At 44.9% G+C, this 72,089-nt stretch overlaps 1 protein-coding gene across 3 annotated transcripts; it reads right to left on the bottom strand.

Moving 5' to 3' along the window:
- Positions 1 to 46,191: 46,191 nt before the first annotated feature.
- LOC311182706 (organic cation/carnitine transporter 2) lies at positions 46,192 to 69,631 on the bottom strand (the record flags this gene model as incomplete). Of its 3 annotated transcripts, none has more annotated exons than XM_084251732.1 (10): positions 69,147 to 69,631; positions 62,486 to 62,589; positions 55,987 to 56,141; positions 54,876 to 55,047; positions 53,632 to 53,758; positions 51,861 to 51,961; positions 49,778 to 49,992; positions 47,965 to 48,147; positions 46,904 to 47,039; positions 46,192 to 46,279 (listed from the first exon to the last, which is right to left on the bottom strand). In XM_084251732.1, exons 1-10 carry the CDS (start codon positions 69,576 to 69,578, stop codon positions 46,192 to 46,194), a joined length of 1,713 nt encoding a protein of 570 aa, XP_084107858.1. In that variant the 5' UTR covers positions 69,579 to 69,631. The 3 variants fall into 3 exon arrangements, with proteins under 3 accessions (XP_084107858.1, XP_084107859.1, XP_084107860.1); XM_084251733.1 differs by having other exon boundaries at positions 69,183 to 69,631; XM_084251734.1 differs by having other exon boundaries at positions 51,864 to 51,961; positions 69,183 to 69,631.
- Between the last annotated feature and the right edge of the window lie 2,458 nt (positions 69,632 to 72,089).

Here is a 72,089-nt window from a genome sequence, read left to right as displayed (position 1 = left end):
GATGTAGCAATGCACTATGATAGTCAAATGAGGACAGAGAATTAACCACCGGATTTAGCATGAATCTCTCGTGATTTTGGAATCTCTCGTGATCTTAATCAAGGAAAGGCTCAGCAGAATGATTGGGGTGAGAACCTGACTGGAACAGGTTCCAAAGAGAGGAGCTAGGTAATGGTCTGGAGGACAGAGTGGGCTGGCTCAGCAGGAGTGCTGGAAGGGAAGGGGTAAGGAATGATAAGATAGACTGGTTCTACTTCACTCATTTATGAAATGTGAAACACAAAGCTGGCACCTCACGGCACCTGCAGATGCTGTTGCTGTTAAGCTAGACCAGGTTCTCCAGGTTGCTGAGCTTCATCTGGCCCTGGCACCATGAGCTGGCTGTTTGCCTGTTTTAGACACCCATGGAGTTATTCCCATTTTCTCACTGTCGAAACCTCAGATCAGTCTCAAAGCATGCACACAGCTGCTGAGCTGACCCCCAATTCCTTGCAAACTGAGATCTCAGGTTCCCTTTTGATGAGAAGTCAGAGGGAACAAGGCAGTTTAGGACCCTGCTCTCTTGGAGCTTGCCTTCTGATGGAGGAGACAAATAAATCACAAACAAACCAAAAAAACACATGAGTAGGCAGGTCACTTCAGATGCAGACAAATGCAATAACGATGATAAAATGGGGTGAAAGGGAGAGTGTGGGAGGGTCTTCTTCAGCCAGGTATGTGGTCAGATGGCTCTCTGGGGAATGAGACTTAAGATGAGACCTGCATGATGATGCCTGGCTAATACTCCTCATGTGAGACCCCGATCCCCTTCCCCAGGTTCTCAAGTCTCCTAAGGCTGGGTGTGGCCTGTGGTCATATAAGTCCAGGGCCAAAAGGAGACATTCTCTCTCTCCTCTTTCTAACATATATTGTGAGGATTTTTTCTCCATGATTATAAAAGATACGCATTTTTCACTGAAGGAATTGGAAATATAGAAAACAAGTCACTTAGAATTCTACTACCCAGAGATAACTAATCACGCATCACTTAGGGACAAGAACATGTCCTGAGAAATATGTCATTAGTCGAGTTTGTCTTTGTGTAGATGTCACACCACATAATTACACTCATCTAGGTGATCTAACCTACTACACACCTAGGCTATACTATATAGCCTAGTGGGACCACTGTTGTATATGTGGTCTATTGCTGCCTGAAATGTCATTAAGTGACATATACTTGTACTGTTCACTGCATCTTTCTAGACATATATAGACATATTGTTTTTTTTAAAGATTTTTTTTGATTGATTGATTTATTTATATAAGCACTGGGTACAGTCAGAAGTGCGGGAGGGTGAGAGAATTCACCAGAGCCAGAGCAGGGAGCAGAGCAGGCAGAAGGACCGAAGTCCACTGCTGAAGGGAGCAGCGGGCGGCAGGAGAGGTCTGCACGCCATGCGGGACCCTCCTCCAGTGGCCAGAGAGCAGCCGGGGATCGAACAGGCGCTGCAGAGGCTGCAGGCAGCTTCGCAACCCAGCACTCAACCGCTGCGCCACCGGGGAGGCCCCCTATAGACATATTGTTTTAAGCATCATGTTGTACATTGTGTTATGTGTACGTTTTATTTTGGTCCTAATTTTTAAGCACATTTCTCATGTCATTTAATTCTCTTCCATGTGATTTTTAACAGCTGCATAGTATTCCAACAAATTTATACTTTTATCGTGTATAAATTATTTTACCAAATAATGGCCATTTAGATGGTTTCCAAATGAATAAACATCACAACAAACAATCCTGTAATTTTTCTTAGGTTTGGAAATTTTTTATTGTTTCTTTGGGTTAAAAGAGAATGTCTATGCCCAGTGGGAGTGCATCAGGTCTCAAGGCAGCAAGAGATAGCCTGAGGTTGAAGGCAGTGGAAGAACAAACCTTTGCGATGAACCCAAGGAACCTCAAGTTCACCTGGATGCCAGAGGATGATTTCATCATCTGACACACCCACTCCTGAGTTTTCCTCCCTTGAGGGCATGAGAAACAATAATCCCTCCCATAATTCCTATGAAATCCAGAGATTCTTCCTCTCAGCTAGTAAGAGGGTGTCACTCTCTGACCCAAAAGCACCCCATCCTCACTTGAAATCTCCTTGCAGAAGCCCCTCTGTCCATCTGTCTCTGGGGAAAATGTTGGTATGGTCAGACATGCAGCCTCTCTTTGGGCTGCCTAAGGGAGTGTTTGGGAAACAGACTACCACAGAAACAACAGCCCCTCCCCATGTTCCTGATCCAGCTTGTTCCTGATGCTTTGAATTCCCCCGAGGGACTGGTAAGGACAGTCTCTACGCTCCATGAGAAGAATGTCATGAGGACTAGTGAGGTCTGGGGTGAGGTAGGAAAAGCACAGGGCCAGGGTGTGAATCCCAGTTCTGGCACATTCCAGTCTCACAAGTGACTTCACTGGTGAAATTAAAGTCCCTTGGGGAGTGACCTGGGTCTGTTTTGTTTACTTTTATATCTATAGCACTTAGTGGGTGCTGAATAAATACTTTGCCAGGTCAATGCATGATCATTTCTTTTTTTTTTTTTTTAGATTTATTTATTTATTTTTACAAGCACTGGGTACAGTCAGAAGCGCGGGAGGGTGAGAGAATTCACTGGAGCCAGAGCGGGGAACAGAACAGGCAGACTGACGAAATACAGTCTGAGGGGAGCAGCGGGAGTGGCAGGAGAGGTCTGATGCGCCATGTGGGACCCTTGCCCGGGGGCCGGGATCGAACCAGTGCTACAGAGGCTGCAGGCAGCTTCACAGCCCAGCGCTCAACCGCTGTGCCACCAGGGGAGGCCCTCAATGCATGATCATTTCTGAGCCTCAGTAAGTTCATTTGTAAAATGGAGGTGTTAATACCATCCTCACAGGCTTGTTAGGAAGACTAAACAAAACATGAGCAAAATGCTTAACACACTACTGTTCAACAAACACTGGAGACCAAAGTTCTAGAAGGTTGCTTCCACCATGCCCTATACCTCATGGCATGGACAGGGAGCTCTGCATTTTCCCTTGTAAACATAATTAGCTTTCCTCCACTCTGCTCACAATCCCACTCCAAACAACCTCAATCCAAACACTTGGCTGGTATAGTAGGTATCACACCTTGTTGTGCTCTGCCCAGTGGAGGTCCCACTCTCCTGTTAGGCTTCGCAACAGTTTAAGAGCAACAATTTTGCTTCTGTATCCTTTGAACCACACTATGAAGTAAGCACTGTGAAGTAAGCAAGGTTATCTCCATTCTGCAGATGAGGAAAATTTAGGGTCTTGCCCCAGAGTAGCACACAGCCAGAGTAACAGAGCAAGATCTGATGCTGGTTCTGATTTCTGGGCCCCTGCTCTCTTTTTGGTGGTTTTCTTGCAAGTGGGAGTGAGGAGGATGAAGCGGAAGCAAGTCAGTCCCCAAGTTCCTGGACAAAAAGGCACGTGGAACTCTAGGAGCAGGGAGGTCCTCAGGGAGTTGCTGGGGCACCGGCTGTCACTCAAGCCCTCTCCCATCTTGCTGTGGATCATCATGGGTAAAGAGCTGTGACACCCAAAGTCTGAGACAGGCTGATACAAAAGCCAGCTCTCCTGGCTCCCTCTATCACTACAGAGCCCACTCAGCAAGGGGACTCGGGTTTCCTCCATTCAGAGTGGACGGTCATGGTCCCAGCAACAGGGCACCTGCACAGAACTGGCCTATATCCAGCTATGGGGCAGGAAGGGCTCCCCACCAAACCAGAAACATCTTGATTTACTCATATCTGTGACCCCAGGAGTCTGCAGAATGAATGAGAGCCCCCAGCCTTCAGCACTGGGGACTGAGAGGAGAAGCAGCAGCCAGGCCTAAGCCAGGGATGCTTAGGGAAGAAACAAAGGACACAGTAGGAGGATTTTAACCATCAAGAATGCCCCTGTGATCCCACCCCACCCCCATCAACTTGTAAGTTTCCAGAGGGCAGGTCTGTGGCTGACTCATCCGTGTCTCTGCCACACCCAATAGAATACTTTGCAGAGAGTTGGTGCTCGGGGGTGTAATTTATTGAGGTGTAACTTGAAGCCAGTACATGGGATGACAGATGGTCTGGGTCATCCGGGAAAGGGCCAGTCTTGTTGGTCCATTGTGTTGACTAGGATGGGCTTGGGAAGGGGCAGGGACTCTGCCCTGGGCATTCACAGAGTGTGCCTCCCTCTCCAAACTACCCAGGTGACTAACACTTCCTTTCTTAGCCAGAGAGACACCACGTGGGGGAAACCTCCTGGATCGAGATGTGCCCCTGGTGATAGACATGGAGTGGGTGTGTAGAGGAACATCCTTGAAAGAGAAAGAAAAATACACAACAATTATATCCTTATTGAGAGTAAAACTGCTACTTTTATCTGGTCAGGTCAGTGGGTTTTTTAAATTTTGCCATCCAGATAGCACCAGTACGACATGGCTGCAAATAATCCAGATGGTGCATATTTAACATAATGCCGTTGTTGAACCTTTGCTTGTCCATTAGTGTCAACTGTGTCTCCCTCTATGTATGTGTGTGTGCAGGGCCTTGACTTTCTAAGGCCAAACTCAGTATGCCTTTATCACCTGTTGTCCTGTATAACCTTGAGCTTCAGGCTAAGAGTCTCCAGACCCTGAATGGGGCATCCCGGAGACCAGTTACAACCACCATCCATCCGCGCGGTCCTAAATTAAGTCTATGGAATTGGGTCTAAACTTCTCAGACAGCAGCTGAAGGCTTCCAGACCAAGGTCCACCCACCTGTCCATACTCCCCCCTCCCCCATCTCATGCTTCACTTCCCGACACTGTGGCTCAGGGACAAGCAGCTGCCTGGACCAGCTGGCTTTGCTTTAAGCCCACAGTTATCAAAGTGGGCTTCCCAGTTCATCAACAGTGCTGGCACCTGGGACTTGTTAGAAATGCAAATTCTCAGGCCCTACCCAGATCTACTGAATCAGAAACTCTGGGGTGGGCCCAGCCATCTGTGTTTCCCAAGTCCTCCAGGTGGTCCAGTCAGGCACCGGAGTTTGAGAGGCATCAGGTCATACCAGGCCTTGCTGGCAGGGATGCCCTTCTCAGACCTCTTTTGCCTGCTGTCACCTCAACCACCTTTGAAAGTTCAGCTAATGCTATTCCCTTCAGGAAGACCTCCTACTCTCCTCAGCACCTAGGAAGCCTCTTCCTTGAACCCACAGCCCCTTTGCCACCCCCCTTTTCACTCTGGTGACAGGGCTTCATTTCTGCTTCTCTTTACAGCATGTATTTTCTGCTTCATTTTACTGCGAACTATGGGCATTTGTTAACTGTCTGCCAGGCTGATTCCACCCTAACACACACAAAACACATTACTCTGAACACCTTCAGGGGTAAAGACCAGGAGGAAAGATCTAATTTCACTCACTATGTCTATAAACATGTGTGGAGGGCCTTAGATATGTGGCAAGAGCTGTGCTAGTCACTGGGGTTCAGAGATAAAAGGGGTGCTGGCTACCTTCCATGATCTCAGGATCACAAAATGTGTACTTTTTTGGGGTGTCTGACTTCTTTCATTCAACATGTCTGTGAGATACACCTGCATCGTTTTGTGTTGCCATAGTTTTTTGCAGTTGTTTTAAATCATTGTGGTATGGTCCATTGTGTGGATATGACAAAATTCATCTCTCCCTTCTATTGTTGATGGACATTTGGGCTGTTTTGAGTTTGGGGCTCTGATGAATAAAAATAGCACAAATACTGGTGGATGGACGCATCCAGTCCTCTTGAGTAAATGCCTCGAAGTGAACTGGTGGTTTATGGGATGGATAGAGCCTCAGCTCTAATGGAGAATGCCAAACAGTTTTCCAGAGTGATTACACTAATTTATGCTCCTGCCAGCAATGCCCACAAGTTTGCCAATATTTGGTATTATCAATTTTTTTAAGTGTTAGCCCGTTGGGTTGGTATATAGTGGCATCGTGTAAGTTTTAATTTGCTAAGTGGATATTTAGGTGTCCAATTTTATTATGCTCTTGCTCAAAACTTTTGACTATTTTGTCTGTCTTTTTCTTTGGGAGTTCTTTGTATATTCTGAATGCAAGTTCTCTGTCAGATGTGTTACTGAAAATATCAGCCTGTGGCTTGCCTTTTCCATCCTTTTAATGGTAACTTTTGATGAACAAAAATTCATGATGCTCAATTAGTCTATCTTTTCATGACTGGTGCCTTTTGTACTCTGTTTAAGAAATCCTTACTTTAATATTGAGGAATCCTGTGAACATAAATAACGAAATTCACTGATACTAGAAAAGACAATTAGTCAAGGAAAAAGTCTGACAATGAGTGTGAGATGAACCGCGTGTGATGGTGAGGGTGTGCCTGAGGGCGTAGACCTGCAAAGCCTGGACCTTGCCCCATGATGTGATGTAGGTGGGAGGTGAGCCTCTGAACAAGCACGTGTGCTGATGCCCGGTTTGGATGGGGCGCTGTGTCAGGTGTGGTGAACAGCTTTGTGGAGACGGAGGGACACAGGCTGAGTGGCTCAAGAGAAGGACCACCCCTTTTCATGGGTGTTAAACTGGGTCTCGGACCCAAGCCCTGTGGTTTCCCCTTCATCCAGGCTCTGCTCCTCTTCTGTGCCAGAACCTGCAAAGCGAGCAGTGTTGACACTTGTCCAGTTGGCTCAAGAAGGGGAAATTCTCCCCTTCTTGAGTCACCGCAAGGACAGGAGGAGCTTGCATAACAAGCTGAGACTACAAATGATTGCAATGCTTGTTTCACTATGCTGTACCACTTCCAAATTCCCCTGTGATGTTTTCAGATGAAGTTTAGATCCAGAAACTTTCCCCATGTTTCCCCCAGTTTGAATAGAACAATACCCTGGGAATCACAAGCTGCCTCATAAAATTGACTTCCCCAAAGAACATAAAAGAGATCTCAGACTCAAGGTCATGAGTATGCAGTCCCTCCCAAGTGACCAAGTCTCTGCCTCTTCTGCTGGGGATGGCGGGCAGGCCTGTGACTTTATCATCTTGCCAAGAGGACCCATCCCACTAGACAGACACAAGCTGCCTCTGCCTCCCCCATCTGAAAGCCAGCTCCATCATCCTGGGACAGGTTTCTCCCATGCAGGATCACAGAGGTACACTTGTGGTCTCAGGAGGCAGGAGATGTGGCACTTAAGTCCCCAACATCACTGCTGACATCACTCTCTAGGGCAAGGCAGTGACCATAGCTGGGTTACATTCATTTCTAATATGTTCACATTACTGGTATTCGGGAAAACCACAAAATGATTTCTAGCAGCACCTTCGTTCCTTTTTCATCCCTGACCACTACCATTTTCTATTTATCATCCAATCATAAGACTAAAGAACTCCAAGAACTCCATAAGACTAAAGAACTCCTTGAAAACCCTGAATGGTATGCAAAATTCTGCATGTCTTTGCGTTTTGCTGGGGGGAAAGGTCATCTATGTTCTTAGATTCTAGGACCTCAAAAAGGCCAAAGAACCACTGAACCAGGCCCTCTGCAAATAGGCTGCATTGGCTTGAAAGTTAATTTACATTAATTACACAAGACACATATTTTAAGTGAATTGCATTTCCGAAAAAGACATCTGGGAAAGAAGAATGCTTAACTGAAAATGTATTTCTAGTGGAAAAATGAAGTTGGAAATTGAAAGTCGAGGAAAGGGAAAGATGCTATTGAAACAGGAGGGCCTTCTTGTCATCCTTTATACCACTCCCATTGGTATATAAGACCAGATTTTTTTGTCTGACAGGTGTTTGGAAACTATTAGAGTGGGGACAAGAGTGGTGAATAGGATGTATCAAAAGAGACACAGGCATATTCAGATGAAGCCCAGGTCCTCAGATCTGAGAAACCCTTAAGGTGCTATAATCTTAAGAAAGAAAAGAATAGGGACCCAGGAGACTTGTTTCTACCATCACATTGGATCTCAAATGGTAAGATGTGACAGGAGCACATGCTCCCTTCTGGAAATCCCAAGCCCCCAGAAGACTTATGCCTGTTGCATCCTGGGTCCCTGCTCTCTGCTGGTGACAAGAAACAGCTGCCTCTTGAGGAGTCCTCTGAGGCCTCCTCCTTCCCCCAGCACCCAGCTCTTCCCCTCCTCCCAGCTTCCTCCGGCCAGGCCCTGCCCCCGCAGCAGTCAGGAGGAAGTGATTCTGCAAGGCCTCCCAGGGACTCCCAGGGCTGGCGCAGGCTTCAGACTGTTAAATAAGTGGGATTTTTTTTTAGTGTTTTCAGAAACTGTTGTTTAAAAAAAGTATAGCCATCTGAACTGTTTATGTAACCCTTGGGAAGTCTCAACAAGATATAATTCCCTATTTATAACTGTGGCCAGGACTTAAAAAAAAATAAAAGCAGAGGGGTCATCAAAATCAGAGAGGTTATTCCATTACAATGCTGTGCTTTTGTAACTGAGTTCAATATTTTACTCTAATTTGAGAAGTTTATTTTTATGCATTTTCCCCTTTTCTTTTCCTCTGTTGTCCACTGCTATGTCCCATGACTCCTAGCAGTTTCTGGAATATCAGAACTGTTTCCTAGAAATGGAGCCCAGAATTTGCCCAGAATTCAGGTTTGAAATACAGATTTTTGGAATGCCTGTGATGGAATTTATTTAAAAGCCTAGGAATATTCTACTCAAAGATATTCTGTGCCTACCAGTGTCAAGAAGATGTAAATTAATATATATATATATATATATATATATATATATATATATAAAGTCTTACTATCCTGGTTCTACATACCCAAGGCATCTACTCTGTCTCTGGGTTGTCTTCTTGGAGGGGGGTGTTGGATCCCTTGGACAAATTCTGGTAAGGGGCTAGTTTTCAGCAATTTGTATCTGTGCCAACTAAATTCACATGTTTCCTGGGCCTCCCCAGTGGCGCAGCAGTTGAGTGCCGTGCTGTGAAACTGTCCACAGCCTCTACAGCGCCGGTTTGATTCCCCGCCGGCCAGGGGGCCAGGGAGAATCCCACATGGCGCAGCAGGCCTCTCCTGCCTCGCCCGCTGCTCCCCTCAGCAGTGTCTTCGGTCCTTCTGCCTGTTCTGCTCCCTGCTCTGGCTCTGGTGAATTCTCTCACCCTCCTGCACTTCTGACCTGTACCCCAGTTCTTGTATAAATAAATACATCTTAAAAAAAAAAAAGAAAAAAAATCCTAAAAAAAAAAAATCCGCATGATTCCTAGATAGCAAACCCTGATTAAGGGGGAATGCAAGGTTCCTGGGGGATAATCACAATGTGAAGGGGATGATCTTGGCTTCCTTCTAGAATCACCTTGCAGAATCCCTCCGTCAGTGATGGCAATCCCTCCAGAATCCAGATCTTGTAGGAAAACACCCTTTTTATTAGAAAGACTATTTTTCTTTGGGCTAAAGTAGTGGTGGGATCACAGACCCTTCTGGTAAAAAAGAATCAAGTGGGAGCTGTGCTTCCACCAAATGCACAATTTGATCCCACTTGAGGGAGGAAAAAACCCTCTGGCCTAGATAGGCTTTCTGACACTACAAAGCTTTTAAGAATGCCTAACCACTGCCAAACCAGCACCAAACGGCAGAGGCTGCAGCCCAGAACCTCCCTGCTTCCACTTGGACTGGACACCCCACAGAGAAGGCAGAGGTGCTCATTCCTCATACCTTGCAGAGAAAACCTTAGTGCTTCTCTGAGGGTCTGACAGCTTGGAGGGACTGAGAGGAGAGTGTCCACCCCAGCCCTAGTCTCCATCAGTTAAGGGACAGTGGCCATGGGACATCCTTGCCGATCTAAAGGAGGAGGGAAGCAGTTCTTCCTTTGTGTTCACTCCACTCACCCTTCTCCCCACCAAAGCGATGTCACTCCATGCTGTGTCCAGCCCAAAAGCCCTTGGTGACTTCCCACAGGTTCCTTCCCAGGGAAGTTTTTTAACTGGCGAATATGGAAAAGAGGAAAAAGAAAACACATTTCCACCCTTGCCGATTCCTTTTACTCCATGAACCGCTGATCAGAAAATGATTACTCATCTCACCTGCAGTTCTCATAGCACATGCCAAAATGGCTTTTCTTACACTTAAGTAGAACAGGTGATGAAGAAATGCAAAACCCCAACTCATAAAAATGTGGTTGAAAAGGGAAGCCCCCCACAAAGTTCCCATCTGTTGACTGGAGGTAATAAAATGATGATTCTAAAAACAAAACTTTTGGGGTCTTTCCAAATCATGGAGGAAAATATAAACAAAAGAAGACATGCTCTAGTCTTAAACTCTGATTTGGTTCCATATGAGGTGATTCCCAGTAATAGTAAACACCCTCTTTCCAGGATCCTCTGCCCACCTGAACCTGCTCACACGAAGTCTCAGACCATTCAGCAAAGATTTATTGGCCACTGACGGGCTTGCAACAATTCCAGGAGTTTGGATTTCTTCAACCTCCAGGTGCTCACGATGAACAGGGGAAGAGCTGAGTCGACATTTACCGTATACCTACATAGGGCTAGGTTTTGAGATTGGAGGGACAAGAATCTGAGAAAAGAGCAGCTAATCTCTGAGAAAAGGTTAGCTAAGAATAGTCTAATCTGGAAACTACTAATCTGCAAATAGCACCATAGGAGTAGGGAACAATTCTTGGTGGTGGGATCAGTGAAGGGGACATTAAGCTGGACTTTGAAAACATATGATGTATACACTGGGAAGGAGTGGCATTCCAGGCAGAAAGCACTAGGTGAGCAGAGGTCAGGGAGGTATGAACTGGCAGTCACGTGGTGTATGGAACAAGTCAGGCCAGTGGCACCAGAGCATGGTCTCTGGAAGCCAGGAGAAAGGAGGGAAGGATAAAAGCAGGCTTCAGTTTATGATAGCCACGGATAAGTACCATGCAGAGAGACTTTCCAGTGTGGACAGCTGCCAGCCTGCAGCATCAGGTCATGTTGCCTCCTGGGCTGCTCCCAGTCAGTGACAGATGATGGCAGGGGTGCTAGGGCCTATTTTTCCCCAAAATGGGTCTCCTCTAATGAGCAGTTCTTGAGCTGGAGCTCCCTGCTGGGCTGGTTGAGAAATTCTCAAAGCTGCATGTAGTAGGAGGCTCTTCCTACCCAATCCTCCTTCTCTACCCTCTCCTGTCCCAGGGATTAGGCTTTGCAGTCTGAAGGCTGCCTTCTCCCTACCTACTCCTGCTCCCTCTCCTTTATCTTTCACAGATATCCACCCCCATGCCAGGCCTCAAGAAAGCTCCTGCACTTCCAATTCTGTCTTGGTGTCTGTGTCCCATGATGTCCCAAAGATCCTGAATGAATGGACTGCTTTATTGGGGATGAGGAGCCATCGGGGTCTTTTAAACTGGGAGAGTTTAAAAGAGATTTGAGTTTGACCCAAGTAATTCCAGCAACAGAGTGAGGAATGGGTCAGTGGAGGGAAGGCAAGGGTAAAAGGACATATAAGGGCACTACGTTTACTGGCATAAGGTTTTGACAAGAGGCAATGGGCAGTATGTGTAATTTACTATGCATGTTCTCAACAATCCCAATTTTAGAAGTCTTAGAGAATCTATAATATAAATATATAGAGGTATAAGGTTGAGGACATCTATAGTAGTCCCATATATATTACCAAGACACTGGAAAACTCCAAGGTCATTCTCTCATCTGTAGGAGGAAAGATAAGATAGGGCACATCCAATGCAGTGGAATAATTCCACTTAACCTGCAAGCTAATCTAGTGTGCTGTGTATAGAAGAGGTATACAACATATTAATATTTGTAAAACATCAGTTGCCGAACACAGTATACAATATGAGCAGATTTTTACATGAATCAAATTGTGCATATGTATATCTTTTGCAAAGGGCTCTGCTAAAACACCTGGAAAGAGGTACATCAACTGCTAATAGAGATTATTTGTGGGGGCAAGAGTGCTTTCACTTTTTACTTAACTTTTTACAAAGAGTAATAACAGATTCTAAGTTTTGTTTCTACTTTGTTTGGTGTTTTTCTGGGTCTGCCCCCATTTTTGAGAAGATGAACACGAGAAGACAAAATTTTAATTTATCCATGTCCACTGGGAAAAAAACATAAAAATTCTTCATTTCACCTTTCCAGAAAAAAAAAAAAAGCTCCTGGGATAGCGGAGAAGGCTGTTAATGGCCTGGTGTAGGTGAAGAGGAATTAGAAGTGTGGTGAAATGGAGTTGAACACAGGGTGACAAAGTCAGAAGTTCCTGGTGAAGCCTTATGTTACCCTGGACAGCAGGCGGATGGACCCACAGCTGGGCCTGGGTGGAGTCTGGGTGCTGAGTGTGCTGGCCTTTGGAAGGCTCAGGCCAGAACAGGTTGTGTAAGCAAAAGGGAACGCTGGCTCCTCGCCTAGTGTTCAGGAGAGAAGCTGGGGCGAGAAACTCATGACCTACAAAAGATTCAAAACCCCACTAGCAGCACTCACCAATAGACCGAGATGCTAAATCATAACCGTGAAGTCATCAAAACAACTACAAAATCTATTGGTGAACATTTATCTGATCTGAGTAGAGAAGGTCTTTACATACAAAAGCAAACAGCATGTCAAAGCCTGAAAATTTTAACAATTTAAAAATAAGCCCCAATACTATAAAAACAATGCTCACAAAATCAAAAGGCAAGCAAAAAACAGGGAGAACATTCATAACATTTACAAAGAGACTGTCCTACATGGGAGAGAAGCACAGAAGGGACCATGGAGATATATCATGGATGCTATGATGATAGATGAACTATGGACACAACACCTTAGGGGAGAAATCAAACACTGTACAAAAATTAACAAAGATGTAAGAAAATTGAAACAAAAAAACTTCCCTACAAATATGAAAAACAAACAAAGAGACTGTCCTTCATCTGTAGGGAAAAAAAAAAAACCAACAAACACCCATCAATCAGAAATGAGGAAAGGTGCTCTAAGAGAAAAACAGCACTTTTGATTTGGTTAGAATTTGGTTTGGTTATGTATTATAGAAACAACAGTGGCTGAAATAAAATAGACCTTTATTTCTCTCTCACATTAAAAAAAAAAAAGTGCAGAGGTTTTCAGGTTCGGGGCTGGTGTGACAGACCCGGGACTCTGTCCCCATCTCTAGGGTGCAATTCTCACAGTCCATGTGGGTTGACAGAGCTTTAGTCCTTGCGCTGTCAGTTAAGGAAGCAAGATGGAGAGAGGAATGTGGGTAGAAGGGCCTCCCCTTGTAGGAAACTTCTTGAAAGTCTTAAAAACAGACCTGAGAATTAAGAAGCCTTCAAAATCCACGCTGGCACTGCCTTCTATGCTTTCGAGGGACGGCAACATTGGTATCACAGTCCCCTGGAGCCTGAAGGAAAGTTCTGATTTTGCCAAAAGAGGCAATTCGAGGTTGCCGAATTGCCCTGGGCCTTATTTTCACTTATCTTTCATTGGCCAGGACTCAGTCACATGACATCCATGACAGCAAAGGAGTCTGGGAAACACGATCCTTTAGCCAGGTAGCAAAGAGCTCAGCTAAAAAATTAAGTGTGTTAACTAAGAAAGAACAAGAAGATGGCTTATTGAAAGCAATTAGCAGTTTCTCACAAATATGTTTATCAAAAAACATACAATTGTAGAATATTTTTAAAGGGCCAGCCTCACTAGTAATCAAATAAATAGAAAGTTAAGATGAAGGTCGGGTCAGACAAGCCATCATGAGCTGACTGTGGGAATCACAACTTCTATAAGCTGCACACAAATGGTGCCCCAGGGTAAAGGCCCTTTCACCTGCTGAGTCCCCAGATTCTCCCTCCAACCCCAAGTGATGTCAGAGTCTATAAATGTTGGGAAGTGGAGAAAATTCTGCACCCAGGGATTCTCTAACTTATCTATGGTTACAATTAAAATTTAGGTGTTTTTGTAGGTTCCTTTTAAAAAGGAGCATCCTCATACCAACTGAATCAGCAGTTTCAGAACGAAAAAAAAAAACCTCTGCCTGTGCTCCGGTGTCATAAACTAAGCACGAGGACTGACCACTGAAAGAAGGCCCAGGAAAAAGACTAATTATAATAAAATCAAAATCAATAAGCAACTATAAACCAGAGAACACACTGGGGGAAGGGGAGGAGGGAGTAGGATCAAAACAAGGCGGGGGAAATTGTATGGGGATATAACCAAGATGAAAATGCATACATTGTGCAAAAATGAAAAATGATATAAAAATATATAAAATTAAAAAATAATAATAAATTTAAAAAACACACAAAAATAAATCTTTTAAACCCTTAAAAAAGAGAGCTTGATAAGTTGTTTACATATGTATGTGCAGAAAATAAAATAAATCTGTATCAATTTAAATTAAAGGAAAAAAAATGGTGATGTTTCCAGAAAAAAAAAAACAACAATATTTCCAACTCTGAGAAATAAATTTATTTTTGGACCTTGTGAGAGAATATGTTTTGTTATTTTGCAGTGGGTAATGGGACAAAATGGTGCCTTAATACCTTAAAAAATAAATACAAGGGCAAGAAAATAAAATATGAAAAGTTAAAAAAAAAAAAAAAGAAGGCCCAGTGTTGGGAGCAGTTAGGTAACCTCAAATTACCTCTTTAGGCAAATTCAGAACTTTCCTTCAGGCCCCGGTGGACTGTGATACCAATGCTGCCGTCCCTCGAGTGGACTCTGAAGGCTTCTTAATTCTCAGGTCTGTTTTTAATAGTTGCCCTCCTTTTCCTCCATTGTAGACTGTAGCCAGACACTTTTCACTATTCACTTGAAAGCCTGCCCTGAGTGCTCAATTCTCACTTTTTCTCTTTTGAAGTGGGGGTGGATTGGGAAACAAAATGCAAGCGTGAACAGGTATTTGGTGGCGTCTGGGAGAAGTGGCCTTTAATGTGTGGGAAGCAGCATGGCACAGTGACTAAACCCACTGAATCGCATGCATCAGGAACACCTGGATCGAGTCCTGCCTCTGCCATTTACCAGCTGTGTGCCCTTAGACGGGCTACTCATTTCTCTGAGCCTCGGGTTTCTTACCTTATAATAAGGATAGTACAGCGCTCACCCTTCCTAAAGTTGATCGTACTGTCAGGGCCCTGTAGGAAGCAGATGGCAAACTCAAACTGGAAGGGCTTACGGAAACCAAGAAGGGCTAGGGAAGACTTTACAACTAGCTGCAGTGGCGAGTGGCAGCACCTCAAGTCTGAAGGTGAGAAGGAAGGGACAAGGTCAGGGAGCCCAGAGAGGACAAGTGTCAGAGGGGTGCCTGGCAGGAGCTGTGGGCTCCAATGCAGGAGGAAGTTGATCTGTAGTGACCTAATGGGGACCCAGATAAATAAATTCTTGACCTATTTTCCTGTGTCCTCTCATCTCCTACCAGTGCTTCCCATCTGCCAAACCTAGCCAGATGCCGGAGGCAACGTAACTGATGGTGTCGGGCACACAGGCCAGGCTCCTGGGGCTTAGAGTGGCAGGAGAGCCAACCTGAAGGGGTAAATGGCAGAGCTTTGGGGAAGAGCACACAAAATAAGAGAATATGCTAGTTGGTGCCTTGAATACAGAAAAAGTCCACAGGCCCTCAATAAAATTTAATTAATTTTGGACTTTGGTCTTCTCCCTTTGCTCTCTGTCGACCTTTTTTGCTTATGGCTTACTTCCTGGTTTTCCACAGATCATGCATGGTTGAGGTGACTTCTAAATAATCAGGAACTGTTATCTATATTGGAGGGTTTGAAGGAGTAATGAATGTGTCAAAAAAAAAAAAGTTATCCAGGGATTCTGGGGACATGGGATGAGAGAGGGAAACAACAGGAGAGAGAGTAAGAAGATAGAAGGGAGAAAGGAGCACATATCCTACCAGGCTGGAGCGAACATAGGATTAGCTTCCTTTATGATCGAAGTGTACATTTACTGGGATGTGATAACAGTGCCTTTGCAATTTTTACAGCCTCATGAGACTTGCAAAGGTCTCCCTGCCCTAAATGCAAAACGTGTTCTTACTTCCAGATTAATAGGTTTTATCTCAGTATCTTCGCCCTCTAAAAAACAAGCAGTCAAAAATATTCATGTAGCTGTTCAAGTACTTGCGTGGTCCCACCGGGGTGCCTGCAGCTGGTAAACTTTCTATACTGTCTTGGGAAGTGGCTGTTGGAGCAATCTGGTCCTCCTGTGGGAAGACTCCCGGAGGATGGCAGGCCCAGAGTGTGGTCTGGACTCATGAACTCCAGAGTCCTGTCCTCAAGCCTTTGCCTGCTGCTGACTTGGCCCCTTAGGAATCTGTCTTAACTCCACAGGCTATTCTCAAGTGTCTGGTAAAGGCTCAAGAGCAGAGCATTCCCAGCTACCTGTTCCACCTCCAGCGCCCTTCCCGTTTTGCTTACCCTCCCCTCCATGCCTTTGCTTGAACAAACACTCTTCGCCTAGCTGAGCTCACCCCTTTTTCCAAGACCCCTCAGGTGTCATCTCCTCCCTCTATGGCCACAGAGGAAGCCCCTCTGCCTGCTCCGTTGGCCCTTGGACTCATCCACAGCACTTACTCTATCATCTTGGCATCCTGGCCTAACTCTCCCAACACACTGACCACCTCTTGAGCCGAGATGTAGACATTCATCTTGGTGTCACCACCATTCAGCAGAGCACCTGACACACTGAGCATACTCACCAGAGGTTTACTGAGTGAGTGTTTGGGGCATATTTCAGAAAATAAGGAAAGAAGTGTCTCAAATCCCAAAGTATCAAGTTAGTCACACTATGAGTTCTGGAACAGTCTCTTTCTCCTCCTGTCACCCTGGGTCTCCTGCCCCAGCAGGAGTCAAGACCAGTAAACTTAAGAATGTTTACCTGTTCTTTCCTCCATCTTCTTTGTCAGGTATCCTCTTAAATGCCACTTCCTCAGAGGCTCTCCCTGGCCACCCAATACAAAGTAGTTACTCAGTCACTTAATTACATCAGGGCAGTTTAATTTGCTTCCTAGCAGTTATTGCTGGCCCTGACATTTTATTTATGTGTTTGTTTAATTACTTTCCATCACTGTCACTGGGCTGTAAGCTCCATTTGAGCAGGGACCTGGTCTGTTCATAGTTGTTTTCCAGCATCTAGCAGTGAGGTAGCATAGCAAAATAATCATTAAATATCTGCTAAATGAATGCATGCTACTGTGAATGCCTTTTGAGTTAATGTGTATATTCTACAGTTGCTGTTGGATTAGGTGCTCCAGAAGGACGCCCTTCATGACACTGGAGAGTGGAAGGGGGAATTCAGTTCCTGTCCAGTATTCCAAGGTGGGAAACGTGCTGCCTGCCTACAGCTTCCTGGTGGCAGGTGCTATGGGATCTTGGTCCACATATCTGTAATCACATATGCTGAAAATGCTCCTCCAGCTTTCCATGAGAGCAACTCCAGAGGCCCATTGCTCAGACTGACAAAGAAATGTGCATGGGGCTCCTGGCTGGCCTGACTCCCAGCAGGAGGCAGGCACAGTGGCCTGCACACTGAGGACAGGTGTCTCTTTTCTTGGCTTCCGGGCCTAACTCTCCAAACAAACTGCCACTCCAAGAGAGCACATAGCTAGCTGGCTGGGAGCAGAAACTGGCCCTGCCTTACACAGCCAGGCACCATGGACCCCTGGCTCTGCTAGAGAAGAGGGTTACTCTTGAGTAGCTGCAGCCTTGCCTCTGCCCCTCCTACTCCTGCAGAATTGCTCTGCCAGCTCAGTAGAGGGCCAGTCCTAGAATCTCTCACCTGTCCCTAGTCCTTCCTTGAAGCCTTCTGGTTTACTGGAAATCATAAACTGTAAGAGACAGCCTTTATCACACCCTGAACAGTACACTCTTAATATTTAACGTCTAGCTGAAACGACCAGGGACACTGGCCTCACAGTTACTCCCAGCGACTGATATTTGCACCTGGTAATTGAGGTCAGACTTGCTTCTCTTAAGTCACATGATTTGCCTCAAGGCAGGAAGGTGCTGGGGGCCACTTGTTGCAAAGGGACTGGTAGGTGATCACAAATGGGAGTTGATCACAGACACGCTACAAACCAGCTTTGGTAATAAAGGCTGTGTTTCCCAGGAAGCTGGGAGCTGGCAAATGATTCATGTAAGGTCTACCCCAACATTCACTTTGAGGAAGCTTAGAACACCTTCCCTCTAAGACACCTGCCAGATGGAACCATTTTGAATTCTTTCTGGAATAGGGTGGGACATAAGTTAATTAGTAAACTAAGCAGGCATACTGAACAGGCCACCCAGAAGATTCTGGTCACTTAAGGGTCTCCAAATCACAGTACAGGCCCCACCCTACCCAGACACCTAATCTTGCACCAGGCCTTGCATGACCTCAGGTATTTATCTCCTGGTTGTCATAGAGGCTGCTCAGATAAACAGCAACTGGCCAACCTGGTCCCTCTGCCAGTCTCAGATCCTTCTGAGAGCGGTGGAGCTCTCTGCTGGCCACTGGTGGCCCTGCCCACTGTGCTGGAAGCAACCTTACACCAGCTGTTGTTTGAGGCCTCTTTTACATGCCTCTGGAGACACACAAATGCTCAATAAATACTTGTTGAATGAAGGTGCCCCTAGGGGATATATTAGTTCTCAGGCTTCAAGACTGGTAGATAACCCCTCAGTGGCCGCTGTGGCTACAGCAGACCCACCCCCACCTGTCACCCCGGTCACACCAGGGACTTCAGGCCAGGGTGAATATGGCCACTCAGCTCCTCAAATGATCCAGCTGGCCCACAGACCACTTCCTCTGTTCCCAGAGCTGGGCGGATGCAGACCCGTGAGGAAGGAGTCAGCTCTGGTCAGGCACCCCTGCTGGAGGAGAGCAGGGCGATGTCAAGCGACACTCACACTGGACACCACACACCACAGTCAGAGGGTCAGAAGGCCCTACCATCTGCACACCAATGGAGGTCGCCCTCACTGTCCAAGTATCCACCCGAGGACTGAGCATGCTCTCAATTTGAGTCCTTAAGCTACTCTCACGGATGACTGGCTATTCTCAGCTGGACACTGCACGGAACTGAAATGGCTACCAAAGATCCACAGTGTTCTCAGGAGACTTTCTAAACTATAGCAGAGTTTCTCGATTCCTCCACCAGCACCCGGTTGAGGAGGGCAGCACAGGGGCTGAGTGTGACTTGTAGTGAAGCCTGGGGGGTGCTGCATGAAAGCAGCACAGCCCTCAGCATCATTAAACCTCTCTTTCTCCATTTGGCTTAGAGAAGGTTGCATATGTAAAACTTTTATAGAGTAAACCCTCAATGCATTTTAGTTATAAAACTATTTTATTCTTTCAAGAACCTGAACCAAACAGAAAAGAAACAGCATTACACATCAGCAGAAATTGAGCTACCCACCCTGGATAACAGAAATGATTGCAAAGAGCAACACAGCAAAGGGAGGTTGAGCTCCTTGGCTCAGTCATTCCAGGCTCCTGAGTCATGGCTGATGCTCAGCCTACATGAAGCTGAGCCACATGTGAAAGCTGTTTCCACCCACAGACCGGTGGAGCCCACTGATATGCCTAAGACTAATGACAAGGGTGATAAAAATAGCTATCACGGGTCCTGCAAGTGGGAAGCAGTTCATACAGGTTATTTTGTTTAATTCATACTGCAAATTCGTGAGGTAGACATTATTGCTCCCATTTTACAGAGGTAGAAATTGAGAGTTGCAGGGGCTATCAAGCCCTCTCCTCCGCTCCCTCACTCCCTCTCCCCACCCCCAAACACACACAAAAGCAGAGCTGGGATTCAAACCCAGAACTAACAGACTACACGTCTCCACTGTGCTATAATGCCTGAAGCAAAGCTCTAAGTGTTGTCCATTTCCTGGGACCACCCACCTGGGTAATCCTTAAATCTACTTTGAGAGGCGCATGGGCCACCACTGTGTCTATGACCAGTGGGAACATTCCTCAAGTGACGAAGTGACCAGGGCAGCTGGAAAGGGCATCTGCTGCCCCTGTCCCCAGGGGCAAACGTCAGGTTTCTTTTCCCAGAGGGTCTTGGAGAAGCTCCTCCCATACCTAGGTGTGAGGCCCGAGCCACAGAGTCCTGACACCAAAATGAGGGCACAACTTTGTTCAGTGAGGAAAGGATAAGAGTAACCACCTGCCACTTGCACTCCTGCCCCAGCCTCTTCTCCCCTCCAGCCTGTCTCCGTGATGCCCCAGGGGAGAGCGGGGTTGTAAGATCTGTCAGCCCCAGTGATGGTGGGGAAGAGGAGAGCTGATAGTACACCTGGTCCAGAAACCAAAGTACCCTTTTCAGAAACCAAAGACACAGAAGGCCCCCTGCCCTCTGCTCCCATGGATGCCCCTCGTAATCCCCAAACCTCCACAAAGGGTTAGACTCCACTGGAAAACTGCGTACACTAGCATTTTCTTCTAGAGACCAAACTGCATGCTCTTATTTCCAGCTTTTCCTCTAACTCTCTATATATCTTAAGCAAGTCATGGAATCTCCCCGGTCTCAGCTTCTTTCCTTTTGAATGGGAATACGTCCATATACTCATCATCACTGTTGAATGGACATTTGTTGAAGTTTTACTTGGAGTCAGGCCCTATGCTGGATTCACAGTCCCATTTATTCTTAGGGTGCCCTATGAGGTAGATACTATTTTCATAGAAGGTAACTCTGGAAGAACAGGGAAGTTAGGGGATAAGTCCACAGTCACTTGATTAGTTAAAGTGGACCTGGTCCTTAGTAACATGTCTTCTTTCCTACTGTGCCAAAGATTACACTGATTATAAAACAGACAGATAAGTACAACAGAATATCTCAGGAATGAATTTAGAAGTATGCCACATGGTACTACCTTTGTGAGAATAACCTACATTATATTTGGAATAGTGAGAATAACTTACATTATAGTTGGAATAAACTTTAAATTACTAAAACAAACAAAACCAAAAACCACCCCCACAAAAAAACCAGTTACAAAAAAAAAAAAAAACAAGTTCAAGGACAGATGGGTTTTAAAAGAAAAAGAGGGGGGCAGCTACATAATACAAATATTAATCGCATTCCCTTCAACATGACTTAAGGGGTACTCCTGATAACCTTTAAGAACACACAGGAGGGGCCTCCCTGGTGGCGCAGGCGGTTGAGAGCAGAGCTGTGAAGCTCTCTGCTGCCTGTGCAGTGCTGGTTCGATCCCCGCCAGCCTTGGAGTGATCCTCATGGCAAGCAGACCTCTCCTGTCTTGCCCGCTGCTCCCCTCAGCAGTGTATTTCATTAGTCTGCCTGTTCTGTTCTCTGCTCTGTCTCTGGTGAATCCTCTCATCTTCCTGTGCATCTGGCCTGTACCCCAGCTCTTGTGTAAATAAAATAAAATCTTAAAAAAAAAAAAAAAAGAACACACAGGAATCTCTTCATAAAATCAGAGACCTCCAAGATGGGAAAGATCTTCAATATGTCCTTTTTTTCCTCCTTCCTTCCTTTTGGGCAGGAATGCTATGACCAGCCAAATTCTATAGGTGAGACCACCAGAAAGGTCCAAGGTTGACCTGCTCAGACTCCCCAGCTGACAGGTGAGGAGGGAAACAGAGCTGGGCTTCCTGGCTCCTCATGGAGGGGAAGATGATGATAAAAGGCTCATTTGTGTTGAGGTGGAGCTCCTCCAATCAAAATTTAAACATTTAACATACTATCCAAGTGCATCTTTTCTAACCTTAAAAACAAATTGTATTTCACAACAAAATTCATTACTACATATTTCTAACTGTAGTGGGTCTTTGTCGTCTCACAGCAAAGCTCTGCACTGGACAGGGATCATAATTGCACCATAACACCAATGTGATTAATACTGCCAGAAAGGGGACTTTATTTATTTTTTTGTGCGACCCTTGCTGGCGGCCGGGGACAAACCGGAGCTGCAGAGACTGCAGGCAGCCTCACAGCCCAGTGCTCAACTGCTGCACCACCAGGGGAGGCCCAGAAAGGGGACTTTATTGAAGTATATGGAGGGATGCAGATTTAGAGGCAATCGAGCCAGGAACAATGCCCATATACACCTGGGCCAAGACCAAAATCCCATCTTCCTACTCCTTCTGCAAGGTTGGGTGTCCAGTCCTCCTGGCTCTGCTGCCTTAGCTCCTCCCACCCTTCTTCTCTGGTTCCCCAAACAATCCCATCTTAGGGCTATGAGCTCGCTGTTCCTTCTGCCTGGAACACAGACGTTTCTACTCAAATGCCCCTACTCAGAGAAGTTTTCCTGAACCTCCCTACCACTCAACCCACTTTCCTGCTTTGCTCTTCCTCACAGCACCCCCTGCTCTCTGCCATTATATCAAGCATTGTCTATTTTCCAGGAGGGACTTGAAGCTTCGTGAAGGTAGGAACTTGGGTTGCTTTGTTCATTGCTGTAAGTCCATGGCCCGGAGTGGTGCCAGGTACATTTTTAGGTGCTTAACCACATAGTATGTTCTATGAAGGAACAAAGGAATGAATGGAAAACTTCAGTACAAACCAAGTCCTGCCTGTGCTGGAGGATTAGAGCAGAAACAAGCACAGGCTTGCGCTGGGGCTTGCACTGGGGCTGTAGCTGTGCTGTCGCCCTGCCTGGATCTTGATCAGCCCTACAGTTCCCACATTGGAGGAAGGACTTATCTGGGGACCTGTAGCTCCAAAACTTCCCTGACAGTCTCTGCTGCTCCTGGAATTTGTCTGGACTGTTGCTGTGCAAACCATGGAGGCTTGGCTAGGTTCCTGCCCCTGCTTTCCCAGCACCTCAGCTAAGCTGGGCAGAGACTTACCCGAAGTCCTCTTTCTTTTCCTGACAGGTTCAGTCCAGGGAATGATGGTGAAAAGCAAATGTGGTCACATATAGACTCACAGGTTCACACATGGTCAGAGCTAGGTGAAGCCTTGGTTGATCTGAAGGCCAACCTGTGCTCTGCAGATAACACAGGCCAGTCCAGGGGCGAGTGCAGACTGTTTGTGTGGACTCTGGGGTCTGGCAGCCCCAACCTCCACCAGCCATGTGACCTTGGAGAATTATTTGAAAAGACAGTATTTTTAAAATACTGCTTTTCTCAGGTATAACATGGAAACAAAAGTTCCTACTTCAAGCATTAAGTTTTTCCTATTGTTTAAAAATCTTCCCATTCATTATGGTATTAAATCCAAATTCCTTGGCCTGATAGACCAATTCCACCACCCAAATCTGGTCAAACCAATCTAACTGGTTGACCCCTTTAGATTCTTCCCAATGTTCCTGCCTCATCTCATACCTGTGTGCCTTGAACCACCACCCACCTTCACTTCTCCTGCCTGAGTTCACTGAAGCCTCAGGGCAGACCTCACAAAGTCTTCCCTGAGTTGGGCTTTCCTGGGCCCTTACAACTGGCCACTCAGTGGTGTAAGTATTGCTTGTAATTAGTGAGCAGAAACAAAGCTTTGACTCGCCAACCGGAATGCAGAATCTTTGAGGGTCACTGTACCTTCCCTTATGCTGTTTCCTCCTGATGGGAAGCGTTCAGCATTCAATTAAAATGCCCCCAATACTCCATTACCCAAAGAAAGGAAAACAAAGATACAGAAATAAACTAAATTGGAGACAAACTCAAAGCACTACTATTTGGGCATGCTTGATGTGTGTGAGGGAAGAAAACACCACCACCATATTCCTAACCAAGATTGAACAAGTAGAGGAACTCTCTAAAAACAGTGCATAAAATAAATCACAAGGACTAGCCTCAATTAAAGATTTCAGGAAGGAAAACACAGTTAAACTGAAAACTGTTATATGGTGTTTAAAAAAAAAGACATACACAACAAACAGCCCGGAAATGTTTTCAGGATTGTGTCTATCAAAGTCCCTTAGGGGCTGATTCATCCTTCAACACATTTTTCACAACACCTGCTTTTACTAAAAACCAACAGCCCCACACCAAGCTTTGTGAGTCAGAAGATGAGTGAAACTGGACACAGAGGCATACAGCTGTGAATCGTATCACCCACACCTTGTATTACTGCCCCAGGTCCTGTGGTCACTGGGAAGCTGAACCAAGGGCACATGGGCACCTCACATCACCCTGATTCTCTCCCTGCTTGCTCCTCTCTCTGGTCCACACATCTGCTCCCCCTGCCCCACCTGCTGAACACATCTGGAAAGAAGTCCTTGTACAACTGTCCACCCAAACTAATTCCACAGTATTTCAAGTGAGACCTCAGGACCAGCACATTTCTTTATGCTGTTTTTTTTTTTAATTTAAACATGAACATTAAAAGACATAACTTAGAAAACTCAAGTGATACGGAGAATTATATGTAATACCTTTTGATTTTGAAACTTATAGATCATCTTTTTGAACACAATTCCACATCTACACAAAGAAATTGTCCATTTAAATGTTCAACCACATCAACCTAGTTCGCACCTCTCAGAATTTATAGTCTAAAAAAGTGGCAGCTAAACATAATTACAGTACACACAAAAGCCTGCATATAAAAATGCACTGCATCATTATTTACAATAGCCCAAACATAGAAATAAACCAACTATCCATCAAATGAGGGATATGAATAAGCAGAATGATGTAAAAAATCATGGTATACCCAACTGTGAAATATTATTTGGCAATGAAAAGGAATCTAGTGCTGACATACTCTAACATGGATAAACCTAGAAAACATCATACTTAGTGACAGAAGCCAAGGACAAAGAGCACATATCCTATGGTTCTATTTATGTGATATCCAAAACAGGCAAATCTATAAAGACAGAAAAATATCAGTGGTTGCCAAGGGCTGGGGGAAATGTGGATTTCAGGGAGTGACAATTTAACATGATAGAGTTTCTTTTTAGGATAATGAAAATGTTATAAAATTAATCCTGGTGATTGATGCACAGCCCTGTGAATATACTAAACACTAATGAATTGCACATTTTATCTGGTTAAATTGTGTGGTATGAACATTATATTTTAATAAAGCTGTTTTTCAAAAAAGGACAGGAAGAACTACTCCACATTACACTTTAGTAGTGAGAGTGACTGCTGATTAAATCTATCGGTTTGAAACACCACAGTTAATGTGTTCTGGAGGTTGTCTGTCTTGAGTGGCCAGAAATGAGCCCCAAAGTTGCTGACAGGAAGGTGTTGCTGGTACAAAGGACAGCTTTAATTTTACTGACCACATTTTAAACTATAAAACTGTAATATTTTAAAATATTCAGCTACCAGCAGGTGCTTATGAGTGACCTGGCTCATGAAATACTTGATTTTGACAACAATTTATACTTAAGGAAATCTCTTTTGCCTCAGTTATCAGAACTAGGCTGGGACAGAGTCGTGCTCAGGAAGCTCAGTGTGTGTGCTGACAATAGATCACTGGACCTACTAGGTGCAGAGGAAGACTTTTCAGTGAAATTCTTCCAATTTATGGATGTTACACATCATTCAAATGAACAAGACAAACTTGCTTCTTGGGTCCACATCATGATGTACATAAGACAAGTAGTAATAAAGACAAACTTTACCGGTGTGTGCTAACCACTCAAGTTCAATGTGAAAGAAAAAATACTATGTAAAATAAGGACAGTAAATTCAGAGATAGGGGTTATATGGGAATTATAATTTTGTTTACCTTTAATTTTACTGTAGCTAGCCTTATGTAGCTAGCCTCACTTTCTGGTAAGAGCTAAAAGCTACACAGAGAGACCTCTGGCTGCTGCTCTGGGTTGCTACAGCTCAGTTTAAAGTAATTAAATCTCTGAATCTTGGTTCCCATAGTTGTAGCAAAGGAATAATAACATCTATTTGAGCGGGTTTCTGTGGGGACTGAAGGACACTGAACTGCAGCATGGTGCTCAACATACAGAAGCTCGGGGCAATGCTGGCTTGGGTTGGGGTGAAGGACAAAGAATCCTCTAGTTCTCCACAAAGAAAGACCTCAGATATTGAAGGAATATGATATAGCATCCCTGTCAGGCAAGGTCCTAAAGGGGCTGTAACTAATGGAAAGACATCACCAAACCTCGCAGCTATAGAAATTCAGGGAGGATCTTGGCTAGACCCCTCATTAGAGCACCAAGATGTAGTGCAACAAGGGCAGACTGTACACTATTCCCAAATATGAAGTCTAGAATCACTGTCTGTTGAGGGCAAGGCTAACAAACCGGATTGAAACTATACATAAACAACCCACACTCACCTGCTCAGATTGCAGCACAAATAGGGCTCAAATAAGCTGCAGTTGTGAAGGTGGGCTGGCTCAGAGGAAGAAGCCCACTAAGTTGCTGGCACAGTCTGGGCAGGTGGGCAGACAGGCAGAAACCCTGGGTTCCCTGAGTCTGGGCTGGCTCCCCCGCTGTGTAAGAATAGTTCACCCTGGGAGCACCAGGAAGAAGGACCACAAGGTTCCTGCACAGAGCATCTCACATTCCTGGTTTACCACACACTTGTTGACTTATAGGGAACTGTTGTGGATGGGCACCGCCTCCCTGGATCACAAAGGAGACCAGCCGGGGTGCAGAAGGGAAGGCACACCACGCTCCACTCACTGTGCAGAAGATCATCCATTTGGCCCTCATTCCCGCTGCAACATTGTACTAATACTTCTTTCTGGTTTCACTGCTATTTTTGTTTGTTTTTGTAAACAAACTGAAAATCAACAAACGACCTCAAAATCAAACAAGTGTGATTTACATGTTCCTATGCCAAAAACAAAAACCAAGTAATGCAAAACAAATATGAGAAATATTCTGGCCAACTTCTCACTCACCCATGGCTGGTGGCTGGCAGTCATGTCTCTAAGAGGAAGGAGTCCATTTTCTGGTTTCTCTGCTGCCCAGCCTCAGGACTGCCTGTAGCCAAGACTCCAGGGAGTGCTGCCATCTGCAGGCCAAATAAGAAAGAGACCAAGTTATGCCCACATCACCCACCAGAAGCCCCTTCTCTGTGCCTGTCCTCAAGCATCTGGAAACTGGATCCTGTTTGGATACAGGAACCAGAACTCAATTCAGTTACACGTTTGGGATCCCTCCACAGAACTGCCCCAGTAAAACTTCTAAATTATCAGGTGTTGAAGTATTTAACAGCAGCAAACAAACTCTGGGCTCACAATGTGCCAGGCACTACTCTAGATAATTTATAACTCATTTAATCTCCAACAACAGGCGAATATTTTAAGAGCTTTTCACCAATTTTATTGACCATTGAGTTAGGTTGAATAATTCAAATGAAGAAGTTGATAATACCCAAAGAGGGGTCAGACACGAAAACTCTGTGAGAGAGATTTCAGAACATTTGTTCAGAATAGTAAATATATCCCAGATAAATATTACCCGAGTATTTACAAATGCCTACTGTGGACCAGACACTGCTCTGGGACCTGGAAATAGAGACATATGCCCAAAAATCACAGCTCCTATTGCTACTGAGGTTTCGTTTGGGTGGAGGGAGGGTAAGGATAGAAGAGGTAATAAGTACTATGCAGAAGAAGAGCACAGTAAAGGATACATAGAATGATGATAAGCTGTTCATAGTCATTGATTTATTCCTTCCTTCCCCAGCTACCACGAGCTAGGCACTGTGCTGGGATGCAATGGTGGGCATAAATTGACATGGAACCTGCCTATATAGAACATTTTTCACCCAGGAGAAACAAATATCAAGCAAATGATGAACTAAATAAAGGCAAAGATGTTAAAAAGTGGAAAGAGTGACAGAAGAATGGCACAGATCCCTATGAAGGCCTGACCATCCCTGGGAGGCCTGACCATGTCTGGGGCCTCAGGAAGGCCGGGGATGGGGTATGTGGAGGAGAAGCATCCCTGGTAAAAAGCCCATGGTTTGCAAGCACATGCAGCAAACCAAAGGCAGAGAGAAGAAAGCCGCAGGTGGCGGAGGGGGAAGGGTGTTGGCAGCCCTTACAGGGCATGCCTAGCCACGAGCAGTTTAGTACTTATCCTCTGAGAGCTGGAGCACCACATAAGGATCTTGCAGTAATGTGGTTAGATGTGAGTATTTTAAGGACTCATGCTATGCTATGTAGTAGACTAAATAATGGCCTTGCCAAACTGTCGATGTCTGAATTCCCAGAAGGTGTCAATATGCTCCCTGACGAGATAAAAGAGACATTCAAGATGTGATCAAGTTGAGGATGGTGACATGGGCACATCACCCTGGATTATCTGGCAGGGCCCAAGGTAATCAAGAATGTCCTACAAAAACATTAATACAAAAGAATACATGCACACCTATGTTTATTGCAGCACTATTTATAATCTGTGATACTTGGAATCAACACAAATGCCCAAAAATAGACGACTGGATCAAGAAGGTATGGTATATATACACATGGAATACTATTCGGCAATCAAAAAGATAAACTAAATGCCATTCTCAGCAACATGGAAGGAGCTTGAAGGGATTTGCTCAGTGAAGTAAGTCAGAAGGAAAAAGAAAAATACCAATGGTTTCGCTTATAGGAGGAATATAGGGGCTCAAGGAAAAAAAATAAGAACAACGACAGAAAACTCACAACACAACAAAAATAAACAGACAATATAAATCAGAGATATTCTTCAGGGGAGGGGAAGGGAGAGGGATCAAAATGAGGGTGGGAGGAGCACAAGGGACTATGGAGATGGTGCATGAGGGAACTGGTGGTGGAAATTCTACGGGAATTACACCTGAGAAAAGAAAGCAAATATTGTAATAAAACATAAATAAATAGATTTTTTAGAAAAGTCCTTATAAGAGGGAAGTAGAGGGTGATTTGCCTGAAGAAGAGGAGAGTTAGAGTGATGCAGCCTACGATATACTGGTTTTAAAAATGAAGGCAGGGACCAGAAGCCACGGAAAATAGGAAGCTTTTAGAAGCTGGAAAAGGCATGTAATAATTGTCCTCAAGAGCCTCTGGAAGGAACACAGCCCTAAAATCCTAGGTTTTAGGACTTCTGACTTTCAGACTTATGAAACAACAAACTTACATTGTTTCAAACCATTATTTATACTGTAATGTGTTGCGGCAGCAATAGGAGACTAATACAAACTGGCTTCTGTGCAAAACAGATTCGAGGTAAAAGGAAGGGAGACAGGGACCAGTCAGATATCACTGTGTTATCCAGGGAAGCGATGTGACAGTCTGAACCACAGAGATGGTGGCAGGGATGGAGAGGAGCTGAAGGACCCCCCGGATCTGAGGAGTCAACCTGAAAGGAGTGAGTGCCACAGCAGGCTTCCTTCAGGCTCACAACTGGCTGGCTCACCCTGGGCAGAATCCAGTAGGCTTTGTAGGAGGAAGCTCCAACCTGGGGTATCAGACCATTGCCAGGTAGAGACACAATTTACTCACCCTTATAGGGACCTGCCAACCCCACAAAGGAAACTAGGGGTTTCCAGGAATAAGCTGGAAGGTTATTGGAAATATTGGAAGGTTCTACCAGGCAGATGATGGCAACTGGTTCTACCAATCATTAGGCCTTGTATGAACATTTCTTTTCTTCCTAACAGATGGATTTTGTAATCCTAGGAAAGAGGTGTCCAAAATTTAAATATATGTACACATTTCCAATCCATGTGATGCAGAACCATGATTACATACAACAGCTAGAAATTTCAGTCATTAGAATAATGTAGAAAGTAAAGAAGAAGAATATATAAGAAAGTTGGAGACCCTCTCTTAGCTTCTGTTCCATTCTAATTCAATGATCCAGATGTATTGAAAAAGTGGGACCCCAATTTGGTCTTACCCAGGAAGGCTGCTAAGAAGAAAAGGAAATAAAAAATAATTTCAACTAATTTTAGATATATTCTATTCATTTTACTTCAAAAGTATAAATATACATCCACCAAGACCAAGTTCGTTGGCATTATTGGAGTGAAAAGGTAGACTACAGGGCATTGTTGCTTTATAGCAGCCACAGGGACATAATTGGATTCTAGGAGCGTGCAAAGACTGAGGCCTGCCTGCAGATGGCAAAATACCAGGCAATCTTATTAGGATTAGGGCAGATTAAAAATAGATGTATGTATATATTGTTTTTCTAGTGACAAAAGTGACACATTTAGTATCAGAAAACACAAAAATCTCCTTACCATCCAAAGAACTTATTTGGAAATATTTTCACATTAACTTTTATGAATATATATAGCTTTCTTTTATGCAAATTCAGGATACCAAGTATAGTTTTCTTTTGCAACCAGTTTAACAGTATATAATTTCTCCAGGTCATTAAATATACCTTTTAATAGCAGGCAATATTCCATCATAGGAAGGTATCAAAATCACTTAATCAATCCCTTAAAACTAGACAAGAGTAGTTTCCAACTGATAACAGAAGTCACACTGGGAGGAACAGCCCCCTAGATAAGAGAATCTCTATTTAGAAACTGTGTCTGATGGTCTGTTTTCTTAGGGTCTTGTTTCACACATTTCAGTCATCCATGCATCACAGTTACTATTTTGCTATAATGAAATGCCATATGTCCCACGCTTAATTTTTTTAAAATCATCTCTTTCTGTACTTAAATAAATGTGTTTTAAAAGCAAATCTTTTTTACTATTGAAAATGGAAAGCTAGTATCATATGTCATAAATGAAGGAAACTGTAAAAATAAATACAGAGGAAAACAAAACAGCATGATGAAAAGATGGTTAAGATACTGCTAGAACTTTGCTCATTCTTTCACATCCAAAGGGGGAGTAGGAAGACTTAGATATTAATGACATACAAGATGAGATTTTTCTCCTTTCCTTGATCAGGTCGAAAAGGATTTGAGGAATGACTTTATCACAATGTGAGCTGATGGCAGAAAATGCTACAAAGGTGTTTCACCTTGAATTACCCTGTATTGCCCATATAACCTCATGGAGAAAACATGTCTGAGACTATATTCCTGAAAGTTGAATTATTGAGATAAAAGATATGAATGAATGGATGCTTTAGAAAGCTTTTGATAATCACCATCCACGTTAGTTTTACCATAGTTTTACTGACAGTGCCCATTTTACTTACTCCTCAAATACTAAGTATTATAAACAAAAATGTTGACAAGTTAAGCTTTTTAGTGTACAATATACGGCAGCTGAATTTTCAAAAATATTTCATACTCCTCTCACCAGTCTCTGACCCTGGGGCAGGGCCATAATATGAACCTTCAGTTGGTGGTAAGTTTACACAAACTGATATGCACTTGGCTTAACCAAGCTAAAGTAAACTCAGTAAAACATGAGGAAGTGACTTTAACATTTGCAAATATTTCAGAATGTTTGTGCCAGCAAAGGTCAAATGAGGATCAGAAAAGCATGGAATCCAATGTACACTTTTCAGAAATAAGAAACCCCAGTAAATTTTCAGTAACTCAAAGCGAACTCTAAAAGAGACATATATCCAAGCTTTCCTGTCTTGGTGTGATACATAATTGCACAAATTGCTTACAGATTAATGCAACTGTTAAGGGACGCATTCTAAAACAGAAAAGTGTGTTTTAAAGCATGAAGAATTAGTAAAAATAGGAAGCTTCCAGATTATTTTGATAATTACTGGGCAGATACTTATGTGTTTGTGTGCTTGTGAGGAGTAGAGAGTTAAAAACATACATAAGAGTTTCTTATGCCTGGAAGGAGGTTAGAGATCTGTATAGTTTTTGGCACTTACAGGAAAATAAAATGTGTAGCACTTAAGAAGTGCCCCTAATAAGATACAGAATTCCAAATCACTAAATAAAAAGAAGAAAGGATGGGAAACTAAGATGTCTTGATGAATCCAGAAAAAGTCTAAAATTTATGCCACAATTATCATTAATCAAAATAAATATGAAATAATTAAATTTCACTATTAAAAAATAAGACTTTCAACCCAAATGTCCACAAAGGGAAAATAGATAAATCATAATATTCAATTTTAATAGATATGCGTGTGTGTAATACAGAAAGAGGCCCATGACTTCATTACCGAAAGTTGTAGAAAAATGTTTGTATAAGCAAAAAAAAAAAAAAAAATCCAGATAACACACCAATTTGGTACCTGTAGTTGCCTATAAACAGTGGGATTACAGGAGACAGTGGACTTTCCTATTTCACTTTATGAGTGTTCACACTGTTTGAATCTATTACAAAAAGGATATAACCAGTGAAACAAACAAAAAAAAGAAATAACAAATATAAGAGTAGAATCAATACAAGAGACTACAAACAGGATGGAAAGAGACAAAAGTTGTCAGTGTTTTCAACTGGCATGGCTATTTACATAGATTTGTCAAGAGACTCTAGAGCAACACTATTAGAAATGACAGGTCAAACACATAGCTGAATAAGAGCTCAACCTAAAAACAATGGAATGCATTTCTCAACATTAATAATAACCAATGAGGGGCCTCCCATGGTGGTGCAGCAGTAGAGCCCTGGGCTTCAAAGCTGCCTACAGCCTCTGCAGTGCCTGTTCTATCCCCAGCTGCCAGCAAGGGTCCCACATGGCACGCAGCCCTCTCCTGCCGCACCCACTGCTCCCCTCAGCAGTGTATTTCATCAGTCTGTCTGTTCTGCTCCTCACTCTGGCTCTGGTGAATTCTCTCACCCTCCCGCGCTTCTGACTGTACCCACTGCTTGTATAAATAATAAATAAATCTTTAAAAAATAATAATAATAACAAATGATGAAGGCAGGGAAAAAAGGAGGTGGGGGAAGGAGAGTGAGGGAGAGAGCGAGCAGGCAAGGGGAACAGGCAACAACATCAAAAGGAGGTTACAATAGTAATATTATTGAGTCTATTATCTTTTTTATTTTTTATATATTTATTACATCATTCTTCATATTTGTAAAATGTATGATTTCCCCGTAAAATTCCCACCACCATTTCACCCGTGTTCCATCTCCATAGTCTCTTGTGTTCTTCCCATCCCGTCCCAATCCTTCCCCCTTCTCCTCCCCTACAGAATGCCTCTGATCTATAGTTGCCTGTTGATTTTGATTTTTCCTTTATTATAGTAAAACTTTTTTTCCTGATCCCTATTTTTCCTGATCTTCTACATTCCTTCTATAAGTGAAACCATTTGATATTTTTCTTTTTCTTTTTGGCTTATTTCATTGAGCATAATCCCTTCCAGCTCCATCCATGTTGCTGTGTATGGCATGAGTTTGTCCTTCTTGATTATTGTGCAATATTCCATTTTGTTTATATGCCACATATTCTTGATCCAGTCATCTATTTTGGGGCATTTGGATTGTTTCCAAAGCTTACCTATTGTAAAAAGTGCTGCAATAAACATAGGGGTGCATGTGTCCTTTTGAATTAATGTTTTTGTAGATACCTAGGAGTGGAGATACCTAGGGGTGGAGTAGATACCTAGGAGTGGAGTTGCTGGATCATATGGAAGCTCCACTTTTAGTAGCCTGAGGAACCTCCACACAACTTTCCATAGTGGCTGGAACAGTTTTCATTCCTACAGAGGTGTAGGAGAGTTCCTTTTTCTCCATATCCTCACCATATTTTGTTGCTAGTTTTTTTTTTTTTTTAAATATGTGCCATTCTCACTGGTGTAAGGTGGTATTGTGGTTTTGGTTTGCATTTATTTCCCTGATTACAAGTGATGTTGAACATTTTTCATATGTCTGTTGGCCATTTGCATTTCTTCTTTGGAAAAGTGTCTTTTTGAGTCTAAGAATTATCTTAATAAAGAATGTGTAGAAGTCTTATGGAGAAGAATTCAAAGCTCCTAAATGGAGAGACAGACCATATTTATGAATGAGATGACTTGACATTGTAAAGTAATTTCTTCCAAGACCAATCTGATTTCAATTAAATTTTAATGAAAATTTTAGAAGGACTTTTTGTGAAATTGCCAGATTTTTAAATGTTTATGCAACAAGTGCATGACAAGCTAAGCAGAGTTTGAGAAAGAAGAGCAAAAAGATAAATGTTAATATATATTGTAAAAGTCACAGTTAATATATATTCTAAAACCACAATATCTAACTGGATTAAAGACATAATTGTGCAAAAACAAACAATAAAGTTAGTAAGAGAAAATAAATTTATTGTGTAATTTTCAGATAGACACAGATTTCTTAATTAATACACAAACAGAACTAATAAGGAGTGAAAATAATGGGTATGACTACATAAAGTCTAAAGATTTGTGCTTTTTAAAAAGTAGACTTTATATTTAAATGTAAGAGCAAAAACTATAAAGCTCTTAGATAAAAAAGACAAGAGTGACTCTTTATGACCTGGGTTAGGCAAGGATTTTTTAGGTATGACACTAAAAGCACAAGAAGTAAAAGAAAAGACTGATTAGTAGATGTCAACCAAATTTTTAAAATGTTGCTTCAAAGAACACATCAGTTTTTACTTTGTATTGATTAGTCTTTTTCCTGGTCTCTTATTTAAGTTTTCTAAATTCCTGCTATTGAGTGAGACCATCCGGTATTTTTCTTTTTCTTTCTGACTTATTTCACTGAGCATGATCCCTTCTAGCTCCATCCATGTTGCTGCAAACAAGCAACTATAAACCAGAGACATACTACGTGGCGGGGAGGGAGAGGTGGGGTGAGGAAGGACTAGAGTCAAAATAAGGGGGGGGGTGCAATTGTATGGGGAATATAACCATAATGAAAATGCATACATTGTGCAAAGATGAAAAATGATGTAAGAATTATATAAAATAAAATATTAAAAACAAAACAAAACAAAGAACACATCAAAAAAGTGAAAAGACAGGGTCTCCCTGGTGGCGCAAGGGGTTAAGACACAACCTATGGGGCTGTCCGCAGCCACTGCAGCATGAGTTTGATCCACCAGCCAGGGAGCAGCTCACATGGCGCAGCAGACCTCTCCTGACTCGCCCGCTGCTCCCCTCAGCAGTGTATTTCAGTCAATCTGCCTGTTCTGTTCCCCACTCTGTCTCTGGTGAATCCTCTCACCCCCCACACCTCTGGCCTGTACCCCAGTTCTTATATGCATAAATAAATAAATCTTTAAAAAAAAGTGAAAAGACAATCTATAGAATGGGAGAAACTATTTGCAAGCTATATGTCTGATAAAGGATGTGCATCAAGCATTTATACAAAGTACTCTTGCAACTCAATGATAAGACAATAATCCAACAAATAATTCACCTTAAAAAACATATCATTCTGAAAAGATATTTCTCCAAAGAAGATATACAAATGACTAATGAGCACATGAAAAGATTCTCAGGGTCATTAGCCAACAGGGAAGTGCAAACCAAAACCACAATAAGCCGTAATCTCACACCAGCGTAGAATGGCAATGACCAAAAGACAGATAACAAGTGTTGGCAAGGATGTGGAGAAATCTTAACTCTCATGCACTGCTGTAAACTGGTGATCGTAAAATGGTGCAAATACTTGGAAAACAGTCTGGAAATTCCTTAAAAGTTTAAACATAGAGATACCATATGATCCAAGTAATTGCACTTCTAGATAATATAACCAAGAGAAGTGAAAATATATGTTCACAGAAAAAGATGTACATTAATGCTCATAGAAACACTATTCGTAATAGCCTGAAAATAGAAACAACCTAAATTTTCATCATCTGATGAATGAATAAACAAAATGCAATATATTCATATGAAGGAATACTACTGGGCAATAAAAAGGAACACACGACTCTTATATGCTATAATGTGGATAAACCTCTAAAATATTATGCTATGGGGCCTCCCCGGTGGCGCAGCGGTTGAGCGCTGGGTTGCGAAGCTGCCCGCGGCCTCTGCGGCGCCGGTTCGATCTCCGGTTGCTCCCCGGCCACCGGAGGAGGATCCCACATGGTGCGCAGACCTCTCCTGCCACCCGCTGCTCCCCTAAGCAGTGTACTTCAGTCCTTCTGCCTGCTCTGCTCCCCACTCTGGCTCTGGTGAATTCTCTCACCCTCCCGCGCTTCTGACTGTACCCAGTGCATGTATAAACAAAACAAACAAATATAATAAATAAATAAATAAAAACATGCCTCTATAAAAAAAAACTATTAAAAAAATAAAATATTATGCTATGTGAAAGCAGACAGTCACAACAAACCACATACTGTATAACTCATTTATATGAAATGTCCCCAAATATACCAATATAGAGACAGAAAGGAGACTTGTGTTTGCTTAGGACTAGAGAGGGAAATAGTGAAGGACATTGGAGAATGACTGCTATTGGTTACAGGGCAACTTTGGGAAGTAGTAAAAGTGTTCTAAAATTAGATGATGGGGCCTCCCTGGTGGCGCAAGTGGTTGAACCCCACACGGTGAAGCTGTCTGCAATCTTAGCAGTGCGGGTTCGATCCTGGCGGGCTGGGGAGAATCCCACATGGTGGGCAAACCTCTCCTGTCTTGCCTGCTGCTCCCCTCAGCAGTGTATTTCAGTCAGTCTGCCTGTTCTGCTCCCCACTCTGTCTGGTGAACCCTCTCACCCTCCTGCGTATCTGCCCTGTACCCCGGTTCTCGTATAAATAAATAAATCTTTAAAAAAATAAACAAAATAAAATTAGATTATGATTCTAGCTACACCCTCTGTAAATATACTTCAAGTCACTGAATTATATACTTTAAACAGGTGAATTTTATGGCATGTAAATTACATCTCAATAAAGCTGTTAATAATAATAAAAAAGAGGACAGTAAATAAACAAGGTTAACAGATGGGTAGCAAGACCAGGGAAAGACTGACAATATGCATGTTTAATAAAAGATTAACATTTTGATATGTAAGATATAATATAGAAGGAACAAAATACAAAGCAGATAGAAAAACATCAATTAAAAGAAAAGAAGGGCAGTAGTGGCAACATTTTAACATTACAAAATAAAGAGCAAAGAGGAAAAAATACAAGAGCAAATGAGATAGATAAACAACACACAAACGGCAAAACAATAGGACGAGATGCTCTATTTCAACAGAAATGGAGCAGTACTTTAAACTACCAGATTGACAAAAATTAGATAATACCAAGTGCTAACAGAGGTTGGAAAAGGGACTTTTCACACCTGGTGGGAGGAAATGGTAAAGACATTCTGTAGCACAAAGTTACAGTTCTTAGTAAAAGTCAGCATGCATGAGTCCTGCAACCAACAATCTCCTATCTATTTATCTGTCTCAGATGGACCACAAGACCAGACAGAGACACCCAAAAGGATATTTGTTGCAGCACTGTTAGTGGAAGCAAAGAGTTAGAGGTCACCGGATTTCTATTCCCAGGAGACGGATTAAGTACTTGTGGTGTACACTAGAGCAAAAACTACCTTGTGCAACCACACTGGCCTTGCATATAGCCATAGGGATTGACTCAAAAACATACTGCTGGGGGGGGGGCGGAAGGAAAAGGATGAGATTTATGACACAGTGGTATTAATTTAGGTAAGTATAACAAAAGCAAAACATATCTTTCAAGATACACATATTTCTAAGCAGATATAATCAAAGGCGGTATAGGACTACCAAATTAGCCAGCATGGTTGCCTGCATTTGAGTGTGGGGTGGGAGGGGTTTTGAGAGAAAAATGGAGGAAAAGGGGAGAAATAACAAAAGGAAACAAAGTGAAAGAGACTCTAAATGGGTCAAGGATAATAGTATGCCATGACTGAGGAGTATGAGCAATTCAATTTTGTAGGCCTTAGATCCTAATGAAAAGCAATAAATTCCCAGGCATTACTTTCTAGTGAAAAATGTAATAACAGAGAGCATCACATGCTGGTGGTTAAAGCAATGACTAATAAAAGTCATGAAAAAAAGAAGGTAGACGGGAAGTCGAGTCCGCTTGGTCTTTAGCCAGGTCTTTCTGTGTTTAGGAAAATGGAAGCAAGAAACTGTTGTGACAAAGCGTGCATTTTTACCTCCCACCCCCAGACAAAAGAGAAGGAAGAGGACCATCTATTACAGTTTAAATTTAGTTAAGAGGAGGAAGAGAGAAGAGAAGGACATTAGGGGCATTGCCTTCTGAAAGACTGGAGTAGGTCCTTTAAAGTAAGTCACAACAATGATTATTCAACATCTGTCTAGGGAAGCAGGGGTGCTCCATGCTTGAAAAAGTAGGACCTTGGGTCCTCTTTTGCTGAATTCAGATGGCTATTTTAAAAGTCAAGAAATTTCAAAAAAATAAATAAATGAAAGTCAAGAAATTTCAAGGTTTGTTTCAGTGCTGGCATGATGATCAGATCCATATGAACCGGCTGAATCCTTTTAGAGACCAAAGTAGAGTAAAAGAGTATTTGGTATTGACTACAAAAACTGGCATCACTCAAATGTAAGCCAAGTGGCTGCAGATTTAATTGCTCTACCTTCAGCACTTACTGCTTTCTTCCTTCTATGCTGGTTCCACACAACTAGCCTTGTGGAGAACTTGTATTTTTATCTTCTCTTATCATAACGGGAATCACCCCAAGGGCTACCGCTGTCTCCATCACCCTGAAGTGGAGTCCAATTCTCACCTTCTACAAATGAGCAGCACAGGGGCTCCCAGGTGGGGGGCACAGGGGTTAAGGGCAGCGCTCTCAAGCTATTGCCAGCCACTGCAGCACAAGTTCGAGTGCGGATACCCCGCAGGCCAGGAGCAACCCACATGGCGCAGCAGACCTCTCTGGTCTCACCCGCTGCTCCCCTCAGCAGTGTATTTCAGTATATCTGATTGTTCTGCACCCCACTCTGTCTCAGGTGAATCTTCTCACCCCCCGCCCCGCCTCTGCACCTCTGGTCTACACCCCAGTTTTTGTATGCATAAATAAATAAATCTTAAAAAAAAACAAACAAAACAATTGAGCCGCACATACATGACCAACAAAGGCAAAAAAATAAAATAAAAATAAACAATGGATGTCCCTATCTCCCCTTTCTCCCTTCTGCTAGAGGACAAGGTAGACTGAAAGATTCCCGGTCTGGGAAGGACTCGGTCACTGAGCACACCCACTCCTGACCACTGATGCCAGCCCCAGAGGTCCTTGCAGAGTGAGCCCGTCTTCACACGGGCAGGACCTGAGGGAGGACGGCGCAGGCTGGCGTAGTGGCCCTCCATGCCTGTGGCCAAGAGCTTCGAGGTCAGGGAATGCCTGGAAGGCACTCGGGAGCGCCCAGTCTGACAAACTAAGGAAGGGGCGTGAGGGCTGTGGGGTCTGATGGTAAGAAGGGTAAGGGGCGGGCGGAGCGCTCTTCTGGGCATTCTCCATCCTCCCACTTTGATTTTTACGGAAAAGCTGAGGGGAAAACCTGAGGGGGCCGGGAGGTGGGGGATAGTCAACAAAAAGGAATCATGCCTGCCCGAGGAGCGTGAACCTGCCCTGCCGCTTGCTAGGGTGCCACCGCGACCCCAAGCTGACAGATCCTGGGCAGGTTGCTCTGCGCTCCCCTCAGGTTTTCCAGCCAGGCCTGGACACCCCAAGCCACACAAGCCCCGCCAGGCCCTCCCGCCCGGCCCGAAGACGCCCCGGCCCGGAGGGCCCGGGACAAACGCCGCCCCGAGTCCCGCCCTCCCGCTCCGCAGGGAGGAGCCCGCGAGGCGGCGGCCGAGGGGCTGCGCTTACCTCGCGGGCGGCGGGCCGCGGCCCCGGCTCCCGGGCTCCGGGTCGGCGGCTGCCGCACTCTGCGCCCCTCGCCCCGGACAAGAGCTCGCCGGCCCTGGCCCGGGTCACTTTCATTTTCCTCAGCGACTTCGGCAGGAAAATGAAAGCGAAAACCGCCGAGAGGCGGGACCCGGCCGAGCGGTGAGCGCCGCGCGCGGGCCGGCAGCCAGCGGTGGGGGCCTCGGCCCCGGGGCTGCGCGCGGCCTGACGGGCGTCGTGCGGCGCGAGCTCCCTCGGTCCTGAGGCCAGTGACCTGGCCGCGGCCTTACCTGTCTCGGCGAGGCCGCGCCGGGCAGGAGGTCGGGCAGCGGAACAGCAAATTATGGGACCCGAGGCGCGGGCGCGGGGCCCAAGGCGCCCCGGTCAGGGGGGCTGCACCCCCGCCCCCCGCCCCTTCATTCAGCGCCTGCTGGGCCTGGAGGCTGGCGGCGCCTCGAGGGGTCTTGACTTGAGGAGGCCGGTGAGAACAAGCCTGAGGGGCTCAGGTGGAGACGCTAAGTGAGCCGAGGAGGGTTTCGCACGCAGGCCCTGGGGTCAGCCGGTCTCTCCTCAGCCCAGGCGCGCGCACTGGACCCACCGCCAATCTGGCCGCACGCACCGTGCCTGCTTCCAGCCTGGCTCTGTTCATCAGGTACCAGGTTCTTGATCCTGGGTGTGCGGGGTAGTGGGGGAATGTGCCGCGTGTTTACTTGGTTTGTGTTATAGAGCAGTCTGATAGCTGGAGCAGAAAACAAAGTAAACTGCTTAATCGGCCAGAGTCACCTTGTTTTGTATTTGTAACTTGGGCGCCTTCCCTGCGTGATAAGAGGCTTTGATGGGTGACTACTGTTATGGCTTTCCATGAGTCCTTGCAGTATTTCCCTTAAGAACAAGAGGATGTTGTAAACCAGTGTTACCTCCATAAAAATTGTTATTAAAAAATAAAGATACAGCTCTAGCATGGAATATTATGCAACCATTAAAAATGGTAGAGCTCCAAAATAAAAAAAGAGCAGGTGAAGTGGGACAGGCCAAGTGATGATCTTAGAAAACAGTAGCCCATATTTCCTCTTCTAGTAGATAATGGTTTGGGTGGGTAGGATGAGGGAAAAGAAAAAAAAAAATCAAGCCTTGAAGTCTCTTCCTTGTTACAAGACAATAATTCTTGACTCCTGGAGGGCAAAGTAGACCAGACCTACTTTGATGAGGTTCAGGAAATAGAAAGAGGAGACAAAAGTGAAAACATAGAAAGGGAGTTGACAATGTTACTTGAACAATCAAAGATAAATAATTTTGCTTTTGTGGGGGCTGGTTTTCTGAGAGGAAGGGGTGGTCTTTTATAAGTGTTCCTGAAGGATTTATATAGCTTGTCTGTCACCCTGAGCAAGATTCCCTAGGAGAGCTGGCAGCATGGAATGAAGTCACCAGCAGCCCCTCTGAATGAATCACCTGTGAGAGTAGAGCTGTTCAGGGTCAACACTGGTTCCTGACTTCTGAGTATGTGAACACTGAGCTCTGTCATAGGTCAAACGACATTTCCTTCACTTACCACAGATGCCCGGCAACCCATACCCATCTCACAGTGAAGTGTACAGGCTGCCAATATGTGATTTTCCAATATTGTTACTTGTCTTCCAGGAAACCCAGATATCATGAGTCTGCTTAACTAAAAAGAGTTTTTCTGAGGGCTTCATTAAGGGATGAATGAGTAAAAATATTTTGTTAAATTAAAAAAAAAAACCAAAAACCTACTGGGCCTCAAGCTATCACCAGCCACTGCGACATGAGTTTCATTCCCAGCTAGGGAGCTAACCCACATGGCACAGCAGACCTCTCCTCCTGTATCCCCCACTGCAGTATATTTCGGTACATCCACCTGTTCTGCTCCCCACTCTGTCTCTGGTGAATCCTTTACCCCCCCCTTCCCTGTACCTCTGGCTTACACCCCAGTTCTTGTATGTATAAATAAATCAATCTTTAAAAAAAAAAAAACCCTACCAAATGTAAAGTGTATATACTATTTAAAAACTTTAAGAATAGAAGACCTATCATTTTCCTCAAAGATAATTTCTTTCATGAAACCAAACAAAATGTGATAGAGATTATTTATAGAGTTGATAATCATCAGGAAGATCAAGAAAAATAGCAATAACAGTACTGTCTACACAAATTTAATACCGCTAAGCACTTTATATGTATGATTTTATCTTTACAAACCTCCAACAAGATAGGTCGTGTTTTCCAGATGAGGAAACTGAGTCTCAGAAAGGTTACGTGAATTGCCCAAATTTATAGAAAGCTAATAAGTGGAGAAGCCTACTTTTAGACCACATAATCTATCTGTTGTGGGTATGAGCACTGAGCACTTAGCCAATAACTTTTGTGCCTCCCAGGAAGAGAATTTACTTGAGGTGAACCCTCACTATGCACAGAACTGGGATGATCAGTAAGGAAGTAAGACACTGTATGGCTAAAGGCAAGAGTATGAAGGAGAAATATTACACTGGAAGTAGGTCATATGAGGACTGAAAATGCATTAAAAATATGGGAAAGTTTGGGAGGGGTTGGACTTTTAAAGAAATACTGAAAAGTGCACAGAAGGAAATAATTCATCCTTGTTATCATCTTGCATATTTACACTCAGTAGTATTTTAATTTATTTTTAAAGATTTATTTATGCATACAAGAACTGGGGTCTAGGCCAGAGGTGTAGGCAAGAGGGTTCACCAGAGACATAGTGGGGAACAGAACAGGCAGACTGACTGAAATACACTGCTGAGGGGAACAGTGGGCGAGATAGAAGAGGTCTGTTGAGCTATGTGGGTCAGCTCCCTAGCTGGGGATTGAACTCTAGTGGCTGGTAATAGCTTGACAGCACTAAGACTTTAACCCCTGCACCACCAGAGAGGCCCCTCAGTAGTATTTTTAAATTAAAATCTACTTCAAAACTTATATATGCTCATTATAAGAAATATAAACCATAGAAATACAATGAATGCTTTAAAAGCTCCCCCAAATCTTACCACCCCCAAATTATTAATATTAGGAAAACGTTACTAGATACATTTTTCTTTGCCTTGATATGGAAAGAATAAGTTGGTAAGAAATATCTCAATATATCAATAGTTTTGATTTGTTTTTTATTAGGAGTGAGGTATAGATTTTTCTCATGTTTAAAAGTCATCTGTACTTCAATTTCTATGTATTGTTTGTCTCTTTCCCAGTTTCTATTGGGGTTCTTGATTTGTTTATAGGATATATTTTTTATTAGGTAAATTAGCTTTTTGTTAGGAATTACAAGTGAATTTTTACTAATTGGTTGGATTTCATTTTTAGTTACTTGAAAAAAGGATTCATGGGTCCCATAATGCTTGAATTTAATATTTAAGAATATTTATTTATTGCTGAACAATTTTTAAAAAAAATTAACCTTTGTGATAAAATATAAAGTTTACCACTTTTAGGTGCATAATTCATTGGCATCAAATACAAATTGTTGTTCAGTCAACATCATCATCCATCTCTAAAACTTTTTCATCATCTCAAACTTAAACACTGTAGCCACTGAATAATGACTAACATTACCTCTTCCCCCCAATCTCTGATAATCATTATTCTACTGTCTCTAGCAATTTGATTAGGAATCTCATAAAATAGAATTACAGTATTTGTTCTTTTGTACATGGTCTCTTTAACTTAGCATAATATTTCTAAGATTCATCCATGTTGCAGCATATATCAGAATTTCCTTCCTTGTTAACTTTATTGTATATACAACCAGTTATCCTCTCATCTGTTGATGGCCACTGGGTTGTTGCCACCTTTTGTGTATTGGAAATAATGCTGCTGTGAACATAGGTGTACAAAAATCTGCTCTAGTCCCTGCTTTCTATTTATTTAGGTGTATACCTAAAAGTGGAATTGCTAAGTTATATGGTAATTCTAATTTTTTGAGGAACCACCATATTATTTTCCATTGTAGCATTACCATTTTACACTCCCACCAGCAATGCACAAGGGTTCCCAATTTTCCAGCTCTCCAATACTTATTTTCTATTTATGTTTTTAATAACAGCATCCTAAAGGTTGTGAAGTAGAATCTTGCTGTAATTTTGATTTGTACTTCCCTAGTTAGTGATGCTAAATATCTTTTCATGTGCTTATCAATTCCTTTATCCACTTTTATTTTTATTTTTGAGTTGTCAGAGTTCTTTATATAGTTTAGATATTATTCTTTATATAGTTTAGATATTAACCCCTTACTATGTATCTAATTTACAGATATTTTCTCTCCCATTCTGTGGGGTGCCTTTTCACTCTCGATAGTATCCTTTGTTGCACAAAAGTTTTCAATCCACCCTGGCTTTAATAAGATGTAATTGACATAAAACAAGCTTTAAATTTTTATGATGTTCGGTTTATTTACTTTTTTCCCATTGGTTGCTGTGCTTTTGGTGTCATAGCCAAGAAATCACTATGAAGTCAGCTAATCAGGAACCCAGCATGGAACTAGGTTCTAGGAGAGTGGAGAAGCCTGTGGTGTTAGGAAGGTAAGCTTCCTTCCTTTATACCTGATTTTCATGCTGCTTCTTTTGTTATGCAGTATGCCTTTATGTTAATTTTCCAAAGATGGAGTTTTCTACCCAGGTCTGCCCATGCACTCTAGCTCAAATCGCCCTGTGACAACTCACATCTTATCTATACCTGACATTTTGTCTACCCCTCAATTCATCCAGCACTCCCCTCCCCCAACCATCCTTTACTCCAGCCACTTTTGCAGTGGTTTTTTCACACAAGTTTTGACAAGCTTCGTTGAAGTACACCCTGATAGTGCCTCTCCTCGGGCCAGCTCTCTATCACCTCTTGCTTTCTACCAAGATGACAGGACTTGGTGGGACTCAGGTATGTACAACTTGGAAGTGTGGGGAGCTGACATCTATGGGGCCACCTTTGTTGAAGGGGGAATGAGAGCAGATAGATAAATGCTTCCCCCTTTGCTCCACGGTGCAGAGGGTTTTGAAATACGTTTCACAGTGCTCCTCACAAGTTCTGGTTGGGTTGAGCAGAGAACCTTGTTGCCGTCCCAGCTGATAACAATACATCCTTGTGCTGGTTTTCCGCCTCTTCCTGTTTCCTCAGGCCTATCCTTACTCCTGCTCCCTGGATTTGTTCTGCAATAAACTGCCTAACTGTACAGAAGCAATGTGCTTTCTGGAATCCTGGCTACGACACTTGAATAAGAAGGCTGACAGAGTGCACAATAATGATGGGATGGAGGTTCCTAGCTCACGGGATTCAATCAGCTTTAGAGACTAGTAGCAAATCATTGCTAGAATCAGCCCAAGCTGACACATCAGGTGGAGTGTGGCAAGACTTAACAATGATAGAAAGTTTTAGGCAGTTGCTATTATTTAAAAAATCATTTTATTTATTAAAACTTCTTCATTTCCCAAGGCACTTCAGTAACTTTCACAAAAATAAGGTTTTTTTTTTTTTTAATCAGGTGAAACACATACTTTGGGAGTACCGTGGTAACATAATCAGAAAAGAGAGGACAATCACACTAAACAAAATATCTCCTAATGTGACACAACTGACATGAGCAACTCTGAAAGAGTGTGAACACAATATGTCCCTTTTTTATAATTTCCCCCCATGATTAGGTATCACAAAAGGAGCACACATAACATCATCACTTTTGGCACTCAGAGAAGTGCTAGTGGCTAAGACTGGGGAGGCCTTGCACAAGTGGCAACAGCAGAGCATTGCCAGAGTGATTCTGGGTTACAGAAAAAAAAAAAAAACAACAACAAAAAACAAACCCACACAAAAAAAAACAAAAGGACAAAAATCAGGAGATGAAGGAACCAGCCTTTCCCAAGTCAATTCTGAAGGGCAAATAACTTAAGGAGAAAAAGACAGGACAACAAACACAAACACAGAACAAACAAATAAAATCTACGTTATAGTTTTAAGAGAAGAGACAAGTTTGTGTTTCTCTCTCTCTTCCTTCAAGCCCTACTATAAGAAACCACAGTAGCCAGGAGGTTTGACTTGCATAGCATTGACAGCAAGAGTGGAGTCAGTGAGGCATCTCCATGGACCTGGACAAGCCCTGTGCTTTGACCAGACGTAAACAAGTCTACCCAGCTGTCACACCGAGTGTCCAAGAGCTCACAGATCAACGCACTTGCCTGTATGCTCAGGTCCCTCCAAATTAATTACGTTTCCCCAGACTCGTGCTTTCCTTTCCTGCCCTGGGGAAGCAGCAAAAGCTAGAAATCAAATTCCCTGTGAAATTATTTCTTTTCCTCTAAAGTGCACCATTAGAAAGAAAGGGGGAAAAATTGGGGGTGGTGTGGGAGGCGACCAGACCTCCACTTTTATCAGGCATTCTGAAAATGAGATGAAAGTTTAGCAGATGCCTTTCATATTCTTCCAAATTCCACTGGTCCTAGTGAATAGTTAACATCTTAGAAAGTGCCAAGTCTATCACTGCAATAGTTAGGACTGCTTTGAGGCTGGCTGTCGGTAGGTAGCATGGCGTCGCTGGAGGGAAGATGGTGCTCTAGGACCATCCTGGGCCTCCAAGGCTGGGCGTCCCTTTACCTGCAAGTCATACACAGGGTCAACAAGAGGAACAGCAAAGACCTTTGCATGGGAGCACTGTGTCTGCACAGGTCATTTCTGAAAAGACGCAGTCTTTCATCTTCACATTCTCACTTTCTGGAGTTTTTGTTAGAAGGCTGTGCTTTTAAGGACTGTAGGGCTTTCTTCGTCATCTTTGATTATTTTTGTGTGGCTTGGAGTTTGCCTATATTTCAGTCTATAAAAACAAGCAAAACAAATTTTAGTGAAAGATCATAAAAAGATATGTTTCAAAACAAAACCCAGAACTGGGGGTCTCACTGAGGGTGGGGGCAGGATGGCAAAAAAAAAAAAAATCACATAGCAGATTCTGAAAGGTTTCTCTCTGTGCACTGTGGGCACATACACAGCAACAGAGTGGTCTGGGTCAGATCAGAGAAGACTATAAGCACCTTGTTGTTGTTGTTGTTTTAAGATTTATATTTATGCATATAAGAACTTGGGTACAGGCGAGAGGTGCAGGGGGTGAGAGGATTCACCAGAGACAGAGTGGAGAGCAGAACAGGCGGATCTACTGAAATACACTGCTGAGGGGAGCAGCAGTGAGACAGGAGAGGTCTGCTGGGCCATGTGGGTATCTCCCTGGCCAGCCGGGGATCCAATTCTGCTGCAGAGGCTGCGTATAGTTTCATTGTGCTGTGTTTAACCACTTTGCCACCAGGGAGGCCCTACCTTGCTGTTTCTAACGCTCTGGTGGCTAAGCTAGCCCACAGCATTCATAAGGGAGTGTCTATGGGGCTCCTGAAATCTGGCGGGGTCCATGCCTAGTGCATCAACACTGTGAAGAAGGGGACCTCCTTACCCTTTGACCCTTAGCATCTGGTCAATGGTGTCTGGGAGGGGAGTGCCAAAGCTCTCTGGGAGGAACAAGGTGAGGATGGCTGTCAGGATGGTCAGACTTCCCATGAGAATATAGGGCAGGAAGCGGTCATAGGCACCTATGGCAAAGCAGACAGAGCCCAAACCCGGGCAGGGGTGGGTGGTTAGACTTGGTTCTCCTCCTCCCTCCCTTTATACTCTCAGGACTCTCTAAAGGGATCACCAGCTTTCTCAGCCCAGCATCTCCTGCAGTCTGACTGCCAGATTGGATGCTGGCACCTGGACAGGCCTCAGAACTCAGGGTTGGCACAGACATACCCAGAGGTCCAGCAGTGCTTCCCAGTAGAGGGGAGGGAAGAGGCCAGGAGGAGGGGACCGAGCCGGAATGATTACGACTCCTCTGTCCCAATGCTAGATTTCCAAGGAACTCAAGGTATTCGTCCAGGGACAGGAATAATTCCTCCACCTCTTCAGATGTGTCACAACCTGTTCAATTTGCCTTATAGCTAGATAAGAAGGTGCCTCTATCATCAGATCTATGCGGCATGCTCATAAGGGATTCTGGGTACTCTCAAGGTGGGTGCCACCCCTTCCCAAAGGTGTGCTGGCTAGGGACATGCCCGGGAACAACAGCTGCCAGGAGGAAATAAATTAGAGGAAAGCTGGAGCCCTGTTACGGAAAATGGCACCAGGCAGCTCTTTACATGGGACAAAACCACTGTATAAAGTGCTTCCAGTTACAAGAATTCTCAGCTCATCAAACCTCTTAAATAGATATTGTGCCTTTCATGGTCCTTTTAAATTCTGACTCCAAGAAGAAATTTCTCCCATGAAACTTGTTGGTTCCCTAAACCAACAAGTTTTTATGTTAAGGGAACTGCGCTCTGCCAGAAGACCTCTCCAGGCTGAAATCCAGCACTGAATGAATTCCATTTGCTGTGTGTGTGTCTGTTTTCCTGATAACAGGCCACCTCCAACTCACATTAAGGCCAATCAGCGCTTCTACTCTATGGCCCCTGCATGTCCTAGGCCCAAGGGACTTACCTAGGTAAACGAAGTAGGGAGACAGGATGCTGCCCAGGCGGGACGCTGTGGAGCTGACCCCCACACCCATGTTTCTGACCACTGTGGGGTACAGCTCGGCTGTGTACACGTAGACCATGGAAAAGGCAGCAGTGACTCCGAACTTGCCCACCATCACCAGGGTGGTAGCCAAATAATATAACTCTGGAGAGGCAAAGAAAGGAAAATGGAGTTGGCATCAGCTCTAAGTGCACTGCTACTGAGCATTTTTGGTCTGTTTTTGTTTTGGAGAGAGGGATGGGGAGTAGGGCTGATTTAGAACTTCTTATTGTGGGATAAGAAGCTACAGCCAAGCTTTCCCTCCAAGCTGACTAGTGAGTGGAGGCTGACACCTGCAGTTGCGTGAGGACACGCTCTTCTCTTCAGCCTAAAGATCACCAAAGTGAGCCCCTCAATTGCCCACATAAACCTGCTTTCCATCCAGAAGTCATTACAGACATCTGTTGAGGGGTCAGCTGGTACCCCAGACCCTCTGTGGCAGGCACTGCAGTGGGAATTAGTGACTTGTGAGTGAATGGAGAGTTCAGTTCCAACACATTACACACGTTCATGCAAAATCAATGTACAGGTCAGCAGAACCAGGGGAAACATCCTCTCCACTATCCTGCTCACAGTGCCAATGAGAGGACGCTGAGTGGCCTGGGGGTCACCCTGGTTTTGTTTTTTTTGTTTTGTTTTGTTTTTTGCTTTTTGTGGGACCCTCGCCAGTGGCCGGGGAACGAACTGGTGCTGCAGAGGCTGTGGGCAGCCTCGCAGCCCAGCGCTCAACTGCTGCGCCACCAAGGGAGGCCTACACCCTGGTTTTGGTGTGAACCTCTACCTATGTCCCTGGTGCCCCTGCCATGCTGCAGTGGGGGCTGGTGCTGTGCAGTGTAACCAGCCTCGGGCCCAATGACCAACCCTGGAGGCCTCCGATCCATGGGTACCATGATGTACACATCTGAAGGCCCACAGGCCGTTCCATGTGTTGCCAAAAAGGGGCAGCCTCTGAACCATCTGGCGGGATGCCAAGATGGTTTTAAAAATAAAACCCTGTCGATGGCCTGTGAAACCCTCTCTGAGACCTGGCCACTTCTTCACCTCTTACCAGCTCCCTCTTCTTCCTCACACATGCCAGGTTCATTCCCTCCTCAGGATCTTTGCCATCACTGTTACTTCAGCCTGGAATGTTCTGCTCCTAAACATCTTCATGGCTTTCTACATCACTTCATCTACGTTTCTGCTCAACTGGCCTCTCTTCAAAGACATTATTCATGACCACTCTACACGAAGGAGCTCTCTATTATCCTTTATTGTTATTATAACAGTGACACCCTCTACACTGCAGCAAGCCTTTCATGTACTTGTTTGTTGCCTGTCAACCAGAGCGCAAGTTTCTTGAGGACCTGGGGTTCTTCCCCACTTAATTATTCCTGCATCACAGTGCCTAGCCTACTGTGTGGTTACTTGCTGAATAAATAAATGACTAAGACAAGGCCAGGTGAAAAAGTAATGGGGGTGGCTCTCTTTTCTGCTCTTTCTTCTGGAGAGAAAAAACAAATACACACACATTAACTTGGGGAGAGTCAAATTAACCACCAGCCCCACATAGGTGCTCTTCCTACTCCCCTGATGAGTGTTTGGTCTCAGGAGGTATTTTTCTCTTGATTTGGCTGAGAATACAGATGCACAGGGGAGCTAGAAGGGCATGTTTTTTTTTTATTCTCTTTGCAACAGCCTGGTATAGACAGTGATTTCATGAAGATGCAAGACTACAGCAGCACTATTGACCTACCTGGAGGTACCAGCTGCACGAAGAGAAGAACGCTGCCACCCAGGAAGAGGGCGGCAGCCATGGAGTAGCGCCGGGGCAGATGCCGCAGCAGCAGCCAGGCCAAAGTGTAGGCCGGGACTTCCACCACTGCTGAGAGGAAGGAGTTCACGTAGATATCCCCGTGCAAGTTTGGAGTATCAAGGGAAAGACCGAAATAGCCCACTGATATGGTCAACCTGAAACAGTGCATTAGAAAGCTGGAGAAGCTGCATCCACATGCTGCCCAACCAGGACAGCTTTTAAAATACAACCAATGCATGGTGCAAGGGGTTAAGTCTTAGCACTATGAAGCTATCTGCTGCCACTGTAGCACGAGTTCAATCCCCAGCCAGGGAGCTGACCTACATGGTACAGCAGACCTCTCCTGTCTCGCCTGCTGCCCCCCTCAGCATTGTATTTCCATTATTCTGCCTGTTCTGCTCCCCACTCTGTCTATGGTGAAGCCTCTCATCCCCTCCCCCCACACCTCTGGCCTAGACCCCAGTTCTTGTATACATAAGTAAATAAAAATAAATACTTTTAAAATATACAACCACTGCAGGAAATTCAACTGTTCTAAGCAGAGGCAGCTGATTCAACTCAGTCTCAAAGAAAAGATAACTTTCCCCAGCCCAGGGTAAACTTTGTGCCAGGGTATTTCAGTGCATTCTTAACAGAAAGTATCTCAATAAAAAGGCTTATACAGTTTAGACATATTTACTTAATGGGGGGGGGGGTGGGAAACAAACCCAGCCCATCTCTCAGCCTTATCTTAAACTGAAACACTAAAGCCTACTTTCCTTCTCTCTGGACCTCCCCAAATCAACAATTGCAGAAAGAGCTGGGGAATAAGGATGCAGATATCAAGTGGGATATGATAGGATGTAAGGGGTAAGACAAAATAAGGAACAATATTAGTTCAAACATTGAAACAATATTAGTTCAAACACTGAAAATCCCAAGTAGACCCTCTCAGGTCAGGAGGCTGGTACACAGAAGTCACGGGGGACATAGCTCCCACCTGTGTGTCCCCTGGTGACTCTGGCCTGGGCCCCAGCCTCAGAGGGCATCTCCCTGATGACATCAACACTGTCTGGTGAATTAGACTTTCAGGGATTAGACTTATTGACTCATCTTCAGGTTGAAACCACAACTGGGACAATTCATGGAAAAGAATATGTGTAGGCATTGCTGGAAAAACCAGAGCAGGTAGATGTATGAACCATAGAATGGGTGACTCATTGATGGCTGGCCATCTGTGATGCAGATGGGCTGAATCCTGAACTGTCTTGAGGTGGATGCAGGGGTGGCGCACTTCCTTGCAGGGTCCTGGGCCACTGGAATTGGGTGACTCATAGTACTGTCGCCTGCTGAGTTAAGTGGTTGGCTGCCTGAAGGCTGGTTGAGTCTAGTAATAAGGACTACTTGATGGAGCCTGCACTTCTTATCCAGCAGGCTCAGGCTGCAGTCTGTACTCTCAAGGGCCTGGCCATTGAACAAATGCTATCTGGGAACTCAGATGATTCCCTCTCTTTGGTAACTCACAAATCCTCTCCTGTTGGTGGGTGGGATGCCTTATTAGAAGGATGCTGAAAAGGACATCTAGGCAGTGGCCCTGCCTCCAAACATCCCAGAGGAGGATGTCTTGCTTCTATGTTTTCAGAAAATGCTTAGCGATCTTTATAACCTCAATGACTTCACTTAGGTCTTTTTGAAAGCCTCACCCCTCCCTCAGTCAGTGTCTGAGGCAGCAGGGCCAGGAACAATTAAATTAGGAGACAAAGTGAGTAAGGATTTACCCTCAGGACCTGTAAGGGACCCTGCATATTCCGTATCACTCCCAAAGCCCCCACAACAGATTTGATTGTAATTTTCTGAGGTCCTATCAAGCTAAGAATTGTGATGTACCCCATCCGCTCAAGCCAAATCCCTTTTAAAATACAACCAATACTTTCTGATGACACAAGCTATCAGTTCTGGTCTGAGACATGTATGCAAATGAGGGGCCTAATGACCATCGTCAGCAGCCTTGTCTGGAAGCCACAGGCAGCTCTCACTTACGCACCACAGAATTATGGACATGATGGTGACCATTCGGATATTCCGCGTCCGGAGCAGATCCAGAATGCTGTGGGACTGAGGCTTCTGAGAACTTAGGTCTTGCAGCTGCAGCAACAAAAGGATGAGTATGGGAGGGAGAGAAGGTAGTAGAGAGAGATCCAATAACATCCCTAAACCCTGGTGTCTTGGCTAAACTTCTGTGTCTCTGAGATGGCGAGTGTTCATGTTTCTTTCTTGAAAAGAAGAGTTAAGTATAGTGAAGGTATTCTGGGCTGAGGAAGGCTTCCCCAGACCTTGTCAATAACAAATTAGAGAGTAAGAATGAGGAGGAAAGTAGTGGCCAGTCCCTCGGGGTTGAGGGCAAGGCGGAAGTCCAGCTCACAGCTCCTTCAAGGCACCACCCCCTGCCTCCGCCGTGGCCACATTCCAGGGTGGCCTCTAAAGCATTCCTTCCCAAGGCTGGCTCCCTGCCCTGTAGGTCAGAGAGAGAAACTGGCTATGTAGTTTATTGAGCTGATATTTTAAAAGAATTCATGTTTTGAGTCTTCATACCATGTAGTTTCTGGTCTACTTCCAAAGGAAAACTTTCAGATCCCAAAAAACAGGAAAATTGACCTCGGCTTCACCCAGTGTAACTTCCTATGAAATTCAGCACAGCCAAGGACATTAATAAACCACACGTCTAAACACACTGATGTTGCTCTCTTAAGCAAACCCAGCTTTGGAGCTTGTTTTTCCTGAGTTAGCAGTTCAACACAAGGTCAGCTTTTGACTTAATGGATCCCTTGAAAAACCCTCATTTCCCCCAGTGGGGCTACTGGTTCACCCAGATCGACCTCTCACTTAAAAGTTCTCTGCCATCTACTCTGCCCTGCAACTTGAGCATTGACCCCTCCCCAGAGTTCAGCAGGAGGTGCTGCTGGGCCACCATTTAAGGCTGGCAGGGCTGTAGGTGACCAACGCATCTTTGCTGCCTGCACTAAGTGGTCTCTTTCCCCAGGTCCGCATCTTGAGTCCCAAGCATCTCTACCACGCCTGCTACGCACACTTGAGCATGGCTGCTGATGGCTGTTCTCACAGCTCTTGTTTTCCCACCAGATCAAAGACACATTCCAGAACCCTATTAGCCAGGAATTACAACTTATAACCTTTTCTTGCAGTTATGACGAAAAGCACTGGCTTTTTAGAGAGAGTGGTAGGAGAGGGAACAGGAAGGAGAAGTAAGACCCACGAACCAGGCAGAATCAGGAAATTACTCATGGTGTAAGAGGATAGGGTTAGCCATGAGGGGTAGGGTAAGAAGAAAGGGCAGATATCAAAAAGGACACTGCTCCACAACAGCTAACTGGCTGGTAGAAGGAAACTAAACTCCTCTAGCTCCCAATCTATTATTGCTTCATATTTTATGTACTGGATGATTTTTTTTAAGGCGACAAACTACTGAAGGTATAAGAATCCATTTCCCCAAATGCTGTCTTCAAAAAAAGGCCTACTCATAAAGCATGTTTATTATTAAAGAGCAGTGGTTAAACTATATGGTTGCCTAGAAAGGAAGTATATAAACCTAAGTATGTATGAAAACCTAAAACCTTTGGGAAAGGTGAAGAAGCATCTTCTCAACTTCTGAATTTTAACAGGGCCTGCCTAGTGTGCATATGGGGCTTGGGCAGGTCTTGGGTTGGGTTCCTGAATCCAGGGAGGGCTTCAGGGCTGTGTGGGGCTGCCCTCAAATCCTGGTCATGAGACCCTCCCACCAGCTCCCTCTCCAGTCTCACCTCACTTGGGTCAAAGATGGTCGATGGTGCAGCAATCCCGTTGATTTTGGCAGCCTTACGGATGATCACCTCTGCCTCTTTAAATCGTCCCTGAGAGATGAGCCACCGGGGGGACTCAGGGATGAACCTGAAAGCATAGGGAGCAAGCTCACTGAGGTCTTCCTGCCCAACTGACCAGGCACAACCTCAGTGGAGGTAGGAAGTAAAGTTAAGGTTTGAGAAATGCTTGTTGCTTCTGAGCCAGCAACAATGTGGAGGGTGTGCTTTGGAGTACACTGGTGTGCACAAAATTTGGAGGGGCCTGCACACCATGATGGCCCCCTCCATTTCTGAAGAGTGGTGGTATGACCTTCTGGACACTAAGGACACAGGCGCAAGGAGGGCCCCTGAAGTCCAGGTTTGTCATGGTCTCGGCTCTGCTCAGCCCAGCCCCTTGCCCTGCCTGTCTCTAGCATCCACAAAAGCCTCCACACTGGCCTCTTCACCTCTAGTTTTCCCTACCCCTACGGCTGATTTATCCATTTGCTTTGTTAGTCTCTCTTTTCGTTAATCAGAGCACCTGGGTGCTCTGAGGCTTTGTGGATCTTGTTTCCTCCTTGCCAGGTAGGTCCTGCCCTGATGATGACCAGATGTACGCTGTGTTCGGTCTCCTCATCCACCTGCTAAGCTCTGAAATGGTCTCAGAGCCACATGGGCAGAGGATCTCACCATCTCCACCCGCAAGGGGCAATTCCCAGCTTGGTTTTTCTGCTGTGTTCATGCCCGGTATGGAGTGGCCTCCTCTCTCCTGTCCAATTCCTCTAACTTGATGGCTTCCTCTATGTGGTCAACCCTGAGGACTCTCACTTCCTTCCAGTGCTTTCCCCGCTCTCCCAGCATCTGTGGCATAAGGCCTCAGCCACACAGAGCCAGAACCAGGGTGTGAGCTGGCTTGTCCTGTGGTCCGGCAGCTTCCTAGCAGTGATGGTGGCGCTGGCAACCCCATTGTCTCGCAGCTACTGCCTTACCTTCCCTGCATTCCGACCAACCCAGCACAGGGCTGAGAAGAAGTCTGCTGATGTTATGGGGTTTCGTTTTGGTTTTGGCTTTTCTGAGTGTGGGGAAAACACTATGAAACAACTTTTACATAACCTAAACATCCTGTTTGGGGCGCCAAATAGGGATTTGTGAGTTGCTGCTGCCCCCTAGTGAACGCCGGACAGAAGACATACTGTGTGTGAGCACCTTGGCCAGTGCACACTCACCACCAGAGCACAGCGCACAGCACGCCAGGCACCGTCAGCGCCAGAAGCAGCATTCGCCAGTCTCTGATGAAGTAAGCAAACAGTGGCAGCACCATGAAGCCAGCTGCATAGAATAGGCACACGCCTAACGTGGAGAATATAATACGAATCGACTTGCCAAGAATTTCTGTTCCTGTTCAAAACAAGGGAGGAGTCAAATTAGTATTTTAATTCATGTTACTTCCTTATTAGTTTTCTGCTGTATAATTTCCAACACATGGACAAGAAAGCAGCCAGGATTCTGGGTCTCTAAGTCCTGAGGAAAGGATGGAATTCTGAACCCAGTCCAGGCTGAGCATCTGCAAGGGTGCTTCACATATGCTCGAAGCCACATGCTAAAGATGCCGTGTTAGGCCTCAACGCTTAATCCTCACATGAAGAAGAATTCACTAAAGGAGAAGTCATTACTAAGGCCACACGTGCTGACTATTATCACTTAAGGAGCAAATATTCTATTAAATGTGAAGGGAAGAAAAAATAATCCTTTCAACAATATAATCCAAGAAACCCAAAAATCAACACACTAGGGTAAGTCCCTCAGACAGCGAGACTGGCGAGTTTTCGGTGAGACTATGCCAAAGGCCCACAGTGTGTAGTCTCAATTAATGTGACCACAGCCCATTCTCATCACTTCATTCCTGCCAGCCGATTTCCTTGGCTGCAGTAGTTAGCAGAGGAGGAGATTTTCTTCCTAGGAGATACCGCCGGTTGTGGCCCTTGTTCACATCATGCCTCTTTCCTTAGCTACTTAGTGCAGGGCAGTGACAGGCTTTTTTTTAAGGGGTGATCTTGGGTGAGTTCTAGTAAAATGGGGATCATCAAGCATTTAATAAGAACAAGGCGGCCACAAAAGAAGTGAACTCAGCAGTCAGGTTATGGCCACTGGAGATGCAAGGCTGGGCACTTGGTTGACTCAGTTTCCATGCCTATAAAATGGGTTCATCAAGAAGCCCTGGCTGGTATTGTGAGACCACATCCCTTTGAGGGATGTCCCAGCTGCCTCCAGAAGGTGACTAGTGGGATGATGGTGAAACACAGGATCAAGTACTCAACTCCAACTTGATGGCCATACCCAGGACAAATGCTGCCACGTAGTTGGAGATCTGGCCCATGCCTACAATGAAAAACAGCACAGCAAACATCTCGAAGTTTGTTGAGAAGATCTGCAGGAAGCTGAAGCCTGTCTGAATGCCCATGGTGACAAACAGCACGTTCTTCCGGCCAAACCTGGGGAGGAAAGGAACCAGCTGGGAGGAGGCAGCAGGAATGGGGTCCACCAAGAGGGGCTTTCCCAGGCCATCTGGGAAGGGGTCATGGACAGTGCTGCCAGGGTACCCGGTACTATGGACAATCCTGGTGTCCCAATCCCTATGCTGTCACCACCCCTCTCTACTCTCGGGGACCAATGTGCGGTCTGGGTACCAGGGTTACCCAGACAGCTATGTCACAATCATAAAGACCTCAAGGGACCAAAACACAACAATTATGCTTAAATCCAAACCCTCATAATGACTTTTTAGAAAATAATCAGTTAACTGTGGAGGACAAAACAATTTGTATAAATGAAAACTGGTAAATAAGTGAAAGAAACATTTGTCCTGACTTTGCTGTGTAAACCACATGAACAGTAACCAGTAACAGTCAAGGGGAAGTGTCATTTTATAAGTTTTCCAACCAGTAAATGAAGAGATAAAATCAGAATATCATCTAATTATGGCATCCCCTTCCCTCACTGATTTAACAGATATGGGCATTATGTATCAATGACTTCTGACATTGTAAAGAGACAAAGGAACTGTGCATGCCTCCTGTAGTCTTGCCAAAGGGGATGACCCTGAACCTGATTAAGTCTCTGGATCCAGCTGCCAATTTGCAAGAAATGCAGAGAAAAGAGGAATAATTTGAACTGCACCATGAGTATGCAATCAGCAAAATCCAGACTGGGAAATTCTACAGGTAGACTGGAACCGGGGTTCTTCAAAGGGTAAACTGTAAAGGTTAAAAAAAGGATGGCTGGGGGCCTCCCCTGGTGGCGCAGGTGGTTGATCGCAGCGCCGTGAGGCTGTCCGCAGCCTCTGCAGCATGGGTTCAATCCCGGCAGGTCAGGCCGGCGAGGGTCCCACATGGCGCAGCAGACCTCTCCTGTCTCGCCCGCTGTTCCCCTCAGCAATGTGTTTCGGTTGGTCTGCCTGTTCTGTTCCCAGTCTCTGGTGAATCCTCTCACCCTTCCTTGCATCTGGCCTGTGCCTCATTCTTGTATGCATGAATGAATGAAACTTAAAAAAAAAAAAAAAAGGATGGCTGGAGAAAATCTAGGTTAGTTTCAAAGAAATATCAAATGTTTAAGAGGGAAAGTCTAAACTTATGTGTAAGGGGATGCACACTTGGATAATCAAACTACAAAAATACAACAAGAAAGTCATTTTTATAAAAGTCAAGCTGGTGGTTACTTATAGGGAAGGAAGGCCTTGTACTTGGGATGGGACAAGAGTTCTACTTCTTGACTCAGCAGTGACAAGGTTATTTCCTAGGATTAATTCATTAAGCTGCACATTTGCTATTCTCTGAGGTTTTCTGTATCTGTGTTCATTTAAAATGTTTTCAAATGTTGGGTTTGTTTAAGATTTTTTTCTCATTTGTTTTGTTTTAAAGGCAAGCCACACAAAGAATAAGTCAACCCAGTGAAAAGGAGCAGATTCAGCTTGAGCTTGGTCAGGACTGGCTTTACTTGGTCAGGACAAGCTTTAATTCAGTAACTGTTTATTGAGCTTCTAATATATACTGCCCCTAGGGATCTATCTGAATAAAATAAAGTTCTTGCCCTGAAGGAGCTTAGAGTCTTGTTGGTGAGACAGATGGTAGTCACATTTCAGTCAAACCACCACAAGCCTGAATGTACAATTATACTCTGAGACAATCGCACCAGAGGATGGGCACCCAGGTCTGCAAGAGACACAACAAAGAAAACTACCTGCTCTGGAGCTAGGATGTGGGCATTGAGGGAATGTCTCCCTGGTGATGGGAAATGAGGCCCAGAGAAAAAATGGTTGTGAACAAGGGGACTGAAGGGTTAAGGGCCAAGCCTTCAATGATATTCACAGTACCTGGGGCAGACCAACATTAATCATAAGATGATACCTTCTGATAGGCCCTAGAAGGAAAGGCATAAGGAACCAGGTAAACCAGGCACCCTGGGTGAGTCTTTATGGTCCAGGAAGGCTGCAGGGGAGAGTGGGCAATGCTTCAGCCTGTGTCCAGGGAGGCATGATAGAGATAGGGGTAATGTGGGTGGTGTCAGTTGTGCGGTGGGAGACTGCAGAAGTGGGCAGCAGCCAAGTGCACAAGGTCTTGCAGCCCTGTTAGAAAGTCTGGTGTTTCTTCTCAACAGGTTTGTTGTTTGGGTTTTGATGCTACTGACATTCAGTAGGTAGAGGCTAGAGATGTTGCTAAATATCCCACAGTGCCCGGGGCCTCCACAGTGGCGCAGCGGGTTGAACGCAGTGCTGTGAAGCTGTCTGCAGCCTCTGTAGCGTGTGTTCGATCCCCTGCCAGACAGGGAGATATCCACATGACACGGCAGACCTCTCCAGTCTCGCCTGCTGCTCTCCTCAGCAGTGTTTTCGGTCCAACTGCTTGTTCTGCTCCCTGCTCTGTCTCTGAATCCTCTCACCCTCCCACGCTTCTGGCCTGTACCCCAGTTTTTGTATAAATAAATAAATCTTTTAAAAAATATATCCCACAGTGCTCGGATAGCCCCCTCCAACAAAGGGGCTCCAAATGTCAATAGTGCTGAGGTTGAGAAAATCATGGTCTAGAAGGAGACTCTCTCTACATTTTTCGTACAAAGACCACCCTACACCAAGGGGTGGTCACTTACTACAGGCAGGCAGGTGTAATTTCTATCTCACCTTACCTTGCCAAGGGCACCCCAGGATGGCAGGGAAGAAAGACTCAGAGACCCCTTACTTAGCAGTAGTCCTCAGCGGTCTGGGATTGGAGCCAAAAACACTTGCTTTTAAAACATCAAATACACACATATCTACAAAACCAGGAAATATCAGTCTATTTCTTCCCAGGGTTGTGCCTTTCTCTCAATGACACACAGAAAGGTAACTCAATAATGTCAGATAGACTCCTTTGACAACCCAGGATTATTTTAGCTACTCTTAAGTTTCAGGCTTATTCCTATGCCAGAAAGAAGGCGGAACCCTTGCCCTACATAGAAAGTTCCTGATGCTATCCCCGGCAACAAGTTGAGGGCATGACTCTACTGTTCTTAGGTAATTTGTTTGGGTGAGATTTGGGAACTGGCTTACTAAGAAGTGATGAGATCAGAAACTGTCCATCCCATAGAAGCCTGGACCTCCCCTGGGGATACAGACAAGCTTGAGGGGAGGCACTGGGAGAGTTGGAGGCAGGGGCTGTAGCCAGAACACCACACTTTCAGCTGTTTTGCTTACTGGACTTAAACTATGCTCCTTAAAAGAAATATGCTGACAAAATGTTTTGTTTTGTTTTTTAAATCCTTGAAAAACACTGTACTAGCTCTTTGAAACATGAAGCTGATCCTTACGTAGTCATTAATTTTGTTTCTACTATTTCCTTGGGAGCGGATCTTTTGGAATTTAAGTTCTTTCTTCAGTTAATCATGGTCTCCTTGGTAATCGGGTACTTAGGTTAATGCTCAAAGATTTACCTAATGCACGACATAGTTGACCCAGAAAAATGCACAGAGATTCAACTCTGAACTTGGGGTACCTCCAACTTGTTTTTCACATTGAGGTAATGCCTCGAAGTCCAACCTGTCACTCAGACTGGTAGGAGGAGACTTTCCACCATTCTCAGTGAAGGGTTTCTAAACTCAGTCACAGGTACCCCTCTTTTCACTCTACGTTATCCCCCAAGCAATCTCATGCATGTTTAGGGCTTTGATAAAGGATCTCTGAGCTGACAACATCCAAATGTGTTTCTCCAGCCCAAACCTCTCAAGGAGCACTATGTCCATATATCCAGCTGCATTTTCAATGCCTGCACTTAGCAGTCTCAGAGTTGGCCCAGATTCAGTACATTCAAATTGAACTCTCCTAGAGTTCCCTGTTTTAGAAAAGGGTAACATCATCCACCCAGATGTGCAGGCCAGAAATCTTCATCCCTTCACTTTCTTCATCTAACCCCCATCAACAAATCCTGTTGGAATTACCTCTTACCACTGCTCTCCATCTTGACCACCCTCAGTCTAATCTAAGTCACCACCATCTCCTGTATAAATTATTGTAATAACCTTTTAATCGGCCTCTCCACAACCATTCTTGCATTCTTTAATGCTTTCTCCACAAGGTCATCAAATAATCTTTTTAAAAAATGCAATTCTGATTATGTCATGTTCCTGATTTACAAAACTCTCAATAGCTCCCCACTGCTCTGTGACTAATATCCAAACTCCTAACAGTGACCTGCTGAGCCTGGCCTGCTCTTCTGCTCAGGCCTCTGCCTGCCCCACTGCTTCACGCCCCTACCACCTCCTCACCCTTCTCCCAACAGCGGTTTTGTCCCTAGGTCCTAGCGAGTGCTATAACTCTTCTTGAGTTGAGGCACTGTCCAGAAAGTTTTTTCTTCTATCCAGTCTTTAGCTGATTAACCTCGACTCACATTTACCCTCCTGCACATGCTTTACCATCTCAGGGAAGCTTTCCTGGCATCCTCCGGTCCTCTCTGAGGATCCTGGATTTTTTTCTTTCTATCACTTAGCCCCAGCCAGGATAACAAGTATTTCCTCAATTAGTTGTTTAATACAGTCTTCCTTGCTAGAAGGCAAGTTCTAGAACAGCAGGGCCCTAGAAGAGCTGCTTAGATTCAAGATCTGAGGCCAAACCCTAGCTCTGCTGGATCAGTTGCTGGCTGTAAGACTCCAGGCAACTAACTCCTTTAACCCTTTTTCTCCCTCTGTAAAATGAGAATCATACTACTTCCTACTTCATAGGTTTATGAGGATTATACTGCTGTTGTTTAAAAAAACAGTGCAAATACCTGTGTTTAGCACATAGTAAGTGCTGCATGCTTGTTAAATAAAAATAAATGGATCTGGGGAAGCAAAGGCTTCCCTCTAAAGGGGCAAGTGTCTGAGCATCATCTAGAACCATCGATCAGTGGTCAAGGTCACCTGTAATGCTCACTGGTCACTGCAAGAATTGTCCTTTTTTAAATTGCTAGATGAAAAATCTAGTAAGAAATACACATAATCCTCCTGAGGAAAACTTCTCAGGTAAAGACAAAAACCTATACATGTAAACATGCTAAACTACCACCCTGAGTTTGTGCTACAGGGTAAAACAGCTTTGTTAAGATAAGAACATTCCTAGTCTGAAATTTTCTATCAGCCCTCCATGACCTGGGAAGATACTGACTCTACCCCACGATGGGTGGATCCTGTGGGTGTTCTTACACATGCCATTGTAGCCAAGAACCTCCTTGAAGACTGCTTCTTTCACAGTGGGCTTCTGACAGACCCTGAAACTCTGGCTAGGGAGATGAACACATTAGCCCCATCTGAAAACTTCATGGAATCTACATACTTTTTTCAAAAAAAAAAAAAAAAAAGAGAAATGCTCATGGATTATCTCTAAACATTTACATATGACTTTAAGAGTAGATGGACTCCTTAAACCATGAAAGGTCATTGAATTAAAAGTCGTGGGGTCCTCCCTGGTGGCGCAGCGGTTGAGCGCCGGGTTGCGAAGCTGCCCGCAGCTTCTGCAGTGCCGGTTCGATCCCCGGCTGCTCTCCGGCCACCGGAGGAGGGTCCCACATGGCACGCAGACCTCTCCTGCCGCCCGCTGCTCCCCTCAGCAGTGTACTTCAGTCCTTCTGCCTGCTCTGCTCCCCGCTCTGGCTCTGGTGAATTCTCTCACCCTCCCACGCTTCTGACTGTACCCAGTGCTTGTATAAATAAATAAATAAATAATAATAAAAATTTAATTAAAAAAAAAGAACATTTAAAAAAAATAATAGTCGTGGGACTTCACAAATAACCTGCTAATGGGTCAAAACAACACTCTCTGCTTGGAGAGAAGAGCCATTACCACAGACCTTTAACTAAGGAGCATCAGCTCCATCCATCATGCCACTACTGGCTAGTGAACTCTCTCGCCTTGCAAAGAGAGCCTCAGTATGGGGAATGCAAAGAGAGAGAGAGAGTGAGAGAGAGAGAGAGAGAGAGTGTGTGTGTGTATGTGTGTGTGTGTGGTATCTACCTCTCCCATGCATGGGGACATGAGAATCACTCAGGGAAGACCAGCCAGGCTGGTGCAGAAGTGAAGCATGGCCTGTTTCCGGTCAACTGAGTCATGGATAGACTTGGCTCAGTTGCTTAGATCAGCCAGCATTAGGGAGAGGAGGCTGTTGGTTCTTATTTGGTATGGAGTTTATACTGTAGACACAGATTCCCTTCTTTTAAATCCCAAGGTCCTAGGCTGAGAGAACACCACCATCTGAAGTCACTGGCCAGGCACGTTTATGCTCCTTGTTTGATATGGGGTTCCCCTGCAGTTTCAGGAAACAGACACCCACCTTACCTGTCTGAGAGCTGCCCTGAAATGAAGGAGCCCACGAGGACACCCACGAAAAACAAGGAGATCGTGAGCGGGGCCTTCCAGTCATCCTCACACACCAGGTTCCACTGTAAGAGAAGCAAATGGTTATTTTTAAAATGTTATTTTTAATTTTTTTAAATGTTATTTTTAAAATGTTTTAAATATAAAGCTTTTTGGAAAATGACTTCAGAGCATCCTACATCCCTGCATGCTGTTCACATTACCGTGTGGTGTGTGGGCTCATTTGGGCAGGCAATGGCCCATCCAGACAGCAAAGCAGAGAGGAGGTTCCCACTCACAGGGAAAGTGGGCTTCCGCCCCATCTTTTTTTCCCTTAGCTTTCAGGTCCAGGGCTGAACCTCCACTTTAAGAAGGGGAAATACACAGGAAGCAAGTACTCTCCCTGCATGTCAACCTAGGAGAAGGCAATGATTCTGGGCAGAGCCCAGGGCAGTGGACAGGTGAGGTTAGGCCACTATAAGGAATGGCATGAGAGTGATTCTCAGGCTCTTAGGGTCAAGGCATCCAGCAAATGACTGAGGTCAGAAGGTCCAGCATGCATCATCTGTATACATCCCTTAGCTCTACTCAGGCCCCACCTTGAATGATGCCTGGGCCCTCCTGGTGACATTTAGAGCTGGACTCTGATGCTGTGCCAACAATACCAGGTCCAATGATAGCCTGGGAGTCAAGAAACAGTGCTTTAACTTCTAGTCTGCTATTAACTGGTTATCCAACTTCAGCTTGTTTTCCCCACATCACTGTGCCTTAATTTCCTCATGTGTAAGACGGAGACTGGGGTAAGGCACAGGTGATGTTACTTGAATTTCCCAGCACCGATGTATAGCTACATCCATTGTTACCATGACCAGAGGTCTGTGGGCACAGGGATGCAACTAAACACTCAGACATTAGCCCAGCCTGCCAGGGAGTCAAGAAAAGGAAGAAAAGCCAAAACAGGAAGCTTGGTGGTTCCCAGAAAAATGTTTCCCAGAACAGAGATGCTGCTCAGTAGTAACCAAGAAGGCCACTCTCCAAGGAATTTAGAGCCTTGCTTGCCTGGCGCCAGGCTGCTGGCTGGCCCACCATGGAGCCTGCTGGCTCCCCAGTAACAAACAGGGGCAGGGGATGTGTGCAGCTTGCTAGAACAAAGCATCTCTTCCGGGCCAGTGAAAGTGGGAAAAACAAGTCTGTTTCTCTGTTCCACTGGGAGGTAGAGCACATGGCCTTGAGGCACCTCAGGTTAGACATGAAGAGCCCCCCTAACCCCCCATGCCCACCCCAACTGGTGGATGAGGGTCACTCAGGCACACTGCTGATTCTTCACTCTGGCATAAGCATGTGAACCCTGGATGGGCTGAAAAGGGGATAGTGATCCCCGTTGCAGGGAAGCCTCCAACTCCTAAATCTAGAAAGTCAGACTAGCAGGAGTCAAGAATATCGGAGCACCAAGGCCCGAATGCACAGGCTCCAGTAGTTTTGCTACCATGAGTGCCTCCGTGGTGCCAGCACCCTGACACCATCTCTCTGGTTGGAGGGTCAGGGCTCCTGGGGTAACCCCTGTCCAGGCATGGCTGCTAAAGCCAGGGAACGGGGGAGGAGCCAAAGCTGAGGGACTTGATGATGGGCTGCCCTCTGGGGGTTCGGTGGAACTTGAGGAACTAGATGATGGCTATTGCCACTCCTGAGTACACTGAGATCAATTCCCAGCATATGTTATTTCTGTGGCCACAGAGATGGAAAATGAATAAAGAATCAGCAGTTGTTTTTCAACAGGTCTCTTATGAGGGCTGGGGACTGCCATAGCAGAGATAGGCTAGAAATCCACCTGGGTTTCTGCAGTGAGTTCTGGGATTACAGCACCCTACTCACAAGCCCCATGTCAGGTTTCTAAACATCAGACTTCTAGGGAATTCTGGGCAGGCATGGCTAGGTGCTCTCTAAAACCAGGTCAGACTATGCTTTGTTAGAGACAAGATTCTGGGGTCTCAGGTCAGGGTAGGTCCCCAGAGCATCTCTTTCGCTGCTGTACTTGGGTCAGTCTGTCCTTACTCTGGGCAAGTGTATAATGCCCTGGAGTAACTGCTTTCTATCCACCACTGCCAGTTCTAGACAATTCTCCAAAGCAAACAGATGTTAACACTTTCTTCCTACTGGTCAGGGTATCTGTGAGTAGGGTCAGGAAAGGTGTTAGGGCTCCAAAAAAGAACACAAACGTAGTCACAGGCCACACTCCAGCCAGTCAATGTGTCCACTTACCTGTCCACCACCAGATGTACCATAATGCGCCCCAGGACTTGGACTGAATCCTCTTTAGGAGGGGTGGGAATGAGAAGCCACCGAGCCCACCTTACATACCCCAGGCTTTTTGCATTGAGTATCTCTACATTGAGCAGGATTCCCAGATGTGATTAAAGCAGCTACAGACCAGCACCTCAATGCCTCTACTTGGTGTACGGGATGACTGATAACAGGTACCAATGTCAGAACTAAAGGTGTGGGTTGAAGGTACATATAGGTCATGAGTCTAGCGCTGTTACCCCTCAGATGGGAGAGCCATGAAAGCAGGCACAAGCTGAAAAATTCTGGGAGCAGCTCCGGCAAGGGAGCTAGACCGCCACTGCTCTGGCCGGATATGTCCCTGTCTAGTGGTGATGGTTTCAATGGTAGGTTTGTGTGTATCAAAAATTTTCAAATTACACACTTTAGTGACGAGCCGTTTATTTTATGTCATTTCTACGTCAGTAAAATGTAAAATTTGGGAAAGAACTGTGTCTCTTTATATGCCACATATGATTGGTCTTGCTTCTCAGTTACGGGAAGCAGAGGGATGATGTTGTTTCCTGGGACTAAATGTTCTTACCTGTGAGTTAGCCTAAGGGAAAAGAGAGAGTCTGTGCCCATGGGGCAGAAACTCTTTCATGACATGTACCTAGCCTAATCACTTCATGGTCATAGTGGTGAGTACCAGCTGTTACTGAACGGCAAGTATTCGTACATACATTTCATCCTGTCTCCAACTGCAATTAATGATAGAATCTTGCCCCAAGGCTCTCAAGGCAAGAAGCAGAGAACTTGCTACTATATCTACTACAGTGCCTGGCAGTACTGTGCACAGAAGAGAGGCTCAGTAGTTGTTTGGTAAATAAGTGAGTGAGAGAATAGATGACTAAAAAGGCTGTCAACCTTCAACACCTTAGTATCCTTAGGGCTTGGACCTTGGGCTTGGCTGCCCAGAGCTCAGATGAATGCTGAACTTCAATCTCTATAATACTTTATTTGCTCTCTCACCCCATTCCTAGTGTCAGTGTCAGAACTTTGATCCTGCAGTTGGTTCTCAGCTAGCTAGAGAGGTGCTTGACGTGGCCACTCACAACCAGATGGGTCTGCTATGATTGCACACACACAGGATACCTCAGGACTCTAGCAAGATGCTTCCTGACTCGCCATGAGGTACAAAGGCAGCAACAAGGGTCTGCACGCCCTCGGGTGACAAAGGTCACAAAGCAGAGCAAGGAGGTACAAGCTCCAGGGCTCCTGGTCCCAATATGTCGTGGCCTGCCTCCAAGGTTGAAATGGCTTTTCCTTTAGTCTGGCTTGTGGATAAAAGTTGGGAATCGCTTATCTTCAAAGACTGTCTATGCATGAGATAAGCAGATAGAAAAGTTTGTCCAGAGAAAGGCTTTTCAGGACTAGATGGAGTGAGTCAAGGTGCTGCCAAGGGCTGAAGCGGGAGGTGTCTGGGGGCAAAGAGGGAGCCCAAGTGGACACAGAGGACTGTTATGTCTTAATTGAAGAGATCCCAACTCATGGGATCCACAAGAACTAGAATCTTCTAAAGGAATCTTTCTGGCTGCAGACTGGGCTATGAAGAAACCAAAATATGATGCAGACAACCTCAGAAATCACTCAGATTCCCCGAAGAGGAGCAGTCCTGGGCCCAAAAGCAGTCAGGGATATGAGCTGCACTGCAAGATGGGGCCACCCGAGCATTATAGGGATAACTGAAGGGCCAGGGAAAGAGCCAGCCTAGGACCACATGGTGGACCAAACTGTCCCTGAAACACTGGAGAACAACCTTTCACCTCATAAATAATATTCCCTTCTTTCTGCCAATCCTAACGCCTTGTTGCAGATTCACATAGTTTGTGGAGTGGAGGATTACACTGCCTTTAAAATATTGCAGTCAACGTCTTTTGAACACTCCCAAGCTGCCCTTCACAAATTAAACTGTCCTTTTCTTCTTCGGTTCTCAAACTTGACAGAAGCATTCTTTAGTTATTCATTAATCCAATCAGCAAAAATCTTCCTGTGTTGTATCTCCCTCTGTATCCAACATCTTGTCAGGACTTTCGAGAAATGCAGATATAAATCGACCACAAAGTTTAGCACTAAAAGTTCAACAAAGGGGAAAAAATTTAACAGGTGATCTGGGGATTTTTTGCCTTCTGTTGAAAAACTTGAGTAAGAATTCAATGCCAGTGTACTTACAAACACTTCTTAAGTATGATTTGGGGGAGAGGGAAGGCTTGGAGATAGTTAGCAGGCACGAGACTAGCTGCAGTGGTCAGCAGGCCAGGTCTGGGTTGAAAAAAAATAGGCCTTAGAAAAATGGAGCCATTGGAATGTTAACACAACAGCTTCCAACAGTGACTGCTTATCTGAGAGGAAGAAGCAGCCTGAACTTAAAATTGCACATTCCAGCATCCCAAAACAAAGGGCTAAGTAATGTATTAGTCTAGCCTCCTGCAAAGACCTACAACCTGTAAGTGGGTGAAAGGGCACACAGCTCTTGCGAAACTGCTAAGACAGCTAAATAAATAGGTTAATATAAAAAACAAAGATTGACTTTGGCAGCCAGCTGAAAGCCCCTCTCCACAGCTGGCCTTTGCGGGGCACGCATTGGAGTCATCATCGCTGTCAGCCAGGACAGAGGCAGGAAAGCCAGAGAAAAACAGCTGAAGAACCGGTGGGATCGGGGCAAAATAAAAAGAGATGCTGTGCAGAATTTGCAGGCACTCCTGTGTCACAGAGTAGGGCTTCTTTCTGTGGTCTCTGCAGGCAACCTCTACTTGCACGGTTCTTACGAGTCTGACAGACTCACTTGTGTGGCTGGGACTGAGGATTTGTGATGACTGAGGTTCTGATTCTCCATGTTCTCCAGGTCTCAAGGTACAATCAGTTACCTGCACTCAGTAACGCCTATTAAGCAACGATGTCTCAGGACATTGTCACTAGTTAAGAGATCCCAGTAGGGCTCAGGTGACACTATATATGAAGTAATCCAATACAGGTGCTGGGGACATAAAATGTCCAAACCTACAGAAACTGCAGAAGTGACACTTGTTGGGCACTCAGAACCCTTGTAAATTCCTCTGAGGCTTCAGCAGAGTCTGATGTCATATCAGGTCTTATGTACTCTCCCCTTCAGTTCCCTCTCTGTGAACTTTGACCTCCTGCTACCTTACTTTTCTTGCCATTCCAACTTCACATCTAGGCTTTTCCCTCAGTATACTGTTGAATGGAATTATCCCAGATTCACTGAGAGGCTTCCTTGCTAAGCAGCCTTCCCTCATCTGCAAATCCCTAATGGTGGATTTCGGTAAAGTTGGTGCATTGGTACTTAATAAGGACTCTTTACTGTTCTGCTTGCTGAGTTCTGCTAAAGTTGCAGGGGGTTAGTGCACCAACATCATGTCATACATGCAGCTCCAGTGAATGTGGGGTAACAAAGTCAATCAAAAGGAAAATCCAAGAGGGCCTCCCCAGGTGGCGCAGCGGTTGAGTGCTGGGCTGGGAAGCTGCCAGCAGCCTTTGCAGCGCCAATTCGATCCCCGGTCTCCTGCCACCCACTGCTCCCCTCAGCAGTGTGTTTCGTCGGTCTGCCTGTTCTGCTCCCTGCTCTGGCTCTGGTGAATTCTCTCACCCTCCCGTGCTTCTGTCTGTACCCAGTGCTTGTATAAATAAATAAATAAATCTTTAAAAAAAAAAAAAAAAACCAAAATGGAAAATCCAAGAGGCTGGGAAATGGTAAAGATTTCCCATACTCCCTATGAATGAAAGTTGTATGCTCTGACTGAATCCTTAGACGATTTCAGAGTAACAAGTCACCATGAGCAAATGAATAAAAAGTAAACAATTCTTTACAAGTTATGACTGTCCTGTCATTGGAGGGACAAAGAGCATAAGGGATGGTGTTGGGAAAAATAAATAAATAAATAAAATAGAAAAATAAAAGTTCTGTAAAGGAGTGTGTGGATGCCAACAAGCTGGAGAAAAAATGGTGACAGTCCCTTGGTCCAGATTCTGGCTCTGCTTCTGCCTCTCTCATTCAGGGCTTGCCAGGCCTCTGGCTCCCTCTCCAAGGTGGCCTTAAGGATGGGTGGTCCGCCTGACAACCATGGTGGGAGAGGAATACTCTGACTGGAAGACCTCTCATTCCCGAGTCGACCTACTGACTGGTACAGCCGTCGGTAGCGTTAAGTGTGTTGGGAGGCAAGGTGTGACAGCATACAGGGAGGGTGTGTGTGTGTGTGTGTGTGTGTCTAGTGTGTTGGGAGGCAAGGCGTGACAGCATACAGGGAGAGGGGTGTGTGCGTGTGTGTGTGTGTGTGTGTGTGTGTGTGGTGCACACCCTCAAAGACTGCAAAGGGAGGTCCGCATGGGGGCTGGCACCCACCTCGGTCACGATGGTGGTCTGATAGACGTCCTGGCTGAACTCCCAGCCATCCAGGCACCTCTCCTGCTCCAGCTGCTGCAGGTCCACGTCGCGGCCGGGCTCCAGCCCCAGCGCCGAGAAGTTGGCGACGGCCGCGAGCCGGTAGCGGCGGCAGCTGTGGGGCACCTCGCGGCCGTCCTGCAGCCGCTGCAGCGGGGCGCTGTGGTTGCGCCAGGCGCCGCTCAGGTTCGCGGACTCGGGCACCCGGCAGCGGTGCTCGGGGACCCCCGCCAGGAACACGATGGACATGCCGTTGAAGCCGTTGGGGATGATGCTGGCGCTGAGCAGGAAGAAGATGAGGCGCTGAAAGGGCCCCCACTGGCCCAGGAAGGCGGTCACCTCGTCGTAGTCCCTCATGCCGCCCTCGGCTGCCCGCGGCGGGAGGCCCGGGGTCGCGGGACGCGGCGGCGCGCCGGGGCCGGGGCGGGGGCGGGGCGGGGCGGGACGGGGCGGGGCGGCGTGCGCGTGCGCGTGCGCGTGCGCGCCGGGCACCTACCGCGCGGCCGAGCGGCGCCCCGACCTCGGGCACCGTCCGCGGGCTGAGCCGTGTCGGGGCTCGGGCCGCTGCAGCCGGCCTTAAGAGAGCGCGAGGCCGGGGCGGGTTCTGCGCCTGGGCCGCAAGGCCCCGCCTGCCAGCCGGGCGGCGCGGACACGGGCGGAGCTGGGGCGCCTGTGACGGCGGGTGGGCGGGCCCGGCCCCAAGGGTGCAGTCAAAGTAGCCCTGCGCGCTTTGGGGAGACCCGGCGTCCGTGGCCGAGCGCACTTTCCCAGCGCCAAGATAAGGGAGGAGACAGGCGGGAGAGGGGGCAGCGAGGCTCACGGATTAAAAATGCCACCCCTCTTCCCTGGTGGCGCAAGGGGTTAAGACGCAGCCTATGAAGCTGTCCGCAGCCCCTGCAGCCCGAGTTCCATGCCTCGGCTGGCCAGGGAGCTACCCACATGGCGCGGCAGACCGCTCTTGACTCGCCCCTGCTCCCCTCAGCAGTGTATTTCAGTCAGTCTGCCTGTTCTGTTCCCCACTCTGTGGTGAAGCCTCTCAGCCTCCACACCTCTGGCCTGTACCCCAGTTCTTGTAGACATACATAAATAAATCTTTAAAAAGAAATGCCACCCCTTTCGTACTTTTTGTGGAGGGCTGTGGGGGAATAACTGGGCGGGAGTCTCAGGTCTGGTTGACGCCCAGGACACCGCCCACCTTCTAAGAGTTACAGCGTTTAACTAGAAACTGGAACCGTTAGGTACACCAGCTGAGGCTGGGAGCAATGACTTTTAGTTCAAAGATCTTTTAAGTAATGGTTTGGATGAATAAAATGAATTAGTTGGGATTAGTTCTCATCCAAATGCCCTTTCCTCGTTTTGGTCAGTAGTGGGCTTTTGTTGTCCTTTAACTTGTTAAAACAAATGTAAAAATTTAACTTTAAGATTATTGGTGCTCTCAGCCTAGGATTAAATGTTCCTCCTCAGATTAGTTATTTCTGCAGGGTTAACTCAAGAGTTGACTGGTAATAATAATAAAAGCAACTAGATGATTCTAAAACTTCACTGTCCACTAGAGTAAGTGTTTCCCTTGTAATAAAAAATTTTCCAGTAGCCATATTAATATAATTTACCAGATTTTGCACATTAGGACAACCAGTTAAAATCTGAATTTTACAGAAACCATTTTATGGTATGAAAATATATGCGGGGACATAAGAAATTCATGTAACTGGGAGCCCTATATTTTATCTGGCAACACTAAATATTAAAAGTCTATGAAGAAATGAGTGAATCCAAATCGACATCAAAATATATTTAATTCAATGTAGTGAGAACATTATCACTTCATCATGTGCTCAATGGAGATATAATGGTGACATTTTACTTTCTTATATTAAAAATTTCTGATCTTACATTTTTCATTCCCTGCACACTAAATGTTAAGAATCCAGTACATATTACAGCACATTGCGATTGGATTAGCCACACTTTAAATACTCAGTAATCACATGAGGCTAGTGGCTACCTTACTGGATAGCCTTAAGAGCCTTTAAGAATTAAGGCTGCTAATCTTAACACTGCAACATAATATTTTTAATTTTAATAGTGACTTAGTGACAGAAGCCCTGAAAGTATTATTTTAAAAGATAACCTGCTTGATAAGCATTATTTTATAGTGACTATAAATTGAAAATAAAAATAGACTTGACTACGTGTTTTACACAAGAAAACTTATACAAGAAAACACAAACATTTCCAGAAAGCATAGATTATTTTTATTAGGATAAAAATGTTAACACAGATACTTTGTTTTTATTAGGATAAAAATGTTAACACAGATACTGCTCATTTTGTTGACAGTGTTTAATCCTGACTCCTAGAGATGAATGGTCATGGCTCAGAAATGTACTTAATCCTTTTTAACATCTTATCTTAAGTAACAGTCCTCTGAAACTAACTGAAAAGAAAACCATACTTATTAAAAATAAACATATTTCTTGTATTGATTCTCAAAATTGTTTTAATATTTCAAAGTAAATGAAAGCTTCCATAGAAAGAATTTGGACCTGTGTCCAGACCAAACAAGGGAAAATCTTATCAGTGGATCAGAAAACACCCCTAAAAGGGTTTGAAAACAATTCAGCACACTACATAAGTTGCAGATGGCCAGAACAACGCAAACCTTGTGCTCAGCTTGTCTACCTGTACCTAACAAAGAACAACCTGGGGCGGTACCATTCAGTTCAAGGTGGAGCAGTGATTACTATCTGAATGTTACTGTGATTTAAATTATATATTTTAAAAAGAGGTTGAACTCCAAATCTGAAGAGAATTAGTTGTCTGAGGCCCTTTAACCCTAGAGGTTTTGAATTAGGATGTTCTTATTCT

Source organism: Talpa europaea (genome assembly GCF_964194135.1).
Source record: "Talpa europaea genome assembly, chromosome: 13".
NCBI lineage: Eukaryota > Metazoa > Chordata > Mammalia > Eulipotyphla > Talpidae > Talpa > Talpa europaea.
The sequence above is the reverse complement of the archived record's forward strand: the minus strand, read 5'-3'. Positions and strand labels throughout refer to the sequence as shown.